At 38.2% G+C, this 72,089-nt stretch overlaps 2 protein-coding genes and 1 long non-coding RNA gene across 4 annotated transcripts; 2 read left to right on the top strand and 1 right to left on the bottom strand.

Moving 5' to 3' along the window:
- Positions 1–5,416: 5,416 nt before the first annotated feature.
- bhlha9 (basic helix-loop-helix family, member a9) lies at positions 5,417–6,777 on the top strand. Its single transcript, XM_026943797.3, has one exon. It carries the CDS (start codon positions 5,589–5,591, stop codon positions 6,426–6,428), a length of 840 nt encoding a protein of 279 aa, XP_026799598.2. The 5' UTR covers positions 5,417–5,588; the 3' UTR covers positions 6,429–6,777.
- Positions 6,778–39,699: 32,922 nt separating this feature from the next.
- On the top strand, positions 39,700–54,652 carry wscd1b (WSC domain containing 1b). 2 transcript variants are annotated; one of them, XM_053241495.1, is made up of 10 exons: positions 39,700–39,881; positions 43,456–43,577; positions 43,868–44,466; positions 44,540–44,654; positions 47,756–47,940; positions 49,576–49,697; positions 50,004–50,169; positions 50,845–51,009; positions 51,416–51,616; positions 52,486–54,652. In XM_053241495.1, the coding sequence occupies exons 3-10, from the start codon at positions 44,046–44,048 to the stop codon at positions 52,836–52,838; spliced, it is 1,728 nt and encodes a 575-aa protein (XP_053097470.1). In that variant the 5' UTR covers positions 39,700–39,881; positions 43,456–43,577; positions 43,868–44,045; the 3' UTR covers positions 52,839–54,652. The 2 variants fall into 2 exon arrangements, with proteins under 2 accessions (XP_053097470.1, XP_026799590.1); XM_026943789.3 differs by lacking the exon at positions 43,456–43,577.
- Positions 42,514–63,398, bottom strand: LOC128321003 (uncharacterized). The gene is made up of 3 exons (XR_008304591.1): positions 62,982–63,398; positions 62,804–62,860; positions 42,514–43,531 (listed from the first exon to the last, which is right to left on the bottom strand). It is a non-coding gene; the product is annotated as an uncharacterized LOC128321003 (long non-coding RNA).
- Between the last annotated feature and the right edge of the window lie 8,691 nt (positions 63,399–72,089).

The following is a 72,089-nucleotide window of genomic DNA, read 5'->3' as shown; positions in this document are numbered from 1 at the left end:
TTGATTATTGTCCTGAGTATTAAAAGTACAGCTTTGTGGGGCTTCAAATAATGGAAAATGAGAGTGTAGTTACATTGCTGACAATGGAGAAGATTAATACAAATTAAAATTAAGACTCTCTCTTAATATTCTCTTGAAGTTAAGAGGAAAAAAATGCAATTTGTGAACCACACACACTCCACGTTCCTGAAGACTTTCACGCATTGTTAAACAAGTTACAGCTTTACTTCTGACTGTTACAAAACTGACACTAGAGACTCTTTCCATGTTACGTTTTATGTTACATAAATGTCTCCGTGCAGAAAACTTCACCATATCAACGACTGCATGCATTTTTTTTAATCCATTTTGTGGAGGCTATGATACAGAATCATCACACCAATATTTCAAACTAAAATGAATCCTTTGAATAAAGGTATTTAGCAGCATGTAACGAGTCTCTACATTCCTCCTACAACCAAGAGCAAGTGTTGGACAAGTTATGACATTTTTGTAGCAGCTACTTCAAGCATGCAAGCAACTCACTGGGGCATAAATCAGCAAAGGGAAGTGATGGTTAATGGTATATGTTTGTACTGTACTGTACCGGCAGGCTTCTGTAATGTTAAGCCAGGACTTAGGCCAGGGTGAGCGGTGTTCAGAAGTGAATCAGTGGACTCTTGCTCGAGGGTATTCGCTGATGACAGACTCTCAACCAGACATTTTGTTTTTCCTCAATATGACAGCTTAGCATTGAGTTGTGGCTTCCACAGTAATATCCTTGATATCAGTCAGAGAGAAGTCACACACATTTCAAAGGTGAATAATCAAACGACTTACGTGTCATTTTTAGACGCTTCACATTTAAAGTTTCACACATTTTTCACATTGTAGTGTGCGTTGTTTTACTTCGTGATTTTCTCACCTGAAGCATTCACATGTAGGTTATAGGAAGGTAATGCAGTGCCCTCCTATTTGTATCTGCTTATTCCGAATAATGTTTTCATATTCGGTTTCATCCCTAGCAGGCAATGTGGTTTTACTGCACGTTTCACAAGTCACGTGTTTACTTGAGCTCACATGCAATTTCGTGGTATAACATGATGAAATGCACCTTGACATGTTTTTAACGTGATCAAATACTGCTCACATAATCACATGTGACATGTATGTTCAGTACATATGGCTTTATTCTCTGTGCTCTAACAGAATGTAGTGACGCAAACACTAAAAGTGAATCATTAGCCACAGAAACAACATCGATTAATTTTCATTGTGGAAAGAAATGTCCGTGATGAATGAAGATGTTTTCTGAAGCCCCTGTCATTGTGTTTATCAACACCTGTAAACAGCAGCAGTGCTGGTATTCGCTCTGCCCTTCGGTGCTGCGATTGACAGTCGATATCCTAACAACCATTAATAGCACACTGTCAGTGTGAAGCCCTTGGGCCGTTTCGCTTGTAAATTTCACATTTTATGAACCATTTACTTCCCTCATTGGCTGGTTGATGGGTTCGATGAGGTTTTACAGATTTAAGGCAACTTTTTTTGGCAGTCTAAGAATTTTTGTAATTCATCTCACTGAATGCATTTGCAATGTGACTGTCAATATGACACAGCTGCAGTCTGTGATGTATTTATTTAAAATGAATTCTGAGCAGAGCCAAGTATATGATGAGTGTATATTACATTGATAATAGCAAAAATATCAAACATTAAAAATATAAAAAGTCTATGCTTTTTCATGTGTTTTTCATGAACTGCATTTGGAGCTAAGATCCTGTACTTTACCAAAAAACTGTATCTTACCGCATCTTTCCAAGAAAAGAAATCAGCTGATGTTTTGATACGACCACTTGGAATCGCTTAATAACTTTAAATCACATAACAAAGCCTTTGTAAAGTAGTAAAGTAGTTACAGTAATTTTACAGTAATTGGACCCCCGGTGTGTTCAGGGTTGACTCATCCATCAGGGTTGCTCATCACTCTCTCTCTCTCCCTCGACCGGAGAGAGTGAGAGATGTGTTGTGTCTACTGACTCAGTCTGGGTGGTTCTGTTAAACTAGTCTGTGAAGTGGCAGGTATGTGTGTGTGTGTGTGTGTGTGTGTGTGTGTGCGCGCGCGTGAGAGAGAGAGAGAGACAAAATATTACGGCGTTACTGTATGTTGTGTCAGAAAACATGGGCGACATCCCACAGCTACTGAAACCAGTCTCCGGTGACACAGTGATAATTTTTTTATTCAGTTTACTCACAGTACCCAGGGATACAAAAAATTTCATTAAAAAAATAATCAAAAAATAAATAAATAAAAGTTCAAAGAGTCTTTATATCTCGAGCTCTAACATTCGTAAACAAGAGTCAATTGCTGATCAAATAAAAATTACCTCATTGTTAGGTTTTTTTTTTCTTCTTATTGGAAAAAATACCCAAGGCAATCCGTCTTTGGCAGGAGGATATGTTTTATTGAGGTGTGAAAATACCACTCGGAAAGCCAAAAACATACATTAACATACCTCCGCAAAAGCCAAGGTTAGCAACCGGACTCTACTTACTCATTATTCCAACTACCCCTTAGGAAACGCATATCTATAATGCTGGTCACAAACCTCTAATAACACACGAGTAACAACCACTCATTATGCGGGCCTGAGCTAGAGATTTACAAATCTCAGGAAAGTGTCGTTGGACAGGTTCCCCTCGTCATGAAAATGGTTATTCCTTCAAGGGCATCGCAGGACGCTCAGTAAAGGCCTTGATTTATTCTTGGCGGCTGATAATTACTAGTGTCTTGTCATCTGTCAGAAGGAACGGACTTGGATGGTCTGAGGCACAGATTTTGTGTTCTCAACGGGAGGCAATAAAATCTGACATGGGCCACTTATAAATCATCGGCTGGTCCAGGGGGATGGTCCGCGCTTTGGTGAGACAACTCAGTGCTTGAACCACTGATTAATACCAAATGATCTGCAGTACTATATTAACACAATGGCAAAAAGCTTCTGAAACCCCAATCTTGGGCAGTAAAGGTGTGTTTAAGTGCTGTCGCCGTCTGTTATTTTTGACTTTACACTAATTTTTGAAGCACAGTTGTTAGATAAAAAAGTTGCTTTATGAAATGCATCATTACAGATTATAACATAGAATAATCATGTGATTTTGGACACTTGACATAGGGCAAAGTAGGCTACAAAATGTAGGTGCTGCATGATTTGCTCAAAATGACACCAAATGTGGTGACGTGTCAAATTCAGGTCCAGAAAGTAAATGTGCAGTGAAACTGATAGCGCCAATGAAAAACACAACAAAAAAATTATTTTTTTTACAATAAGTAATGGGAAATTTGTTATTATATATTAACATCCCTTCCTAGGTCAATATTTTTATAAAATCTTTTTCCAACATGTATTAATGCACCTTTATACCACAACGCCGTTGAATTCTCAATTCTCATGGTTAGAAGGTAATTCATTTTTTTTTTTTTATAACAGCAGCTCTGACAGTCATGAAACTGCAAATCAGAGGTTTATATTACTGTGCTTGTTTAATACATTAACACTTCTATACTATCACCTCAATCACAGGGACTTGTACGGCAGGTGCTCCACATAGGCTAATAATAAACAGATTTTAACATGTGCTGTGATATAATCAATTATATGGTGAAGTTTTCTGAAAGGAGATGTTTATTTAACATTTATGGAAGGACCCACCAGTGCCAGCACTTCGTAACAGTCAGAGGTAAAGCTGTAACTAAGTTGTCTGCCACGGGATGCCATCATGCCATCAGGACTTTTAAAAAGTCTTATAAATAAAAATGAAAACAATTAATGCAAATATTAATGCATCCCACTGAGAGTGTATTGTCCTTTGCATCTCTGTCGCCATATTCCTGTCCATACCGAACTTGAATCTTACAGCACAAAACAAAACCAAGAATCCCTCTCAGCACTGTACACATAACCGCTAATGGGTGCTATTGCTAAGTAACAATGCATTTAACTGAAAAGGGCTGAAACGTTCACATCGTTAGCTCTTTAACGGCTGGCGTCACTCAGCCGCAGCAGCCACCATAAAAGAAGAGAAAAGGAAGAAAGCCATGTTCAGGCATGACCTCTCATTTGGTGTCAGGGCAATGGCCATGGCCTGTCCTAGCACTAACTATTGTCTGTTCCACTTGACTTATGAGAAACATGATCAGTAGTGTGCTCAGATTAAAAAAAGAAAAGAGAAAAAAACATGCAGTCTTGACAGTGAGCACTGAACTCGTATAACATATCTGATATAACGCCTCAGAGATGATGAAAACAGGATCAAACATGACACTGGTGGACTTAGACAGGGCATACGAGTGCATATAGCACACTTTGGCATTCAGAAAGAAAGAAGGAAAAGAAAAAATGTCCACATCAAAAGATCTGTCTTTTGACTACTGCACTGAGAATTTAGCTTGTTTTGACAAGCATCATTTTTTCTTTTTTTTCTTTTTTTTTTTTTAAGGAAACTACACAAACCATGGTGTAAAATGCCGGGTTGTTTGAGCAAGCAACTATTACATGTTATAATTGTAAAATATTTGCCCTCTTTTCCCCAGCTTTGAAGTCCAGGTCCTTATCTATTTTTGTCCTCAGGTGCTGTTGGGACTTGATTTATAGTAGCCTTACAAAGACACACAAATTACACAGTTCATAAAGCCCTGCACCACAAGAGCAAGGATCGCCACTCTGGAGACTCCTAATTGCATCTGTGGACAAATCCAAATAATGGGTACTAACCGTTTTCTTCCTCCTCTCACACGGTGTGAGAGGAAATACACAAAATACTGGTTATCTGATATACACAATTTGTCATAATGGGCCACAGACAAATTTAGATGGAGTTGATGGATCTGATGATTAATCACCACACCTTAAGAGAAGGAAAAAAAAAAAGCATTGAATCTCATTCAAAATTTCTCACGCTGAGGTTCCAGGGATTTTTAGAAATGCTTAAGGAAAGTTTTCTAACAGTTTTCTTCATATTTGATTTGCAAATGTGAGGCTAATTCAAAGTGACTGTGTTATGACTGAAGTATGACTGAAGGATGACAGTAAAGTAGCTCCAAGATCAAGATCGTCCCATCCAAGATTAAACTGCCAAGTTTGAGAGTGTGGACCTTTTATAATTTCGGTTAGAAAAAATCGTGTTGGTGGTGTTTCGAAGTATGTAATGTTAAACAGTTTGGAAATTAGTAAATGTAGATACAAAAAAATTAGTAAAGACACTTTGATTTTAGTCTGTGTCAAAGCCTTTCACTGAAAGGTTGAAAAAACAATGTTAAGGTCCAAAGTGAGCTTCAGAGGAAGGTGTGTCTGTTCAGCAAACTGATTTGCCCTGAGGGAACTCGTAAACACAGCGCACCATTCCTCATGGGTGACTGTACCATGTGACTCTAGGAGAAGGTGCTTTAAAAAGCAGCCAGACCCATCAGGAGGAAGCAAAGGTAATCATATGGTGTCTGGTGGCGCCAGCCAAGAGGCTCTGCACTGCACAGCAAACCGAAACTTTGGTACAAAACTCCACGGTGAACTGGAGAACCAAGACACATCTAGCAGTTCCAGATTTTGGCAATGAAAAGTCGCAGCAGCTTCACTGGCTCCGAGTTCTCAGAGGAGGAGTTGGAGCTCAGTCTGGAGGCTCAGGTAGATGATGACGCCGTTGACAGTGGCCGGAAACATTCCTACACTGACAGCGCAAGTCCCAGCAGCACCCTCAGTGAGGCAGAGGAGAGTCGACCGAAGAAACGCAGCAGGCCAGTGCGCTCCAAGGCCCGTAGGATGGCGGCCAATGTGAGGGAGAGGAAGCGAATTCTGGATTACAACCAGGCCTTCAATGCACTGCGTGTGGCACTCCATCATGACCTGAGTGGCAAACGCCTTTCCAAGATAGCCACGTTGCAGCGTGCCATCAACCGCATCTCAGCGTTATCCGTGTTTCTTAGCAATAACCCACCCAACGGAGCCAGCAAAGCCTGCAACCACCGGGAATGCCATGGACAACCTGGACAAGTGTCCCCGACCCATCTAGAGCCCCAGGGGTACATGTCCTGGGAACAACCACTGGCGCACCAGATGCAGATGCACAGACTGCCTTCAGAGCAGCAAGTTTACATGGACCATTTGAGACACGTGGGTTCTACCTGTCCGCTATCACCACACTATTCTTGCTACTCTCCCGATGTCCAGCTTTATGCGACAGGTGGATCCTGTGGCAGTCCTGCCAGTGACAACACCAGTCCCCCTCGGTATGGGCGAATGGGTGACGGGTTGGGCTTCCAGGCTGGGGTTTGGGGATCCTGTTCTCAGAGCTATGTGGACGGGCATAGTGAGGCAACTCAGACTCTACCTTTCTCTTGGCACATGGGCTATCTCCAGGAGACAGGTCCTCAACACTGCTATCCAATGTTATGACACATTTTCTGAGGGAACTGTGATAAAATGAGATGAGGACACTGTGTAGGTGAAATCTCTAAGTCATAACCTGATCTGAAGCTACGACACCGGACAATCACTTGTACAATGAATAAATTTTTCAAATGTTATTAGAATTGAGTTTAAAGCTAGTGCTTTATGAATGAATAGGTGAATTATGACCCAGTATGTCACATTGCTGGCCTTACAATCTAAAACCTCAAAAACACACATGGATGTAGAGGTAAATAAAAGTGTTATGAAATGTACCCATGCTGGAAAGGCTCAGGAATCACTGACTGTATGAAAAGGAAGATACTCACTGTTATTGTAAATATATTGATCTCTGCTTTCTAATAAAATCATACAAAATAAAGTGAACTGAGTTCATGCTTTGGTGTTATGATTATAAAAGTTTAAAATGTTTTAGGTTTAAGAAAACGTATAAAAATCTAATTCTTTTAATAATTTCTCAAGGGACGAAACCTCTCCATGACTATTTAACTGCAGCAAAAAAAATCCTATGCACATAGAAACCGCAATTCAAATTCAATCGAATGCAAATTCAAACTCATTTTTATCAATCTCAGTGCTTCTGCACGCACTCTTGTCTGGTCTGTTCATGCAAATATGTCTTTTCAAGACGGATTAAGGCACCAAACAGAACAGCAGTCCAACCTGCCGTCACTAGTTTGGTCTGTTGAGTCTGCTGGGGGACTCCCTCTCTCTGCGTGTTAATGAAAGCAAACAACGTTAATGTCAGACCATTAGCATTCGCCGACAGACAGATTTATGAACTCTCAGGAAGGAAGCAGGAAAATCCTCTGGTTGCCTGAGAAAACCCCTCTCCTGTATGCCATACAACACAGCCTGCTGGAGACCATATCCCAGAATGTTCTGAAAAACACCACGAGAAGACTTTCATGGGACCACAGGTGAAATTTCATATTCAGTTTAAAAAAAAAAAAAAAAAAAAAAAAAAAAAAGTTGGACCTGGTGTGAGGGGAGGAATTGATGAGTTGAGGTGTAGGAGGTACTGGCTTCTTTCTCATCGTTTTTTTTTTTCCCGGAGGTTACCATGAATCATGGAAGTCCCTGACTCATCCGAATCGTGCTGAGTGACAAATGAAGGTGACGACATGTCTTCTTTTCATGCCCACTATGGCTGACGGCCAGGACAGCCGTATAAATAATGCCGGCTGCTTGTTCCGCTCTATGAAATACTTTACGCCCATTAGTAAATTTTTGAAAAACATTTAACGGACATGAGTATGTTTAGCAACTGTCTGTGAGCGACTGAGAAATAAACAAAAACATACTTCACAACTTCCTCACAGCTCACAAACTAGCGTATAAACAGTTTGCTGATGGATATACGGCAACGACTTGGAAAAGGCTGCGATTGTTGTAATTTAGACTTTCTAATGCCGTGAGTCAGTAATAACGCTTACACATCAACCCCACAGCACACAACTCTGTCCGCCTGACACGCCTCCATTACGTCTTCCGTCTCCTGAGCTGGTAGAGATATACAAGCAAGAAAATGTGTGTCATGGGAACCCAAATGGTGAACAATGACTCATTTGGCTAATCCAGTTCACTGAATATAAAACGATGTGCATGAACAAGTTTACATTTTACATTTTATACAAATGTCAGGAGCAATATCACAGCCATTCCAAAGATTCCCATGGGGGAAGGATGGCTTTCATCTCTCCCCTGAACAACACTGATCAATCCATCCGCCTGTTAGATCATGTACAGAGAGTTCACCTGTCTGAAAAGAGGAGAAAAAAAAAAAAGCAGCAACTGCCTTTACGTGTGTCACAAGAAGTACGATTTAGCCGTCACCCTCCCAGTTTGGTTGCTATTGTGCCACAGAGGTCTGGTTTTTAAGTACCTATACTTACTACATTTCAAAAGAAAACTCTCTACTTTTCACTCGTTCTCTCTCCACTTTCACCCTAGTTCTTTATAATCATATAATCACCTCTAATATTTGTCAAATACTAGTCATTTGTGACTTTCTGGCATCAGACAGCTTCAAGGAGTTGATCTAAATTTCTAATAAAATTAAACTTTAACAGAAGTTACAGAGAGAATGAGACCTAATACACATCACTGTAAACTATCTGCTGCTATGTACACTTTGTATTGTTAGAGCTAGCGAACATTTGAGAGATTAGGAATAAAGCTGTTAGTTAGCCTCAGCTTATGTTTTCTAATATTCCTTGGAGAAAGAGGTGCTTATTTACCAGCAGTAACTAAAATCATTTAGCTGACAAAACGTGACTTTATCTTTCTTGTACTTCAAGGAAATGTAAGAGACTATATTTTCTACTTTAATCTTGAGTGAAGAATGTTAAGCTGTGCCTCAATGTTTACCACAAAATTAATTTAGATGAGTTGCACTTTTACTTAAGTAAAAAAAATGGGTAATTTACCACCTTTCAGGTAGTGAATAGGAATTGTCTATGTCTACACACTGGAAGACAAATCGAATAACAAGCGAATAAACATTCATGCTGTAATGTCTGTCCTGGGGATATTTTCTTGTGCATTGACTTTTGCAGGCAGTCAGTTCAGTGGGCTGCTCAGTCACACATAAATCAGCGCACAGCAGTGAAAATGGTGAATCCTCAGACCGAATGCAGTCAGTGGAAAAAGTAACACTGCGCTGCGTCATAGACAAGGTGTGAAATAAATGACATTTATAATGGGAAGGGTTACGATTAATCATAGCCAGTTCTGTTCACGCAAGGATGAATGGATGTAGAAGTGGAACGTCATGTAACCGCTCAAAGGTGCGTTATATAAACTATGAAACTTCGTGTTATTGCTATGCTAAATCGATTATTCAGTTGACTATTCAGATAAACTGATGTTTAGATACATGCACTGTGTTATTGTGTTCATACTCTCAAAGCAACTTATAAGTGTTGATTTACAAGATCTTTCCAAACAGTTACCACGAGACAATATTTCCAATTTTATGATATGCAACACAAAAAACCTTATTTAAACACTATATTTTGAACTACTTAAAGACAATCCAGTGCAAAAATACGAACCCCATGGTTTTATTGAAGAAAAAAGAAAAATGTATCTCTATTTCACAATATGTCTATAGGAAAAATATAATTAGATATATTAGACACATTATGCAAAGAAATTATTCCAAGAAGTTGAATATAAAACAGATATGGCAGAAAGACGGAGGTGTAAATATTATTATTGAAAAGAGATAAAGAAGATACAAAGAGCTTAGAGACAATTGCACATTGGACATACAAGTTATTTGACTATACATATGTATATATGTGTATATACAAGAGAAACTTTTAGATATCTTTATATACAACGCAGTTTCTTTTTTTACCTTTTTGTTACTTGTGATAATGCAGGAATATATGTAAATGAATAAATACTAATTGTATTGATGCTATAGAGGTTTTTTGTTCTGTGTCATGTGTGCGCATACTTTTGCACTTAACTGTACTAATGCTAATAGTAACATGAATGCTAACAAATACTGCAAAATGACATCAATATTTATCAACAACAAGAACAATAATAATTTATTTACTTAAAGAAGTAACTGCTATGAATACGCTTCCTTATTTTATATTGTATATATATATATATGTAACCATTCATCTACATCTGCAGATCGTCTTCATTTATAGAACTTTAAAATAAATGTATAGAATAAATTTGGGAAGAAATATTTGACCCCAGATTTCGTCCTTTCTCTCACTTCGAGCCACCAGGTGGTGACATGACACTGTAGTAAGGAGCGCCAGGCTCAGCCACGCTACACCAATCAGAGCTCATAAAGTGCATTTAACTGAACACTAGCATCATAAACCCATCATAAACACGGCGAGATGTGTCTCCCGGATGAAACTGACCAGTTTCAGGGTTATGTGAGTCAAGGAAAAGCAAGCCTGCTTTAAACCCACTGTACGTCTTGTGATCACATGACGACAGAATCTCAAATATCAGCTGCCCAACACAATATGGTCAAACATTTTTCAGACGTATTATAGTCTGAAAATAAATGTAGCACTCCTGATGGTGTGAAGGAGCTACTCCATTGTTCTTTTGGGTGTAGAGTTGATTGCATCTGTTGTTATCTGTATCTGTTTAGTGCTCCAGATAGCCGTATCTCTGTCTGTATTTTTATATAAACCAGGATCGGGAATGGCCCAAACTAGAAGAGGCTTTTTTTTGTTTGTTTATTGTTTGTTTCTTTGTAATTAAATAAGAACCCTACAACGAGGAAACTATGGAAAATGCTGGGGAAAAAAAAACCCTGATGTAGAAATGTCAGTGTCAGCATGGTGTATGAATTCTGCCTCTGACAGTTCCTTAGGCTCAGCTACATCACTCCACTTCATAATTGGTCTCTGGTTATTATTTGTGTTTGTATCTGCCCGTGATTATTTTTTAAATGAATTTACATGGTTTTATTTCCTGAAATATAAACAAACTAGTAGCCTAATTAAACCACCACAGCCCTGACCACACCGTTATTAATGATGAATCAATGCTGTAAATTCATTATAGAGCATGTACTATATCCATAGTATTAATGCAGGAAGCAAGATGTTTTTTTTGCCTATATCCATGATGTCCTTGATGTTTTCATTGTCCCCATTCCTTGGCTGATGTATAGCAGACTTTCAAGAGAATTGGTCTTGGGCTACTGTTTTTTCTGCTGCTCCTGTGGATGTGTACAAGTGACAAATTACCCTGTTCCTGGTGCGATATGGAACCCCCACTGTGCTCAGCTCTGCCATTAGTCGCCATCTCCTGCCTTCTCCAAGCAGCAGGAAGGTCATCATCCAGGCAGCAGCCTCACACATCAGCACTCAACATGTGGGAGGCTTGGCAGTGAATGTTTTCAATTATGTAACAGATTAGGGATCAAATCTTGATTGGGCACATCATAAATAAGGCAAATGCACTCACCATTATATATAGGCAACTCTATATATGATAAAGTTGACTCTTATTATTATTAGTGTTTATTATTAAGACATGCTCTCCAATGAATTTCCTTTGGCATTGTGTGTTTCTCTTTCATTTTTTCTGTGGCCTTCACTGAGAGTTGAACTCAGTTTTTACTCTCATGCAGGTGGGCACATGAGGTCAGATATGAAACTTGTGGGACAAAGAAAGCCCACGTTCATTAGAAGAGCATATAGGACATGGAGGTTTGCTCATGTAGAACTGCATGACACAATTACTGCATTCATTCAATCATCTTGTAGAGATGTAATCAAATACAAGTACATAATTTGGAATGAACAGATAACATGTTCTGAACAGATACAAATACAGATATACAGGAGGTGCACATTTATTTTGGTTTTTTGATTGCTAGTAATGTTCACAGTGCATCTGGTTGAGAATAGAGGTGTGCATCGGGACTCGGATCCTATTGGGACGCCAAAAAAGAAAAAAGAAAAAAAAACCCTTTGAGTAGGAGGTTTTTACTCTCATGCGGGTGTGCGAGTGGTCTGATATAAAGCTCAGAGAGAGAAAGAAACACCACAATCATTAACACAAATGTGCAATGGTGCAAGATGCATTTACAGTTCACACATTCATCCTCATTCTTAAATTAGTCTGTTTGGTTGTATATATTTTTGGAAAGAGAACCAACTAATTTTGTTGGGAAATATTGTGGGCAGGTACAAACAAATGACTGCGTGAGAGGGAGTAAAATAACAGTTCCATGCACATCTCTCACTGAGACCAATTATGAACTGGAGTAATGTAGCTGAAGAACTGTCAGAGCCAAAACTCATGCACCAAACTTTTTTCTACCTCAGTATAATAATAATAAAAAAAAACTTTCCAGTTTAGGTCACACCCACTTTGAGATTAAATCCAAATATGAACACAGACTGTGGAACTATATTACAGGACTTTATCAGTGTTGAAATTACTAATTCAGATATCAGAAACTAGAACTAAATAAATTCATTAGAAAACATTGTGGGCATAGATAACTGATGCACACTAAGATGGATGTCCAGTAAGCAATAAGAGTCCTTTACATCTTAAGAGAGTACACTCTTTTTCTGGTCAGTTCCTCTATACTTTGTTATTGAGAGCTTCTGAAGTACAGTCTCTCTCTTTCTCTCACTCTTGGCTTGCTTTCTCGTCTCTGCCTTTGCCTTTGTTTCCTCCCTGCTGTCTACCGAGGCAGCCTCGTCCAAAAAAAAAAAAAAAAAAAAAAAGACACACTAGGAGTAGGGATTATATTTGAAATGGCCACCACAATACTGTGGTATATATCATTTAACAGAGTACATCCTAGTGAGAACACACAACAGCTTGATGTCTGCACTTAATATACCTCTAGAGCAGAGTTCAGTTTGTGTGCCTGCATTTGTTAATGTGTTTACTTCTGAATTAGGACTAAACACTTCATTTCCATTAAATCTATCTCACTTGTCTGAGGACAATTTATGGGACAAAGCTATAAATATTTAATCATGGCCTCTGGCCAGAGTCATAAATATCATTTAGCACAATAAGCCTGTAATGCCTTGGTGACGTTAGGATTAATTTCTCGGTAGTACAATTGCTGAGAGATGTATCTGTGTGTGTGTGTGTGTGTGTGTGTGTCTCATGAATGTCTGGATTGATATAGGTCGTTAAAACCCCCAAAAATTTAATGTACAGTGCCTTGCATGCGTATTCACCGTACTTGAACTTCTCCACATTTTATAAAACATAGAAGTGAAATGATATGTCAAGATTTTACATAAAATAGCCCATATTATTAAAGTGGGGGGAAATCAATATATTTTGCATAATTACAAACAAATAAAGTAGTTTATCCAGTCTGTGGTAGCAGATCGCCATCAGAAGTCACTGAATGGAGTGTGGAAATTAAAGTGTCAAATAATCTCAATATAAATACACCTGTTCCTGGAAGAACACAGAGATTGTTAGAGAACAAACCTAAACAACCAGCATCATGAAGACCAAGGAGCTATCAAAATAAACCCAGAAAAGTATCAATCAGGGTTTGGTTATAATAAAAAATAAATAAATAAATAAATAAATTCAAAACATCTCATAGAGCGCCATTAAATCCATTATTAAAAAGTAGAATGAATATGCACAACAGCGGCTCTGTCTATGGGAAGCCGTTCACCTAAAGTCAGTGACCGGGTAAAGTGGACCACCATAGCCTGGACACTCCACAAAGTTGAGCTTCATGGAAGTGTGGCAAGAAGGAAGCTATAACTGAAAAAAAGCTGTATGAAATCCTGTACCTTGTGATGTAGCAAATGTGCAAAAAGGTTTTCTGGTCTGAGATTTTAGACTTGGCATAATGTATTACGTTTGGTGGAAACCAAACACTGCAGTTCAAGCTGAGAACACTATCCTTACTGCAAAGCATGGTGGTGGTAGCATATTGTGGGGATGCTTTTCATGAAGCTCTGAAAAGAAATTTGCTGTTCACCAGTGGTCTCCATCCAATCTGACAGAGCTTGAACAATTTTGTCAAGAAGAATGCTCAATAATATCAGGATCCAGATGTGAAAAGATGCTAAAGACATATAGATGGGTCCATAAGTATTTGGACATTGACAATTTTTGTAATTTTGCCTCTGTACTCCACCACAATGGATCTGAAATGACGCAATCAAGATGCGATTGAAGTGTAGACTTTCAGCATTAATTCAAAGGGTTTAACAAAAATATCGCATTAACCGATTAGGAATTACAGCCATTTTTTTTTCCACAGGCTCAAAAGTAATTAGGCAAACTAAGAATTATAAATTTTAGGATTATTTTTCATAATTGGATGCAAATCCTTTGCAGTCAATGACTGCCTGAAATCTGGTACCCATGGACATCACCAAATGCTGAGTTTCCTCCCTGGAGATGCTTTGCCAGGCCTTTGCTGCAGCCGCCTTCTGTTGCTGCTTGTTTGTGGGTCTTTCTGCCTTTAGTTTTGTCTTCAGTAAGTGAAAAGTATGCTCAATTGGGTTGAGGTCAGTGAGTGACTTGGCAATTTAGGAACATTCCATTTGTCTGCCTTAAGAAGCTCTTGGGTTGCTTTCGCGGTATGCTTTGTGTCATCGTCCATCTGTACCATGACGTGCCGTCCTATCAGTTTTGCAGCAATTGACTGAATCTGAGCAGAAAGTATAGCTATATACAATTCAGAATTCATCCGGCTAAATTAGGCAAAATTACAAAAATTGTCACCATCCAAATATTTATGGACCTGACTATATATCAGAAGACTTGCAGCTGTAATCATAGCCAAAGGTGGTTCTACCATATACGACCCCTGGGTCAATACAGAGCCAGACAGCTTCACTATGTGCAATGTAATAAAAGGAAAAAAAGTTAACACACTGTTTTGGATTTCTGAGTTGAAAATAAATGTCTAAGTGTCAGATATAATTTCTTTTTCCATGTATAAATGCTTTATCTTTGTGACGGACGCATTTTAGGGAAGTTCTCCTATGGAAAGAAGGCTAATACGGTGTGTGTTGAATATTACAGTATATCACAGAAACAAATATACGTGCATACATAATGACTCACATTCATCACTTTCCACCCAGGTGGATGGCGATGAATATTCAGAGAACATTACAGCCCCAAATTCTCTCTCATCAGGGAAAGATGGAATTGCGGTCCTGAATGTCTCGAAAAACTGCTACGCCCCATTCATCAACGTTAATTTACATGAAGACGTACAAGTTCGGGGTCATGATTGTTGTGCTTGCATCCATAACAGCATGACACGAAATCTATTGGCCATCAAAGCACAGCGGCACAGAGGCATAAATTAGAGTTATTAGGATGCACGGACTGCTTCATACCGAGGACAATGTACACTGTAAAGTATTAAATATGCATGCTATATTCCACATGTTAATATTATGTATGTTAAATCCTTAGCTTTAAGCAATAATAATAATTATTATTATAATTATATAAAATTATACAGAAACAATAATATATTCTTATAATAACATAAAATATATTATTATATTATAATAACAATTTTTATTGATAATAATATACATTAATGAACAATAAACAATGCAGAACTCATTTCCAAACTCATATATTAATGGAGGAGAACAGAGAATGAATTGTGTGTACTGTGTACAGTTAGATTTAAATATTTATTTCTTTAGCTCAGCAGGAAAAAGCTCAGTTAGCTTGGGAAATTATATAAAGAGGGAAAAGTCGATAAATTGCTCTGGAAAACCCATTCTTCACGGACAAGAAAATAAATCTTACCACGACAGCCGTCAAGGTCCTCAATATACAGAAGAAAAAAAAACTAAAGCTCACTTTAACCAGGTATTTACCCAGCTAGTCTACTTATGTAATAGCATTATTAATGTGCCATTGTGACATTAAATATATACAGTCTATGCCATCTCAAAATGTGATTCGTTAACCTTAAAATGAAATACACTGTCATTTCGCACTGTATCCACTCAGCAATTATTTGATGCCTAGAAAGTAGGCTTTTCAAACGTCTTCATTTGTCAGCAGAGAGCACATAGGTTCAAAAATAATGATGCTGTGTCCACTGGTCTCTGAATATTTTCTCAAAAATCTAGTCATTTATAAAGTGAGAACTGTCAGTTAAAACCCAAACGAATCATGATTCCACTTATGCCATTCTGAATAATACAATTATTTTATTAAAAAAAAAAAAAAAAAAAAAAAAATTGTCCCTGAGCGAAAAATTACATAGCGCTAGCTGTGAGCTATTATTACATTTATGCTGATGATATACAATTATATTTCTTACTTCAGCGAGATCGAGCAGCACAGTAGAAGAGAAAGCTGTGTCAAAGACATAAAAGCTTGGATTAATAGGAAAGTTCTTCATAATTCTGAGAATTCAGAAATACTGAAGTTAGGTCACAATTCTGCCTGAAATATAGCTTCTCTAGAGAGCGTCGGCTTTCTGAAAGACACCTCTACAGTTACAGTTGGTGTAACTTTTAATAAGTGTTTGACAGGACCGTGTGATGTCAAATGTTTTCCGGCTGTAAGTTGGGGGACAACGGGGAAGAAAAAAAAAGAAAAAAAAAAACAAAACAAAAAAAAAAACCACAAAGATAGTGCTGATGAATAAATTAACCTTGTTAGCCAGCAAATAGGAGGAGATCTAAAATATTTCATTGCCAATATTCCAACACTGCTTTGTAACTGAACATGTCATCTTCCACCAGTATGCAACGTGACATCCCACTTTAATTGTACAGTCAAGTCGTATCAGCACAAATTCTCTTGATTTTCTGCTTTCAAAGCTATGGCGAAGGTGAACAACCTCCTCATCTCCAGATCTACATTTCATCTGCATTACTGGTAATAATAAATCTTTATCTATTGAGCAAGCTAGGCTAGGTAGTTAGTGATCTTGTTATGATTACTGTGTCATGTGTTATACAGTAGCATTAAAGAACCAAGTTAAGATGAAAAATGCTTCTGTTCAACACTAATCATATATTCATTTTAGAAATTTATTCGATTGCACAGAAAATTATAACTACATGGAGTTTTTCCACTTTCTCTTAAGAAGCTGGAAGAGATGAAAATCTCTGTATTTGTACTGACCATGTGACAGACATTTGTCACGGTGGCATAAAATACTGGTTCAAGAAAAACACAAACGTATGGAACGAGGAAGTGGATGCTATGTGTAGGCTTCATGGGTATTTCGCAATAATGCTTTTTCACAGAATCTGGATTTCTGGATGAAGGTAAAAGCTTAGGCTCCTAATGATATTTTGAAGCAATTTAGTGCTCCTTGAAGGAGAAAAAAACTTTCTGGTTTCAAAAACAAATTTTGGGTTATTGCAAAGGTTTTGCCGAGTTTTACTGATCTAGCATGCAACCGGGCATAGTTATCGATCAATGACTGTGTAAAATTTCCTTTTCTGAGTGCTTACTGGATCCTGCTGAGGACAGACTTTGATACAGAAGCCAGACAGCAAATCCTGACAGTGTGTAATTAATACCTGAGACAAAGAGGCCTCAGGATGAGGGACTGAGCATCCCGTTGATGCTCCACCTGGCAGAGACACACACCACAGTATTCAGAAGACACTTAGTGGTCTAATTACAGATAAGACACATTCATTAACGGTCCAAATCCCTGCCATATGGGTCTGTATTGGCCAATTCTGAGCCACTCACTCGTCTCTGGAACCAACAAATTGGTCTGCTCTCAGAAGTGCTATCTAAATGCAAACACCGAGCAGCCCTTCAGAATATTAAACAGCCGTCCTGGGTCTTTGCTAAGTGAACAATGTAATTTAGCAGGGTATTTTTCTTTGTCCTGGGCTTAATAATTCCAATTCTCATTCTCCACATAGCTTTGGCTTTAATGAATTGAATATTCCTGGGAGATTGCTCCATAAAACAGTCTGTGAGAAGTGGGAAGGCTGACCTTTCTGTGCTTTCAGCCATTATCCAGACCTGTCTCACATCACCACAGAGTACAATTAGTCAGTAATCTACATATGGCGCCATGCATTGCTTTATTGGCTCTGCTTGCATGGCTCTCGATCAGCAAAGGTGTATCCAGGGTTGACAGGTCTGCGTAACAAAAACAATGGGCGATTGGCCATTCAAAAACTTCAGTGCTTCAGAAAAGCATTTGCTCTACCATGAGTCTAGAAAGCAAAATTGACCAGGATGAGAGGGGCATACTTTACCTTCCCTGTCAATCACAGCAGCACTAGACAATTGTGGGTGTCTGTGAGCTCATGTATGTGGAATAGGGTAGATAGAGTGTGATACACTGCCCTGTGATGGAGCATGACAGGAGTTCAAAAAGTTGTTTGGCTGGCTTGACATGTCTTGGAGGAAGCATGTGTTAGCCTTCATCCTCTCCCATTGGTAGCTGCCGTATGATGGGGAGAGCTGGTTGGTGGGTGGGAATTGGCCAAGACAAAATTGAGAAGAAATCAGGAGTGAAAGAACAACTATTTCAGCTCCAAAACACAAACTTTGACCCTTTCAAAATCTATGTTAAACTCAAAAATCATTACAACAATTAGTAAATATAACCTCGGACCATATAAGTAAAGAATAAAACCCTTGCTGTTCTAGGAAAACAATCAGTGATGGGGTGCTGTCATGCATCCTGCTTAGCTACAACACAAAGTACATTGACTGTAAGTGCCTCAAAGCTAATTATTTTCCAATAGGTCCCAAAGTGTTTTATCGACACAGCATACTTTTTCATACATTTATTTTTACATCGTGTTGTGGATCATCTGCGAAACAAGTTAGGTCTTCTTTTTCTCTCTCTCTTGACGTCACCTCACGAGTTATGACATAGCCCTTTAATTTATACTCAATCACTGCTGTAAAATACATTTATTCCATGCTTATGAATGTGCTTTAATGGTCCCTTGTAAGTTCCCTTCAAATAAAGTGTTAAGAGGCTATTTTTTTTTTTTTTATTTTATATGCAATTTACGTTAAGGTAAGAGACCTCAAAATAGAAAATTGAGAGCAAAAAACACTTCATAAACTTAGTAGCACCAAATATTAGTAGCTCCTCACCACTATATAGTATGTTTTACTACACTATGCATACACATTTAAAAAAAATTATTTGAAAGAACTGATAAAGCTTTTTTTGTGGCCTCTCCCAGGCTAATCATGTTTACCTGATCTACTCAATTATATTAGACACCAACAGTCAACACATCAATTTTAGGGAAAAAAATTATTGGCTATTTTGCCATTTTCATTGTGTAACACTTCCCATTCTCATTTTCCTGTAGCTTCTTTGATTCTTCTGTGATTTTTCTTTGCTCAATAAAATAGTTTGCGAGAAGTAAGAATGCTGACCTTTCTGTGCTTTTAAGAGAATAGGATGTAAGTAAAGTAGCCTGCTCCTATACGCCTGGCTTTTACATGACTCCCTAATAACCTTATTTATTAGGCATATATTTGATTTTCTGCAATGGAAAAGGGTTTTGTTGCAGTTCTGTTGGCAGTCAGATGGATTTGAATAGAATCTGCCTACCAGAGAAAAGGAAAGAAATAAAAGAGCCAGTAAAGCTTTGTGCATGACAAGTCAGGTAGCACTTTGCACTTCAGCTGTTTACTGTAGCGTAGTTTTACAATATTAAGGCCCAGACAGTTGCACAAGTAAATTAAATAGAGAAAAAAAGCTGGGGTTTTATTTTCTGAGGCAGTACAATTGAAAGCCTAAGAGCAATTGATATCCTGGAGAAAGCACTGGGCTGGCAGAATTTTCTAACCGAGTTAATGTCAAAAAAGACAGATTACTTCAGGTGGTTTCAGAGGACCACAATCCAATATCTCCTGAAAGCCAAGCACAAACTATGAGTTAACTTACATGGAGCGAGGAAGCCTGAGTTCTGTTATACAGTGAATATTTTAATATGTTATTAAGACAGAATATTTAAAAGAACAGATGAGCAAAAAAACAGATATACATAAGGTTTCCCCTTATCCAAAAGTTTTGCACTGAAGCTATGAGACTAATGTAGGCAACATGTAACAGACAACTCTCTCATACCATTTTTTTTTTCTTTTATAAATACATGCCCAAATCTTTATATTTCTGTTACATAAGGAATAAGACACAAAAAATTACATTTACAGCTGTTACAAAATGCTGACACTGGAGACCCCTTCCACGAACGCTAAATAAACGTCTCTTCACCTATTTCTTCTTAAATAACAGCAAGTTTTTTAATCTATTTGTCAAGGATACCACGTTCATGTCACAGTTCCCATGGTTACAAGTGCATGTGCTTGTTTTTGTTAATGTCCTGGTTTGAGTTTTTTTCAAACTCTGGTGCCGAGTTTTGCTTTAAAAATACACAAAATGGGAGCTGTTAATTGACATGATTTTTTCAGGGTGATGTTTTGACATAACTGTGTATCGTGTATTCCTTGTACTGTTTTTTTTTTTTTGTTTTTTGTTTTTTTTTAATATCTGGACATTTGATATCTGCTGTATATATGTGCGTATAAATGGAAAAGCAATAAAAATGGACCCAAGGGAGAGGGAATAGTCTTTATATACTTTAACAATTCGAAGCATAACCGCTTTGGATTGCCTCTACTTCTCGGCTCCTTACTTTACATTTCTACTCTGGCACATTTCTGCTCTAAACTACTTGTGCTGCTGAAGCAATTTACTTTGGCTGATTGATGGTGCCGAGACGCCGTATGCTCATCCTGCTCTGCGAGCTGGCACAATGCAGTTAGAGAGAATAGTGACTCTGCCGTCTGAATGCAGGCCGAGCCACGAGACTGATGATGTGTCTGGACTACGCAATTTATTTCTCTCTTTATACCAATCTGCACTGTGTTATTATATAGTACCATGGGTTATATAGTTTGCCCAAAGACTGGAGCAACTGCATTTAAAGACACATTTACCCTTTTAGGCACAGATCCAGAATTTCAGCTTATTGCATCTTAAATATGTTCATAAAATGTATATATTTCTATTTAAGCCCCAGCCCACTAAAAAGAAAAAAAGTTTTGCCTTCACTGGTCAGTATTCTGATTTTTGAGGTATTTTATTGTGACTCCGTAAGTCTCTAGAGAAACAATCAACAGACCAAGGATAACGCTTAACACGATGCTACCACCATGCTTCATTGTAGAGATGATGATGAGCATTGTTGGGTTCCACCAAATATAACACTTTGTGGCAAGGCCAAAAAGCTCAATTTTGGTCTCATCAGACTAGAGAACCATCATGTATTTTGGTAAACTCCACACAGAATTTCATACGAGACACCACTCTTCCACAGAACCCAGGTTTGTAGAGTGTCCAGGCTATGGTTATCCTATGAACTTCTCCCATCTGAGCTGTGGATCTCTCCAGCTCCTTCAGACTTACTCCTGGGCTCTTGGTTGTTTCTCTGACTAATACTATTTACCTGGTCTCTGATTTTTGGTGCACTCTCCTCTAGGCAGGGTCACGGTTGGACCACATACTTTCTATTTTTTAATAATGGATTTAATAGTGCTCGAAGTTAAAATTTGGGATATCCGTTATAACCAAAACCTGCTTGATACTTTTCCAGAACGTTGTCATGGACTCATTTTGCTCCTTGCTCTTCATGATGCTGTTTGTTTAGGTATGTTCTCTAACAAACTCTGGGGTCTTCCAGGTCTTCCAACACTATAAAATGTGGAGAAGTTCAAGGGGGTGAAGGTTTATGCAAAGAACTACAGAATGTCAGCAGGTTTCATTTGATTCTGACACCAGTAAAAGACAAAAATAAATTTCACAATGGCTGGTTTATCGTCGTAACTGCTGTTACAGTCAATTTCAAGTGTCCTATTTTAAGCCACACAGCTCAACTACTTAATGACACATTTAATATTAAGTGCCACAAGATTCAGCTACAATATCTGCGCATGAAGCAGATGTGAAAATGCCCAGCTCGGTTTGCTGTCTCGCACCTGCCGTTCTGTTTATACGCTGAGCATGACGCATGGGTTCCTTCATTACTGTGCTCGGTTGACAGAGTGGCTCTGTTAATTAGAACAGCGGTGCGATATCTGAATGGTTAAGGCAAGACAGCATCTCACCTTGAGGGACGATTAGCCTCCAACGCTAATCTCACTGGCTGTTAGGGAGAAAAATGGCTCCAATTACACACATCGGGTCAGTGAGAACAGAGAGCACGGAGATCTGCTACTACATACACTTTATTATGTCTGAAATTCTGTCAGGGGTTAAAATAAAGAGATTCAACCACAACAATGTTATGGTTAAAAATCCAATCACTGTTTCATACCATTTTCCTGACAAAGCACTTCCTGTAAACAAAGAACAAGTTCATAAATGACATCAATTTCCACACTCGGTAATGAGGCGTATAATGCAACAGCCACTAATGAGAAACTTTGGCCCTAAGTGAGAGATAATACAGATACTTGCAATTAAATCACTAAAACAAGAGTAATTTCAGATCTAATTAGCGATGAGAGCCAGGAAATAAGAGGTTACAATTACAGTCTTGCATAAATCAGAGCCTAAAATCCAATAAAGCCAATGGAGTAGCTGTCACATTTAACAATGTGTCACCTGTGTTATCTAACTGTGACCACCTCACTATATACTAAACTCAGCCTGGACTCCTACAGCCACACCACGGACATGCTCAAAAGAAAAAAAGAAGAAAAAAAAAAAAAAAACAACTCAGGGTACTAAATTGTATGATTCCTTGTTGCTGTACCCTCAAGCATACATCTTTTTTGCACATTTAGTGTCTATATTTTACCTAGAAAGGTGTATATAGTGTACATTTGAAGCTTAAAAGTTAAGGTACATCATTGGACCATAATTAACATTTTAAAAGATCTAAAAGACAAGAGCATCAACCCGAGAAAAGTGCAGTTCAAGACTTGCTTTTCTAAGTGTGTCCACATCCAGACCACACCAAAAGTCTGAGAGCACTAGTGAAAATCCTTCTGTTTTCATTACAGAGTACATAGTACCATCTTTGACACTTCAAGATTGAATTCATAAGGCTCGCTCATTCTGAATGTTTCTAAATCCAGCTTTTATCTTAATCCCAAACAAAAAAAACAGGTTCTGGGTTTGACTGTCTGCTGGGGAAGACGGGAAAAAAACATGCGTCCTTGTTAAGTCACATATGTGGAACACACTGCTTGGATTTGAGGCCTTGGCACTGTGCTGAACACTTTAATAAAAAAAGGTGTTATCTTTTGCAGAGATTCTCAAACCTTTTGTAGCCAGAGAGCCCTTTAACTGTTTAAAAAAATTATGAACACAGTCCAGTTATTCCAATATTAGGCTCATTAACTGTATACAATAATATTTTGGCTATTTATTTGACACTAGAGTACTTTTGTCTGTCTTTCCACCAACAGAACACATTTTTATTTAAAAAAATGTCATTCCTGTTGACATTATTTACACACTAATTGCTTTTGAGTTATTGAGGTTTGGATGAAATCATTTCAGTTCAAACTAGTCAAGGAGGCAAATAACTAAAACAACTCAATAATAATTATAATAAACTTTGATGATGGTGGGTTGTGATTTCCACCACTGTAACAAAATTAAAAAATGGTGACCCCCCATCTATGCTTCACAGACCCCACTTTGAGAACCATGGCTCTAGAGTGCTATCTTGAGTGTGTTATCTAGAGTTATGTCGCTTGGGTTTTCAACAGATACTAAGAAAAAAAAAATCATACTATCTGGCTGTAATATGCAATAAATGCAATATTTTTATTTCTTCTCCGAGCTCTCCGGTTTGCTCCCACTTCCCCAAAACATGCCAGCTGGTGGACTGGTGACTCTAAACTCTGCATAGCTCAAGGTATGAATGTGTGTGTGCGCGCACAGCGCCCTGCGATGGACTAGCATCCCATCCAGGAAGAATTCGTGCATCCAGTGTTCCCAGATCCACCATGACTCTGACCAGAATAAAGTGGTTACTAAAGAATCAGTGAATGACATACTCGCTGACAGAACATCTGGGAAACCTAACACACTAATGTCCTGTTGTGATTAAATTAGGCAGCATGTGACTCAAATTCTGATTTCACTCTTCTTCAGTTAAAGTCTTATCATCTTAAATACATTATTGGGAACACGAACATAAAAAACACATCTTACATGGTCAGGATTTTTAACTGTTACTCAGAGGAAAACTTCCAGCACTGAGATTTTGGTACATGTGAATACAACACAACATTTTCTACTGCAGAAACTCTTTTTGATGGAGAAAGCTCTCAGGACTGCAATCTACTTCATTTTGCCGAGAGCGCGGCCCACACAGGAAGGTGAACAAGCTGTAATGAGAGGGACTCTAATGAGGACCGACGTGCTGTTACACCTCACGCTGCTGCAGCAGTCCCTGGGATGACGTGGCCCCTTATTAGAGAATGAAATGTCACCCAGCTCTGGAGGATATAAACACAGGCATTGCCGGTTTTTCTTGCTCTTCGCCCCGGTATACTCAGTGTCACTTTTATTCACCAGTGCCTGGAATTTGTCTTAGCTTGAAACAACAAACTAACTTGTTTTTACATATATGGTACGCTTTGGTACATTTTATAATATGCAAGTGTGGTATAAGTGCATCAAATAAGGAATAAAATGTTTCCTCTGGTGGCAAACTAACTGACTGTTACAAGGCACTGACACTGGAGACTCCTTCCATAAATGTTATATAAACAACATCTTGTAGAAAACATCACAATATCAATGATTATACGTTGTTTTTTATTACATAACAGGGTTTTTTTTTTTTTTTTTTTTTAAATCTTAGGTGTTTTAGGTTATGTGGAGCATCGGCCATAGAAGCATCGGCGTGAATGAGCTGTTGCTACAGAAACAATAACATATTAGCAAGAGCAGTCTGAACTACTGTTAGATTTGCTGTTATAGAAATCATTGGCACTGTGGTAGAAGTAAGGAATAAAGTATGCCATGTCATTCTGTTGTAGGAAAATAATCAACAACAGTTTTATGATGAAGCTGATTTGAAGCAGCCCAATAACGGCACATGAAGCCTTTAAGGGTTCTTCGATTGTTGCTCTGGAGGAACCCTTAAAGGTTGTATGTAGAACCCCTTGATAGAATGTATAGTTAAGGGTACAGTCTAGTATAGTCTATATAGTGAAGGGAATAGTCTTTTGAGGAGGCTAAGAACCCTTAACTATACAAAGGAACCCTTGAAGAACCCTTTTCCTTGTAAAGTGTATTACTGGTGCATCTAAAACTTTACTTTGATGTCTATTGTAATTAATCCAAAACATACGAGGATATGGAAAGTAAGTGATAAGTAACCTTGGCAGGTAGTGTACAGCTGTCTAAATATTCCTTGGTATACATGAAGTATAGTTGAATAAATGTTTTCTTTCATAAGGAAATGGATAGAGACAGGATTTGTGAAGTGTATCAGTCACTCACTTTATGTTGTTGAGGAGAGAAACTGTATGAACCAGACATTAGTTCCACATCTTCTGTATGTTATCTCATTAGTTCCAGTTACTAGATCTGAAATATCTGCAAATTTCAGCTTTATGACTGATGCATCATTGAAGGGGCTAAGATAAAATCCACCACAATTAGGTGATGCGTGGTTCACATCACTGATTAACCTGGGGTCTAGATGAGCGACAGTGTAGGATTTGAAATATGAGATAGGTTGGAAGTTTAAATATTTAATTTACGACACATAATTTTAAAATGTATGTAAATTAGGAAGATTGTAATTGATATAATTGAAGATTGTTATTGTAGACAGAAAGACATTTGAGTCCAGCTACTTTTCTTCAGCTATGTTTGTGAAATATTTCTTGGACATCTTGTTGCCTAATGAGGAAGGGAAAGGGACAGGTAGCTGTTTTTGTATTCAAATCTGCCAAACTGATCTCAAAGAAAATCCGCAGAAATTGTAATGAGTTCATTCTACTGAAATAGTTAGACGAGCTACAGCTTTTAACCCTGCCCCTTCCCTTGATTTTAACTGTTTATAGCTTTTCACACAAGTAATGTCTTTCAAGACAGAGAATATGAGGTCATGCACATGGTTCTGTAGTGTGGTTTGATTATATGATTGTAGTTACTGAAGATGAATGAATTACTGAATGTAATTGAGTTAAGGGTAGCTTTGCCACATCGCAGCTCTTAGCTCCTGAGCTCGGGTTACTGTCTGTGTGGACTGTGCTCACCATGTCCACCATGTGGATTTCTTCCAGGTTTCCTCCCACTTGTTCAGAATCTATCCTGGGAACACTGGGTGCAAGGCAGGAATACGACCTGGCTGAGATGTCAGTCCACTGAATGGATCTGACACACAGATTTGACACGTAGGAGCAATTTAGCATAGCCATTCCACCTACCAGCATATTTTAGAAGGTAAAAGGAGACCAGAGAACCCAGAGGAACCCCACACAGACACTAAGGGTAGGCAGCTTTACTCTTGAGTCTTTGAGAAAGAAAAATCTGTTTCTCCACAACTGGAAACTCATTCATTCTATCCAAGAGTGGAAAGAGTTCTGGGATAAAATACTGTAAATAAAAGAGGAAAATCAGCTTTTCTTAAATGCCCCCAAAACGAAAAGAAAGGCATTACAGCTTAGTTGGACAACAGAAAATAGACTGAATGACAGAAAAACAAATCCAAATGTTACGCTTTGTTGCCTTAATTGCATTTACATAATGTGAAATTTCCTACTGAGGCGATTAATTGTACCATTATTTGACAAGCAGCTCAGTAAGCTTTTTGTCAACATTCAAAAGAATATGCCAGGGCCATTATCCACTGTTTTGACTAATTATAGAGATAAATGAAATTCATTTTTTTTTACCATTTCCAATTGACCAAATAATCAGAGACTATTTGTTTTGTTCCCTGCCTTTTACAGAGATAGCAAGTAATTGCTAATCTGTAATGGGGACAAGCCACAAGCAAGTGGCTTCTCTCTCCGTTACTCATTTTTAACATTTTTTTTCCTTCATAATAAAAAGCACTAAGTTGTTGCAATCTTCTCTCAGAAAATTGGCTTGGTTACCAGAACCATTGTGGTTGGACTCGGGGAGGAGGAGGAAGGTTTATGGAAGGAGGAAGCGAGAATAACAGTACCTGCCACAGCGACAGGAAATGTGCCATGCACCCATTATGACACAGAGAGAAGAAATACAGCTTTAATATACTCCCCTTCAATGTAATCAAATTTCCTTTAATAAAAGAAAGACTGGGCTGGGGTATTTATGGCTGGTGCGGAGGAGGAATAAAATCGCACATCTGCCGAGGCTCATGGCTGTGACAGGCTGCCGTGGATCTGTAGCTTGGTAGAGTAGACCTTTGTTGTTTAAATACGATGAATTATTGAGCATGAACTAGTGCATTTTGTTAATTGTGGTAGCATGTACAGAGGAGGCGCTCCTGTTATTTTTCCATGGCTGGAATTATATGTTGTGCCCACTGTGGGTTCATATAACTCCAGGAACAGGCAGAGAAAAAAATGGTATCACATCAATAAGTAGTTAGATAATATTTCACATTGTACCGCAGTGCTGTTGAATGCTTTATTCTGATTGGTTGGAAAGTGCTGATTCATTTTCTATACCAGCACGGCTTGGACAGTAATTTGATCTTTCTAAAGTGTTATTGTTTCTATAGTAACATCTCATTCACAGGGACAATCCACATAAATGGATTTTAAAAAGTGTGTAATCAATGATGTGGTGAATGTTTTTGTAAGGAGACATTAGCATTTATGAAAGGAGTCTCAAGCATCAGCACTGTGTAACAGCTCTGTAATTTTACATTTTCAAACACGGGAAAGTTTTTAGGCTAGAGAGAGTTGCAGTTTCTTGGTAGCATGTATATAACATTATATATATTAACGTGCGTGTGTGTGTGTGTGTGTGTGTGTGTATATAAAAGCCTTATTTTGCAGATGTTACACAACATTATATGTAACTATAAATTTTTAAAAATGTCTTAAGTTACAGTTGTTGCACTGTTACACCATAGCTGACCAATCGTCATTTGATTTTGAGATTTTATTTAACAATGGAAATTCCAGTGTGGTTCTGCAATAATCAAACAAAAAGGTTATTCAGAACAACAGCTATTTTTAGATGTAACCCTTTATGAAATTGTGGCTTTGCCATCTTGTGAATACTACAATCTTTACAAAATTCTGTCCTCCTTACAGAAATATATGCAGCATATTACAGAAAACTGTATATGTTCAGTGTTTAACCTTGGGAGTATTTCTTCCATTGCAAAAAAAAAAAAAAAACACATATGAACTGATTTTCTTTGCAAATTTCAGTTTTTCACTAGTATGTGGTCAATAGCTCTGTCATTACATGGCCTGAGGCTATGATCATCATATAAAATGCAATACACTGGCACTATAGATACAGCTTCCCGTCCTTCACTTTCTCCTACTGTCTCACTAAAGTTGGTTCCGTTATTGATGGCACCACTCACAGCATTTGTCTAAATGCTCTAAAGTAGCAGGGACTGTTATTACAGATTCGGCTGCACCCGTTTCCTCAAGATTGAGAAAGGCCATGTGTTTCGCCCTGGACAGCTCCCTCCATCAGACACGGATCAAAGCCATCTCATCAGGTGAATTAATCCTGGCTTCGTGTCATAATATTGGATTTACGAGCTGTGATCTAATCATACCCACTGCCCAAGGTCTCCTCTCCTCTCCTGGCTAAAATGGGACCATGAGATCGATGGGCGAATTAAAGAAGAGAAAACAATAGGAACAATAGCAAAGACAATAAGAATCACCCAAAGAAAAAGAAGTGTTGCTGGTTTCTCTTGTGGCAGGGCTAGGAAAAGTGACCAGGTTCCAGCCGGTTTATAGCTCTAGACTGAACAGGAAATGTGAATGTGCAGGAAATATGAAGGCCATTTTGCAAACGTAACTCATCCTGGCTGTCATCACTGAATACATGGAGCAATGTTTTTGCTTGACATAAATTTCTCAATGCATAAGAAGTTCACAGATCTTGTAAAGCTGACCCTAAAGACACAGAGTTATTCCTTTTCCAGACAATTTTGTCCAAAAAAAAATTACAGGCAAGACAGAATCCCAATAAAGCCCAGAGCTGAGCTGTTGAGGAATAAGGGACTTGTTTAAGGATCCTCGGCTTTGAAGCTGAGATTCAGGAGAATATATGACTTGCTATGAATGCTGCATTTACTATAATGCATTATAAAAGCATTCAAAATGCACAGTATGGCATACATAATACCTTATAATATATTTTATGCTAGGCATTATGTTTATATAAGCATGCTGTAGCATGCTTACAGGTACTTAAAATTTACAAATTGCGTGAAAATGACTTCAGTGACATCAGCATTTCATAATCTGTTTATAAGAACATGGTATACACTAATGCATTATAAAAGCAATTGTAGTGCTTAGCATGGTATTATGTATGGGAATAAAATGTAATTCATAGATGTTTAATAAAGCTTACATTATTAAGGTTTGAAATGCACATAATGCACTATTTTAATTCTTAATTCGTAATGAACTTTTAATTCTTAAGAATATTCAAACATCGGAATGTCAAAATAAAAATTAAATATCCTAAATAAATCAAACATAAATAAAATAAAAGCACACAACCAAAACAGTAAATAAAATAGACCCTCAGGCTCCGTTAACAAAAATTACACTAAATATTAAACATTTGGCACAGGAGTATAGAGCGTCATTCATTCCTTAACAGGCAATATACGGCCAATCCAGTTTCTCAATGGTTAGGACCTTTGTTAATAAATAGTGCAAAGTACCAACATATTAGCTACATGTTACATATAAGTAACAACAAGTACATGTTTGACAACGCCGGTTTAGGAATTTATCTCCATTTGTGTGGAGATTTTCTTTATGCTTTACTTATTCATTGTCTGTGTTTTAGTGCGTTACGGAAAGAGCGTATTCACAACGTGACCTACCATTCTACCTAGCGCGCTACTTAAGGTCAAGTTCACTTGTGTATTCGTGTCATTTTGTGCAGAAGCAAGTTGTAATATGTTTATGTTGTGTATAAGTCTGATTAATCTCATGTGTATAGGAGTATGGGTGAGTCAATTAACCCGCTAGTAAAGCAATTCAGTCATGTCAATACATCGTGACATTGTATCGTGATTATGATAACAATTATCGCGACAAGCCTAATGAGTACACATTTGAGTTCAATTTGAGGAAAAAGCAAGGTTTGTGCTTTATAACTTGCAGAACATACAGTAGTGTATAACACAGAGCCTGTGTTAAAGTAAATTACAACAGTAGTGTTTATGATGACCTTACATGTACTAACGCAACTTCATAACGTGTTACGTAACCTGACATCATGAAGTCATATACTCATACTTTATGCATGAGTTATGCATGTAAATATAACAACTCATGAGCAGTTGTAAGGTATTACATATATGTTATAAATGTATTTATAATGCATTATGTATAGAGCACTCATAAGAAATCATGCAGAGAGGCTATTAATGAAGAAGTGGATATGTGTGATAGAAAGTGTGGTCTTTCCAAACAGCTTCACTGTTTCTGTTAAATGAAGCACAGTTGAGACGACGTCATCATCCTGCCTCAGTCATGAAAAGTTGGGAAAAGAGGAAGCAGAGTGAAAGATTAAAAAAAATGATGCAAAAATACAGAAACTCATGCAGATCAGTTCAGATGTTTGAAGCCCCGTGAGTGAATTCATCTCTCATCCGAGATGTGGAAGACCTCTAGATAATGAAGGTTAAACTCTAAGTATCTAAGCAGTCACTGTATAGATTAAGAGTGGGTTTTATAACCAGCATACTAACTTATTGCTTGTGTAGAGGGCATTTTACAGACTAACACCTTTCATCATCAAGAGAGAGAAGAGTTCCTCTCAGCTTGTCAAGCAGAATACGTGAAGGCTGGGCTCAGGATGGGAAAACAAAACAAGATCATCTGGGGAGATCAATGTGGCTCAGTTTGTCACATCCCAGATGGTGTGTAAGTCGTGCAGACGAAGCGTGCTCAAGAAAAGCTGTCAAAACGAATAAGAATACATCTCCAAAGCCTGTGTGACAGGCAGCCGATAGCAACTAGGAACCGAGACTAGGGCATATTTAATATTACGAGAGAAGGAAATAGAGTCTGGTCCCAGCAGATATTATCCAAAGTGCAAATAAGCGAGAATCAACTCCGTTGCTCATTCGCAGTTCATTACCTTGAATTTCGTGAGTGACAAGAGCACGGCCTGCTCACTCGTTTTCAATCTTGCTGATGTACCGCAAGGTGTCACGAGCGCCGCAGAACTGTCATTTGCATATAGGCCTCACACCCCCCAATCGATGCTTTAATTATGAAATGAAAGGCATTCAAGCGCCGAGCAGCTCCTATACCCATTAATTATTGAACTAAGCACAGTAAAGCGGCTGAGGGCCGTCCAGAAAAGATTACAATTTACCCAGTGCGATCGTAAAGCAGGCATGAGCTCCGTCATTAAACCCGCCAGGCTGAAGAGCAACGTTCTCGTGCTTATTGGCTGACCAAGAGACACATTACAGTGATTTTCTGCATTGGGTTGTATATTAAAAGATTCTCGATTGAACCATGGATATCTGTTAAAGTGGTTAGCATAGATGTTGGGGCTGACTGGGTAGAGCTCATAGGAGTACATGACACATACATAAGCCATTCATGACAGCTGACATTAACCTACATTAACATCTATGAACGTTTATTCTGGAACTGTCACTACTTTTTTCCATACTTGATGTAGCCGACATTAAATCTTAGTTAAGTGATACAGATTTTTTGACAGTGGGTTATGGCATTTTATAATTTTCAACATTTTTAAGATCAATTTACACGGAGCATCCACCATACAATCACTGTTCAATTCAAGAATTCACCAGTGCTGTGGTATAATCAAAATTAATAAAAGCGGTCTTTGACAGCTGATGCATGTTTTAATTAGTCTTTATAAATGTTTATGCAAGTTTGTGTCATGAAGGGCATATGTAGCCTTTATGTAGGCTTATGAACTTAACTTAATAGATTAGTCTCAAGATTGGACATTTTCACTTTTGCTTCAGAACAAGACTGGGTCCGTTTTCTATATCAGACTTTCTGCTTGCAATTTTTAGTTCTTCTGGAAAGCAATTTCCACTATCTCATTTGCAAAACAGACTTCATCTCATTTTTTCACAACCGTGGTTCTCAAAATAAGACTTGGCGAACCCCAAACATCTAAACATTTAAATCTTAGGCAATATAGAGTTGCACTGTTTGTGTATCCATGCAGTAAATGATTTCAGCCACATCCAAATGTACTGTGTTTGCTGATTCTTATCTATTTCAGTTGCAAAACATATTTTCACCTCAGTGGGGAAAGAAATGCAGGTGTTGGCAATGGATTATTGCTGTAGATTCAGTAAATACGCAGACAGTATGGTTCAGTTCGGTCTCTTTCAGTTCTGTTGTGCTCATAATGTTGCATCTATTTTGAATTCCCTTTTTTTTTTTTTTTTTTTTAAAATAACACGTCAAGTGCAAAGTGAATATGGTGATGCACTTCAACGACCCACGGTGAAAAGAGAATAATTTTTTGCTCCTGTTATCTTTTAAACATCTGACAGTTACTAAACCCTTTATCTTTTTTCCTTCAACAAGACACACTGAATAAAATTATAAGGCTAAACGAATAAAATAAAAAAAAAAAAAAAAAGCTGATCAAGCATTCAGGTGTCAGAAACCATCTTTTAAATCATTAAATTGCATTTTTAAATCTGTGTGTCAAAACCAATGACGAAAGTCTGCATTAGCAAATGTGGCGCGTGTGTGTACTGCATACAGGGAAAAGTACAGGACATTACTTAAATCAAAGTATGTACCAGTTTTACTCTGGTATATGTGGAAGTAGCTACTCAGTTAGCCTTTTTCGACATGGTCTCACAAGTGCTATTACTATTCAAACAGCTCGACTTCTATCAAATGTTACAAGATTTAAAGTCAGAGTTAGGAGCAGAGTTAGCATTCATACCTTAAAGTCTTTATTTGGATAAGTTCAAGTGAAATCCAACCAAAAAGCCCTTGTTATTTTGAATTTTTTTGTGTCAACCTTCAAACCAACTTTAAATTTTAATACTCAGTCAAGTAAAATGCACAGAAATGGAATGCTATCGAAGACATTTTGAGATTTGTATTGAGAGCAAAAGAAAATAAAAGATTAATTCAAGATTATGCATCGATCTTCATATCCTCGTCAGGGTGGTGATGGATTTGGAGACTATCCCCAGAACACTGGGCGTGAGGCTGAAATAAACTCTGGATGCACACATGTATTCCCACACTCATTCACACTTGGGGCAATTAAGAGTCACCAGTCCAAGGTGTATTCCCAAGTTTGCACCTAGTGATCCTGGGATAGGCTCCAGATCCACCACCGTGACCAGAATGAAGAGCAGGATAAAAAAAAGAATAAATGAATGATATTTAAGTATAAAAATGAAGTACAATTAGATTTGTACGTCATTTTACGTGGTTGGGAAACTCTCGACACAAACTTGATCTAGGTTCACTTTTTCTTCTTGTTTCTCTAAAGTTAGTGGTGTCACCTACAATGTTCTTGGATGAATCAAAAAAAAAAAAAAAAAACAAACACAGCATGAGCAGGCTTCAGACAGAAACTGCTGAGACCCTGAAGACTCATCTCTTTAATGTCATGCTGGTGCTCTTTGGGAGCTTGGGACCTCCTGTTTCTCCTTTGAGCAAGAGAAATGAAAAGCAGAAGACAAGGAATGGTGTTTGGAGATGATGGAAATCTATCGCACTCATGCATAAATCATACCATCTGAGGAGTAAACACTGAGGGCATCAGCCCAGAGGGGAAAAGCTCAAACTGGAGAACCAGAAACGACGGACAGGTTCTCATCGCCGATTTCTCTCTTGGGTCAGGACTCACTGTTGTTTGCAAAGCTTTCAGAAGCACAAACAACAAGCACTCGGTTTCTTCAGGATTCAAACAGGAGGCAGAGTTCCTGTCCCAGGAGGTCACTCGTCTCATCTACCTGCAGTCTAACATGGAGCTCTGGAGCTGTAATGATCAAACATGCCTGATCCAATCAAGCTGTTGCCTCTGAGACAGCAGAGTCCTAATTGAGGAATGTTCAAAGCCTCTCAGTTTCACGAAGGCCCAGAAGATCCTAATGAAGTGTTGGAACTTAGCACGTCACATCAGATATATACAGTGAAGATAATTAGCAAAGACCACTATAATCCCTATGGACCTGGAAGGGATGGAGATATGTCTAATGATAATGGGACAAGGACCAGCAAAGATCACTTTTAGACTACATTATGCTGTACTGTGACAAGTCCATCGTCCTCATAGGGGAACTAGGCAACCAGAAGATCAACCAGAAGTTGTTGTTCAAATCTTGGAATTGCCATAGATCCTGGATTTAAGAGAAGACTCATTGAATAAACAAAATGAAAATTTATTTCCAAGCACTTTGGAGAGAAACTTCTGATAATTCCCCCAAGAATTGTCAGAGGTGCTCCAGGCGGGGCGTCTTTATCTTACTGCCACTGTTGCACCAATTAAACCCTTCAATCCCTAGCAACTCCATCCTTGGTCATAGTGCATGTTTCAGTCAGCATATACGGAAAGTCATCCAAAAACCTGATGTATAGTTCCATACATAACTATCAGGAAAAAGTGGGCAAAACACACAGCAATGATACCTCCAAGAACACAAGGCTGATTCCATGACTATAGTGCCATTTAGCCCTTGTAACTTTTAAAAGATAAACTTTAATTTTTATTATTTTTTCAACACTGAATCTAAGAAAACATGCATTTAACAATTCAAAAATGTGTTAACTCGTCTTGGGTAACTATCGTCTTGCTGTCAGGCTGCATTTTGCTCTTAAATGAGTTTTTAAATACAGAATTAGCAAACACAGAAAATGTAATTAACTTAGCATCCATGCTAATGTCAAGAGGACATTAAAAACATTCTAATAATCCCCTTAAATTTAATTGAATTTTATTTCTATGTAAAATACTCAGTTATGATTGGCTGACAAATATTTGTTATTTATGTATATCGAGATGTCTGTAATGTAGATCTTGTCAAATGTTCAACCTTAGCTGTAAATCAGTGTAACCATGTCTACAAGCATAAATAAAGGTTTATGATTTATTTCCTTCACTAGTTCACTTCTGAAAAAAATACAGATAATGAATGTCATGGATTTATACAGAAATTAATTATTTATAAGCTGTAAATGGAATGATGTGAAATTTCAATTTCCCAGAAATATTATGCTAAAGCTATAATGCATTGGAGAGAGGTGAGAGCTGAGAAATTCCAATGATTTTTTTTTTTTATTTTATGATTAAAATGCATTAAAATCCTCTGTGTGTGTCATGGATAATAATGAACCCCAGAGAACCAAGGGTAAAAATGACCCGTGGCTGGGTCACAATGACCCGTTTTTTGGGGGGGTATTTAAAGCATCCCAGCAGGTTGGGTTCTACACATAACCTAATAGTGTACAGTGTAGCGTGTGTTCCGTTATATACTGAGCCAGCACTGAGTTACATAAATATGTATATAAATGAGTGTATACACTTTATTTTCAGTAGACAGCAGCATTCACTGCCCCTTATTGTTTTACTCCAACCCACTCTATTAGCCATGTCACATTTTCAGGTAAAAATAGCTTTTCTTAACAATAAAAAGGTCACAGTGACATATCAGCTGAATTCATTCACACTTTCAATGCACCCTCAGTCCGCTCTCAGGGGTCACTGAGTGGAATTAAACCAGCTGAGCTCATTGAAATTCACTGCACTTCCGTTCAACATTTTCTTCACCTTAATGAGCAGAGAGACCCAGGGAATCTTGTCAGAAAGTGTGTTTAGCATAACGAGAACCGGTTTCGACCGGATTTATGTGATTGTGACCTTTTCAAACCTGTATAAGGAGCTGAGTGTGTGCAGATATCTACCTGTCTCTCTGACATGTTCTCTATACTTTATTGTTCTGCCTTTAATCTTTGCCAACAAGTCAACTCAGACAGTACATATACTTCATGGCATTATTTCTGCAGGTCCTTAAATAGTGAGTAAAAAAAAAGGTACAATCTTTCCAGACGTGGGAATGCACAGTACATTTCGGACAGGACTAAAATCCCAGAGATATTCAAATGTAAAACTAATCCAGCCCAGATAGTACCAAAATCACATAACATATAAAACCTACATAATGTCACCTCACAAGGTTTGACATAAAAGTGTTGTGCATTGCTTATGAATGTGCTATTAATGCCTAGTGTAGGTTCTCTTTAATTAAAATGCTACCTAATAATTAAAATGTGTTTAATACATGGAGTAACTTTGCTAGGGAACTTTAATATTTTCTAGCACATGAACAATAGCTGCTTTATGCTACTACAGCCTTCTCTCACACCTTCTCTCACACTCAACAAGCACACAACTGCTGCTAGTGTTGGCTGAATACTTAACAAGCCGGACTGCTGAGCCTTTCATCCTGCTTTAATATTTGACAATTGAGCTGAATAATTCTAACTCGGGTGTCAAACTCTCTCCAGGTTCTGGGATAAACAGTTCCCAGTGTGTTACATGTCTGTTTGACAGGTTCGAACACTCAAACACACCTTTTTAATTATCCATAGTGTTCACAAGAAGGAAGCATGATGATGAGAGTGAGACATGGGAAAAGCGTGGGTACACATGGGCCGATCGATCTCGTCTGCTCTCTGCTTAATCTAATGGTTAAAATCCTGTAGTCATCTCGGGCCTTAATCCAGTTTATCCCAGTGAGACACTAACGCTGAATCTAATCTATCCCTTGATTGTTCCCTGACCTTGAACTCCAGTGTAACATGATTAGATGGAGACGGTGGCACAGAAACAAGGACATGCACAATCAGATATTATCCACAACATAACTGATGAAACTAAATTAGAGGGAAATAACTGATGACCATTAATTCAGTTGCATTTTATTTAGGAAAAGTGTTTATAATGCTACATGACACTCACATAAATTCATTTGTCACAAACGGGTTATGTGCTCAATATCACGAAGGCACCTTAATACGTAAGAAGGTAAGTCAGTCAGGAATTATGTAAGTCAGTAAGTAAAATAGCCATGTAAAACATTATAAAAGCAGGTAAGTCAGTAAGTCAGGGAGAAGGTTTGTAAGTCAGTAAATAAATAAGAAAGTAAGTAGGTCTGTAAGTCAGTCAGTTAGTAAGTCACTCAATAAGTCAGTATGTAAGCGGGTCAGACAGTATTTCAGTCATTCAGTCAACTAGTCAGTGAGCAAAGTAGCTAACTCAGTAAGCAGGTAAGTAAATGAGTCATTAACTACATACAGTCTGTCAGCAAGTTATTCAGTCAGTAACTCAGTCAGTGAGTAAATCATCAGACAATAAGTTAATAAGTCAGTCAAGTAAGTAATGATAGTCAGTTGGTAAAACAGTCAGTAGTTCAGTAAGAGTCAGTGAGTAAGTCAGCCAGTCAGTAAGTAGGTAAGTCAGTAAGTCAGTCAATAATTAAGTGATTAAATCAGTGAGTAAGTGCCCAGTAGGTGTGTTTGGTGTGGTCTTAAACGACTTTAATAGCTCAGCAGACTGTACAAGACATAAGATTGATTATGATTGTATAAGGTTAGACAGGATTATATGTAAGATTAAAATATGTTCTCACTTCAAAGATTAAGCATTTCCTCAATTTACCTGCTCCACTGACCTAGAATCAGCCATATGTTTATCATTCGGTCAGTCAGTGAACTAAAAGAGATCAGAGTGCTGTTACTGTCCATTAAGTCTTTTTTTCCCCCTCACACTTGTAGTAAAAGACATCCATTCACTCCACTTTATTCCAGTCAGGTCATATCATACCTAGTTAATCTTATGAACCATCGTGTGGAATCAAGAATAGCCATAAATATTATGACCCTCTGTAGGAACACAGCACACACACACAGTCAGTGTGTACACCTTATTTCAGGTTCTACACGCCAATGAGACATTCATCTCTGACATGCTTGTATGCTGATGCCAGATAAATGGCCTCTTCTGCCATTATTAGAGAAACAAAGACCTACATCCTGTACAGCAAAGATAAAAACAGCGCCTGCCAACCTGCCTGTCCGTCCATCTATCTCTCTCTCTCTCTCTCTCTGTACTGTAGTAGTGATGGATGGACTAGCGGTTCTGCCCATGAAGGTGCCACTCCTTCACTGTCAGCTTTAATTAGCCTGAGAGCAGGTGAACAAAACAATAGCTGATGTAATGCGTTTGGTTTCCTTACGCTTATAAAACATGATTGGGAGGAAGTGATTCATTTTATGAAGATAAAATGATAACAAGCAGGAGAAAAAAACCGAAGTAAGCTGAGCCTTACGTTTTATCTAGGGTATTGAAAATAGGTTAATGACAGAACAACACTCTGGAATAATAATAAAAAACCAGGCCGAGATATTTTATTACTGCTGAAAAAGCTATAGTTATGGCCAATAATTGCCTTGAACATTTGTGTTCATTAAAAAAAACCTACATGACCCTTTTATAGGACACAATTGCATTAATACACTAGGAAGATAGTTTTATCCAAAATGATTCAGAATGAGGCAGAATCCAGTCTAAACACAAAGCTCAGGAGATCATTATTAAGAGTCTTACTCAATAATATCACATGCAGGAATGTGCTGTTAAAGGAAAATATTCATAGACAGGGTGCTATAATGAAGCGGAGTTACTGTTACCACCACAAAGTTTGTTATTTTCCAATAACATCATGTCCAGATGGGTCATTATTCCTTTTATAGCACAGCAAATTGTCAACAATGATTTTTTTTAAAAATAAAGAACAGTGCATCAGACATTTTATCTTTTATCATTTTGTGGAACTTCTGTGAAACATGTTAGCTCTTATTATTACTTAAGTTATACCTGCTATAAACTTTACCAGCCTCTCTTTTTCTTTTTTTTTTTTTTGTTAAAAAAAGCACCTTGTCATGCTACGAGAAATGGTAAAGTGCAATCTGCAGCTTTACCCCTGACTGTTACAAAGTGCTGACACTGGAGACTCCATCCAGAAAAGTTAAACAAACATCCCCTTACAGAAGGCTTCACCAAATCAACATTTATTCTGGGTTTTTAAAAAATCTGTTTCCTTGGACAGTCCGTCATACAAGTTACTATGAATGAGCCGTTACTTTAGAAACAATATCATATTAGAATGAGCGCATTAACATAAACCTGTGATTTACAGCTGCACTATTGACAGAGCTGGTGTTATAGAAAATCAATCAACACCTTCTGACTTATATACAGCACTGTGCAAGAGTCAGAGACCACCATTTTGGTTATAGTAGAAAGGCCAATTTGTAGTTGTTAATTATTGGGTGGGAAATGTGATTTTCTTTTAAATACGTTTTCCCATGTCTGTTGTGTGTGTGTTTCTCGATATCAAATCTACAGTAGTAATATATATAATGTTTTTGCAACGCATACATAAATATAAATCTTCTGCTTGACAAGCGTGCGGGGGAGGAGCTTGTGGTCGTGGCAGAATTTGCATATTGAAAGCTGATTGGCTCAAAATGAACGACGAGTGACGCAGTTGAAACGCTTGGAGGCGCGAGGACTCCCTCAGTCAGAGATAGAGAGAGAGAGAGAGACAGAGCGGCGCGCGCTCACCGAAGTTAACGCCGTAGGGAGGAAAAAAAAACAAAAAAAAACTCGTATTTAAACGCGTCGTATTTACGGAGTGTTTAATGGAGATCCACAGGTGACACGCGCTCCGTTACGAGCCGGTAAAGATGGCACGCGCATAGTGACAGTGTGCAGCACATCGGCAGGTAAACGCGCAGCTTCATCTCTGCTCACTAATCAATAACATCGAGCTGCGGTGAAAAGAGGAAAATGTCAGCGCTTTGTGTGTGTGTGTGTGTGTGTGTGTGTGGGGCTGTAGGACTACAGAAAAAAAAAAAAAAAAAAAAAAGATTCCTCTCAAACTGTTGCTCCTGTTGAGTGGTTGGTGCAGTGTGTGTGTGTGTGTGTGTGTGTGTGTGTGAGAGAGAAAGTATGAACCTCATTTTGCTGATCCAAAAACATCAGTGTAACGGAGCGCCTATATGTACATTAACACTAGTCTCTGTGTGTGTGTGTGTGTGTGTGTGTGTGTGTGTGTGTGTGTGGTTGCTGTTCAGAACAGATGGTGCTGAAGTCGGGCTGCGCCTCAACTTCCTTAACTCAAGCAAACCACAAATGTACCGTTTGTTTGTTTGTTTGTTTTGGTTCAGGAAGGTTTTTAATTAATTAAATACTTTCAGATTTCGGAAATAATTATCACCTACCTAGTGTTAATTAACTCTGTAATACAGGGGTGTCCAGTCTTATCCGGAAAGGGCCGGCATGGGTGCAGGTTTTCATTCCAACCAAGCAGAAGCCACATCTGAGTCTATTAATATGAAGCCAAGGTCAACTGATTAAACAGGTGGAAGCAGGTGCGGCTCCTGCTTGACTGGAATGAAAACCTGCACCCACACTGGCCCACTGGCCCTGCTCTAATAGCTAAATACTGTGTTTTAACATTTGCCGTACAGTTTCCTAGACACTGCGACTTGCAAAATTGATGCAGTTTAATAATTTTTTTTTTAATGATGTAGTTTAATAGTGACGCTCATTGATCCAGCTTCAGTAAGCACTTTATTCCGGTCAGGGTCGGGGTGGATCCAGAGTCCATCCGGGGAACACTGGATACGAGATGGGAATACTCTTTGGATGGGACGCCGGTCAAATCACAGGGCAATATACACAGAAACATTTATTCAATTTATCATAGCCAATCCACCGGGAAGTTTTTGAGAGTTGGAAGGAAACCGGAGAACCTGGAGAAAACCCACATGGACACAGGGAGAACTTGTGAAATTCCACATAGACAGTGACCCGAGCTCAGGATTGAACCAAACTCTCGAGCGGTGAGGCAGTAACACTACCCACTGCACCATGCCACCTTTAATAGAAAAAGTGTGTCATGGTTCTGTATATTTCCAGTCCCTGAGGCTTGTTGTTCAGAAACTACACACCCTTAGAAAAAGGGTTCTTCAATAGTTCTTCGGATAGTTTATTGTTCCTAGCATCCTAATTAGGATTCTTACCAAAAGGGAAACATGCTATTGTAGAGGTTTACATACAATCATTAAAGGTTCCCCCAGAGAGACAAACCAGAGGTTTCAAGATTCTAGATTAAAACGTTTCTTCCTCATTATGCAGTTTATTGTGGAAACAAAAATTGGTTGAAGAATCATGGACCAAAAGGTTCTTTAGAGGATTGAAGATGGTTGTTGATGGTGCCACAAAATGGTTCCTCTATGGCATTGCTTTAAAGACCTTTTTTCTGGCACTTGGAAGACAATGCAAAATGTTTAAACTCATAAAATCAGAAGAGAAAGCATGCAAGTGTCATATATAAAGAATATTTTATGGCTTCTTCACCAGATCTCAGAAGGATTAGGGTATAAGAATACATGAGACACCTAACTCTACTTTTAATCCTTATTTACACTTTAACTTTTCATATTAATTACATCATGCAAAATTGTGTAAATGTGCAAGTGTGTGTCCATGTCATTAAATCTGGTAATGATTTTTGTTTTGCAGTGTCAGTACAGTGGCTTTAATTGGCTCTTCTAAAACACTTATCAAATCTCAGGAAAGGCATGTTTTTGAGCTGATGGGTTGGGCTCGTGGGGTAGACGAGCAAAAACACAATATTTTTAAGGCATGGATTTTAAAATGCTGTTTCTCTCTTCTATGTGCTATTTTTCTAAGCAGGCGACAGATGTTTTTGGCTGAACCCACAAAAATGCTTCAGTTTAGGTGACACCAGAAGTGAGATTTCAGTTTGATGGCAGTAGACAGAGAGAGAAAAGCAGTCAGAGGAAGAGAGTCTCAAATAAATATCACTGTATAGAGATTAAAAAGCATGTCTGAACCTCGGTTTAGGGGAAAGCAGAGAAAATATGATTATCAAACTATAAGGTTGGATTCTTCGAGTTCTCACCCTGTTATTGTGTGATAACTGATTTAATGAGTGAAATACTCTCTCTAGCTCACTCGAGTCACTATTCTATGAAACATGATGTGCATTCACTTATTTTGTTGCCTCTGTTTCACTATGGTAACAAGGAACCGTTTGTGGCTGGTATAGTCAGGCATTAGCAGGACTTTGTCGCTGGCGGCTCAGATGCATCAGCTGTTGGGGGCGGGGGGGGGGGGGGGGATTGGTGGAAACACTCCCACTCACTTTCGGAATGAAATGAGCATTAAATCAGCTGAACAAAACCGTCTAATGGCTTATAATGACGATCCAAGGTTAGTCAGTTTAGTTCAGGTTGAGTGGTAATCGAGTGGTTTTATAATGAAGGATTAAATGGTTTTAAGGTAAACGTAAATGTTTCTACATTCTTAGACAAAAGGGTACTAATCTGTACCATTCCTTGTCCCTGGGATGGTACCCTGAAGCATACATCTTTTGTATCTTTAGCATCTATATTTTACCATGAAATGTTCATGTAGTGTACCTTTAAAGCTTTATCTCAGAAAGTAATTATGGTCCAGTATAATACACTAGAGGGTACTAAGTTTGTAGACACCTGACCATCAGACCCATATGTACTTTTTTTTTTTTTTTTTTTTTTTAAAAAACATCCCTTTCCAGATTTAGTCTTTGCTGTTATAATAACCACCACTCTTCTGTGAAGGCTTTCCACTAGATTTGAGTGTTGCTGTGGGGATTTGTGTTCATTCAGCTACAAGAGCATTAGCAAGAGCATTAGTGAGGTGAGGCACCGATGTTGGGATGTCGAGGAGGTCTGGGGTGCAGTCGGTGTTCCAGTTCATCCCAAACTGTTCAGTACGGTTGAGGTCAGGGCTCTGTGCAGGACACTCGAGTTCTTCCACTCTAACCTTAACACACCATGGAGTTCACTTTGTGCACAGGGGCACCGTCATGCTGGAACAGGTTTGGGACTCTTGGTTTCATTGAAAGGAAATCTTAATGCTGCAGCGTACATAGACATTCTGTACAATTGTCTGCTTCCAACTTGTAGTAAAACTTTGAGGAAAGCCCACATATGGGTGTTAGAGGTACACTATCCACTTTTTCACGAGAAAGATACTCAGTAAAGGTACAAAACATAATGGTACCATCCTAGCGACAAAGAATACTTTTTTCTGAGTGTGTAGGGTGGTACCCTCAAGAAAATATTGTTCTTGTATTATTCTTGTTAAATTTCTACAATATGATTACCAAATAGAGATTTTAAAGAAGCAGTATGAAGTCTGATTAAAGGAAAAATGTTTACACAAAAAGTTTCTTTACACATGGTTGTACATAACAAAAATCACAGCAGTCGCATCTCTGTGCAGAGTAATTGGGGTGCTGTAGTTTGACTTGAGCCGAGTCCAGAGGGAAGGCCTTGTGTAATTTTTTGGAGAGTCACAGCTGGATACAAAAGGGATGAGAAACACTGGAATAAGGAACTGATCAGGTAAAAAAAAAAAAAAAGATTAGGCAGATGATAATAGATGGAAATGCATTTTAATTGGTATTTTGAAAAATCAGTGGTGAGGAAACCATCCAGTCATACATTCATGACCTATTGTGACTAGTGTGTGTGTGTGTGTGTGTGTGTGTGTGTGTGTGTGTGTGTGTAGAAATTAGGATTTGAAAAGTAGGCACTCTTTGGTTTAATCAAAAAGTTTGGAATTACTTTGATCTCCAAAAATACCTGAAAGAAACTCAAATGAAAAGATTGAGACACTTTTTTCTCTGCTCCAGGTTCATCGAGTGTTTTTAAAGACACTGTTTTTTCTGAAAACTGGAGCCCTTTAACTGGAGACTTTTACCAGGCACAAGAACAAGAACCAGAAAGTGTTTGATGATGAGGAGGAGAACATTCTGAGAACAGAAATCATCTTTGTGTTTTTTAAAGTGTGGTGAACATTGAGTTAAAAGCATGGCTAAAACCTTCTACAGACTGCAGCGCTTTTTAAGACAGGCCCAATTGCTGTTTCTTTTTCTGGGTGTGGCTTACATCATGGCAGGAAGTGTGCTGCTGCTCCAGCGTTCCAATGTGGCCTTGTTTCAAAAAGGAACCTATCTGCCCTCGTCATTACTCTCCGTACCATTGCCCCCTAGATCCCTGGAGGCACCTAGTGTTAGCTGGCACCACAGGAGACCTGGATCCACAATAATTCAGGATGTGGAGAATAATCCGGATCTGTCAGGAAGTAGAGCGGATCGAGAACGGTTCGTGTCTCGGAACCTGAAGATTAGGCACCTGAGACGACACTGGATTCAGGGCCGGAGAACAGAAGAGAACTCAGCAGAACATAATCCATCAAATTCATCATGGAGCAGGGACAGCAGACATAAAGGTACGACCTAAATTATGTTAAAATGTCCAATTTTAACTTGCTCTCAGAATTGATTTCACATTATTCTTTTAAGGCACCTACATCGGGTGCTTCCTAAATGACGACAAACAACATGCTCTTGGAGGAACCGTGCTTTACGACTTCCGAAAAATGACCAGCTCCTTGTGCCAAGACACCTGCTCTGAGAGGTAAGCACAGGAATGAAATATTGAATATGAGACAAATCTGTGTTTGGTAACACTCTCTACAAATCATTATACTAGGATTCATAGGCAATTTACAGTGAAGTGTAAGCACCAGGTTATAATTCATTGTAAATTGCCAATGATTTCTACTAAGCTTTTTTATCATAATAATGAGCTACAAATGATTCCTTGATAAACATCACTATTTCTTATGTGGTGTACTGCACAGCTTTTATGACTAATAATGATCTGTGCATAATTATAAAGCAACTAATATTTAATAACAATTATAAAATCATTACAAAGGTCATCATTGAGTGCTTCAAGTAAAGTGAATGATATGTTAAATTATTCCTTGTATAGCAGTAAGATTATATAAGCAAGTATTGTCTGTAAGTAAGATACCATTAAAGCAGAGTTTACAGTGTACGATTTTAGGCTCGCACATCGTAAAACAATTCTTATACTCTAACAAGTCGTATATTAAAATTGTCAGTCTTAGAACACAATGTGACGTGCTCTTTGTGACCAACAACAAAGTTCTGGCAGTGTCATAAATCTTTTACTAAAATCTCAGATTGTGAGCGCTGCTATGACACTTGTCTAAAATCCACCAATAGGAGGACGGTATAGTATGATGGTACAGTATATAGTAGTGGTGATGGCAAAACGTAAATGAAAAAATGCTAATGGACAGAAAATCACTTTGAAGAATGTTTTTTGCACAAGCCAAGCACAAGCTGATTGATGCCATACACAGAACCTAGTGATTTTCTTTAATGGCAGGTCTATCATTAGAGGATCTTCATTGTGTATACTGACATGAATAACACACGTTACAGCGCAGTCTGTTATGGAATTCATCTCATACAGTGATTTGGTGATTTGTTCTAAAATATTAATTATTTATAGTGCAGTTAATTATAGAGCTTTATGAGGCGTTATCACAAAAACTCATTACCAACCTACATAGTATTATAAGCACAGTGATAACGATTTACGAACGTTGGCTTCTTGAAAGTAAGGAAGAAAGCAGGCAGTGTTGATCAGCAGGCACAGGTGGCAGCATACAGACACTCTGTGTTGGAGCTGTACCAGCATTTGTGTGGATCTTTTATTTGCTAGACAAAACATTCAGTACTCTCAGAGGTTTTGACAGCCCAAAGCACGCTAAAAACATCCTGACCACTCATAGGCAAATTGCCACAAAAGGTTAATACTCGCCTCAGAAATGGAATGTTAGTTTTAGGCATACTTTCACCACCTAATTACACTGTCAGCATCAACACTCCCACTCAGAGCCACTAAAAGTAAAGAACCGTCATCCAGAACCATGCTGCCTGCTCTGCCAATACATACATAATTAATACCATTGAAACATAAAAGCTCACTGTCTCACACAGCAGGGGAAAAACTTTCCCTGGATCAGTTGTTGGGAGATGAATCAAGCTGTATGCTAGCTTTTTTTTTTTTTTTTTTTTTTTTTTTTTTTTAACAGCAGAATATATTCTCAAGGATCTAGTAGGTTAGTGCCATGGTTCTCAAAGTGGGGTCTGAGGATACCCAGGGGTCCTGAGATTATGGAGATCAATATCAACTAGTATCATTTGTTGTTATGGTTATTATTTAGCTGTCATAGATATAAGTCTAACTGACTGGCCCTTTGAAATGAAATGGGTTCATCTGAAACTCCGTAATTAACAAAAGCAGCATAAATGTCAATTTTATCTACAGTTTTAATGAACTGAGGAAGTGTTGTAAATGTAAGACACAGAGTTTCAAATCTACATCTGGGTGAATGGAAAGTTCAGGAAGAAAAAAACTAACTGTTTGAAACCCCTCCAAAATGTTCATGTTAATTTTTTCTTAGAAAGTAACAATAAGCAGTGCAGGAAACGCTAATGGCTTTCACGGAGATGTGGCAGCGTGCAGCTCACTCAACAACGCTACTGAGTAGAAAGCAAGCTCTCATGAGAATACCTTTCAAACTCATGATGCTGGAGATGTTGCTTAATAATGAACATCTACTCTTGTGCCCAGCTGTCATAACCAAAATGATAGAATTATAATCTGCAGAATTTGTTCGCAGACTACTCAGGAGAATAGCCTACAGCCAACCCACTGACCACATCACTTATATTTTACACACATTCGCATAAGAAAACGGTTGAGGATTTTGCAACCTGGATTAAAAAAAAAAAAAAAAAAAAGATTGGAAAGATTAGGCTATACTGAGCAGGACAGCAGTATGTCCACTTTCCAAACCAAAACTGAAGCCAGGTGTAAACCTGTTGGTTTATTCTGTTGATCTGTTTTTAAAAAAAAAAAAGAAAAAGAAAAAAAAAGAAAAAAATAAAAGAAAAAAAAGTTTCTTTTTAGTTTACAATCACCATATATGGATGTACATTTACATTCACCAACCACTTTAAAAGGAAAACCTCTACACCTGCTCATTCATCAATCATGCTGCAGCAGCACAAAGCAAAAAATCATACATATACAGGTCAAGAACTTCAGTTAATGATGTTCGCATCAAACAGAATCAGAATGAGGACAAATGTGATCTCTGTGACTGACTATGGCATGGTTGTTGGTGCCAGACGGTCTGGTTTGAGCATTTCAGAAACTGCTGGACACAACAATCAACAGTCTCTAGAGTTTACTCAGAATGTTGCGAAAAACAAAAACCATCCAGTGAGTGAAAGTTCTGCAACCAGAAACGCTATGTTGATGATAGAAGTCTGAAGAGATTGACCAGACTGATTCAGGCTGACAGGAAGGCTACAGTGACTCAAATAACCACTCTTTACAACCATGGTGAGCAGAAAAGCTCACCTTCAATCTTCAACTTTTATTGAGCCTGTAGCCACTATAGCCTCAGACTACTGTATGATTTTATGCACTGTGCTCCTGCCATGTGATTGGCTGAATGAGCAGGTGTACAGGTATTCCTAATAAAGTGGTCAGTGAGTGCATATATAAAATGAACAACATGGTGCCATCGATTCCCACTGTGCCATTTTTGAAACAAAATACTACGTTGTTGATGAAGGTTACGCTGCATATCCAACAGCCAGATCAGTAATGCGTGTTCCCTCTCACAGTGGCTACCGGTTTGCTGGGCTGGAATATGGCACAGAGTGTCACTGTGGGAACCGGATCAGCGCCCCTCGGGCCCGGAGCGAGGACTGCAACCTGAACTGCAGGGGTGAAAGGGACTCGCTGTGTGGAGGCGTGGCCAGACTGTCAATCTACAAAGTGGAGGAGGGGCGTCCTGGCCACAGGAGATGTGAGTGCATCAGACTGAATATTTACATATACAGTATACTGTATAAAAGGGATTTTACATGTGTCCAACCTCATAATTATTCCCCAGGGAAACAAGACATAAAGGCATTAAAATATATATATATATATATATATATATATATATATATATATATATATATATATATATATATATATATATATATATATATATATATATATATAAAATTCAAGATTAATTCAGTATTCTCAGGTTTTCGTTTAATATGTTTTTAAATTTTATTTCCAGAATTACTGCTCATACAAAATACACAATATATTGCAATTTATTTGCATAATATTCTTCTGAGGTGTAAATTCTGCCATATATGTTATTGAGAGAAAATAGTATTATTTTAATTACTTTATATTGTTATACGAAAAGTAATTACTTTTGTTACAGAAAACATAAGTAATTTCTTCAAATAAAATTTTTAATTATTTTTTTATACAACTATTTTTGCCCATCTTGAGGGATGCCATTCTGGAGTTGACTGAAGTATACTCCACACTCTCATAAACATATGCAGACTCACACACACCGATAAACTTGCCACGCATGGCACTCTAAACGATTCTCTCTCTCTCTCTCTCTGACACACACACACACACACACACACACACACACACACACACACACACACACACACTGGGGGTTTTCTTATCCGATGTAGCAGCAAAACGCATCTAGAATCTCAACCATTCCTGCTGGTGCTTTCATGATTTCTTAGGAAAATGAATGTCTGTGTATATGTGGGAAGATGCAGATTAATTTCACAGGAATATATTTAAAAATATGTCCACTGTTTTTCTCTCTGTAGCTGTCTCACATTTACACACTTCTCTCTGTTGCATTACACCTCTGCTTACACTTAACACCTTCACTCTCCTAGCTTCTGAGCAATAACATTATAGTATTAACCAGAATAAATATGAAAACGATAATAATATAGAAATGCCATTAAGTGCAAATGCCTTTCGAACAAAATCTAGAAGACAAAAATATTTAATTTGTGCCAAAAAGACAGTGTGTTGCGTTTCAGATGTTGCTTCATTCGTAACACAAATGGTCACATAGTGCATGTTAACTCTCGACAGCACCACTATGCCAACAAGATTTAATGGGGGACTGAACAATTAATATGGCTTGCTAAGCTCACAGCTAATGTAGCTAGCTAGCCTTATTTGACGTCTTTCAAAAGGGCTTCCAAAAATTAAGAAAAATGCAATGCTGTTATGAACGTCAAGTGTACTTTTGGATGGTCCAAGCTGCACTGCAATTATCTGTCAGTTATTCTAATCGGCTAACTTTTAGACACATTTCTATGTCAGTATTCTGTGCAGATTTGATTTTTTCTGCATGCAAGGATCATCAGAAGTGAGTTATAAAATTAAAGTGTGTGCAGATTATTATTGAATATATTATCTTCTAAAAATCAAACCATTTTCTCGTCATCTGTGAAACCCGACCCACCAAATGTCTTGTTTCTATAAATTGAATGCATTTTATTTTGTCTTTAAGGGTACGCACTAAAATGTATATAATAGTGTATAAATATGCAACAAATGTACCAACAACCAAATTTGTGGTTTCAACTTCTCTCTTTCTCTCTCTCAGACAGAAATGTCCACTATCATGGCTGCTTTCATACGCCAAAGAACATCAGTGCTGGTTTCCTGCTCCATGCCAGCCAGCAGAACATAACTTCACAGCTGTGTGTGGAGATGTGCACTGATCAGGTTGGATCCCACGTCCCTGAACTTGCTCACTGCAGCCTTTTAGTTTGCCGCCTTTGTACTTACTTCAAAAGAGGCCATCATCAATCAATAGCCCTTTGTGATTCAAGAGCCTCTTTTCCAGTCTTACACAGAAATGAAGCTCTGTGCTCTCAAGCCACTCGCACAATAGCTCGTTTTTTGCCAGAGAAGGCACAGTGGAGCTTTAATGAGGAACAGATGAATACAGAGTCATTAATTTGTATTTTACTGTTACAGTCTGAATCCATGACAGTATGATTGTATGATGCAACATTCTGACCCATTCAGGAGCTGCCTCTGGCTGTACTGAGGGGGCAGGACTGTCTCTGTGGCCACACCTCCACTTTTCTCCTAATGCAGAAGAATGTAGACAGGCAGCTGTGTGGGCAGAGCAAAGCTACAAACCACACCTCCAGTGCAGACTACTCACAGGTGTACAGCACACCTGTGCTAGGTAACACGTGCATACACATAAGCCCTGTGTTTATTAGGATCACAAATAACTTTGCAGCTGTTATACTGTTATCATTGTAAAAACAAAATGTATCATTTTGAGATACTGAGGTATATTCTTGATAAACCTTATTATTAAAACCCAGTAAATTACATAATTTAGCCTTTTTCATCTTGTGGAAATGGACTTGCTCTCCAGATGTACTAATTTGCACATGCTATTAGTGTTCCTAAAGTGACGGTCATGTTTAGCTACTCACAGTGTGAGTCTCAAGTAATCTGTTTGCATTGACTCTTCTTTTTCAAAAGTGGATTTTATGGAAATTAATAAAAGAGAACAGGTGTGGCAGTGCAAACACCACCTAAACTGGGCATTTTAAAATAAACTTCTAACCATCATATTAGATTACTAGCATAATCCTAGTATACTAAAGCCTTATCTTAAGGCTAACATCTAACATCTTAAAATCCTTTGTCTTATTTAATTTTATTTAAAATGAAATCACAGAGAAGCAGTTAAATATTCCCACAATGTTAATTATTGTAAAGTATTTCTTTCATCTGGATGACATTTGGTTCTCATAAAAAGATAAAATGCCTGGCATCACTAACACAAAGCACATTATCTCTCTCTCACTCACACACACATCTGCATGCTCATATTCCGTGTTGTCAGAGTCTCAGTGTAGGGAGAGGATGTTTCTGCCTGAGAGCTCGTCTTCCCTCACAGCGCTATCCAGTTTTCCTGGAGCGGGTAACACTTGGCTGCGGCACCTCATCGAGCTTGCTACAGGTTACTACACGGGCAGCTACTATTTTGATGGCTCTTTGTACAACAAAGGTGAGACCCTATTACTTAAGGTCACGGGATTAAATAAAAATTATGCTCAGTCTTTTATAAGGAATTTTCTGAAGAAAATTTTGGTACAACAAACACTGATTGCCACAAATACAATTTGAATTATAGGAAATACATACAAATCATTTAAAACTGCAAAAATACATAAAGTGAAATATTGATTTTATTTAAATTACTACTTTATTATCTCTGATATAGGATGAAGCCAGACACACCCTCTAAAACTCTACTTAAAAAAAAATGTATCAAGGTTGATTGACAGTGTTTGGCATTCAGAGACCACTGCTTGTATATTCTGAAGTAATTCCTGTCCCATTAATGTTGCCAAAGTTTCTGAAAGCCTCTTCTGAAAATATCTCGCTTTTTTTTTTTTTTTTTACTTTGTTAGGCTTTAAGGGAGAGAAAGATTACTGGAGAAGTGGGAGAACCATCTGTGTAAAGACGCATGAGAGCGGGCAGAGGGAGATCAAGAAATTCGAATCAGCCATCCTGTTAATTCGGAACCCGTACCACTGCCTCGTGGCAGAGTTTAATCGCAAAAATGCTGGGCATCTGGGCTACGCAACAGACACACTCTGGAAGAGTAAAGGTAATCATGGACTAAGACAAAATTGAGTGTTTTGACTGGTTATTACACTGACCATTTACCATGACAGTCATCGCAGCCTATTATGCTGATTGCGGTCATATTCCATAAACATGCACAGGAGCTGTGTGTGGAGAATACTGAATAAAAAAAAAAGAATGCACTGAAATCTGCATGGCTCTGAGGAGGCCATGACGGTGCCGTCATCATTTGATTTGGATAAAGTAAATTAATTTATTGTAAATCACTTAAATGACCATATTTAGAAAGAAAACATTCCCACAGTTTGAAGGACATGCTGACTGAGCATTCAGCTGTCAACTAGACATTGGCATTATTTTATTAATTCAGCAACTCAAAATTACGAAATAAAAGCACGATAAAATGGCCTACATCCTACACACATTAAAATTTTATGACTTCAATTAAGTATCTCATGGTTTCACTGTGTGGATGAGTAGCTGTTGGCAGGGTGTGCTGGATCAAGTGCTATTTTATAAGCTGCCAAATAATGAGGGTGAAAGTCATTAAACAATTAAACAAAGTTTACAGTGACAGATGTAATAATTACAACCAGTCATGCAGCAGTATATTGGTGAAATACTAAACTCCTGTAAATATTGACGTAATTTTGCACACAATTTTTCCAACATTAATATGGAAAAAGGACATTCTCCTGAACCCTGTAGGTCCACCCCCATGGCAAACTGGTGTGATCAGGAGACATTTGCATATTGAGACATGATTGGCTCTTATATTTTATGGTGCAGTAACACTTGTCAACGCATGTCAATACCAAGTCAGGTTTTCCATTAAGATTTTTTTTTTTTAGCTTCATGCGATTCTTTAATATCACATCCTGTCATCCTCAGAGTGGCCAGAGTTTGTGGAGACGTACTCCTCATGGTGGGCGTCTCACGCTCTGGCCTGGCTACAGTTCTGCAGACGTTTGCTGGTGGTGCACTACGAACAGCTCCTCACGGACCTCGTAAACCAGCTCCGGCTCATGACAGCCTTCCTGAATGTCACCGTTCCTGAAGAACGGCTCCTGTGTGCCGAGAGAAACCGAGACGGCCACTTCAAACGCACAGGGTCTCGACGTCTCACCTTCGACCCCTTCACAGAGGGCATGAGAACTCGTATAGATGGCTACATGCAGGAGGTTGACCATGCTCTTAGGGACAGAAATCTGAGCGGCCTGAGACAGGAATACATGCCCAGATGATGACCGCTAATAAGCTGGTGCAAGAGGATGTTGAATTTCTCTCTGCAGGTCGGAACGAGGGGATAAAAAGTGCCTGGGAACTCACAGTTAATTAACACATCTTGTGGCCTTCTAGTGGTTTATGCTCTTTTTCTTTATGGTCATGTTACCTGAATAAACAGCAACTCAGTTTGTGGTTTGTACACATTAAAACCCACAATTGAACTTCTAACTACGATATCTTCAATTCAGTTCAAATAAATTTTATTTTTATAGTCCTTTTAGCAAGAGACATTGTCACAAAGCAGCTTTTCAGAAATTCAGATGTAGATTTAGGTCCCTAATGAAGAAGCCAGAAGTGACAGTGGTGTGAGGCAAAACCTTCTCAGGAGACATGAGGAAGAAAGCTTGAGAGGAACCAGATTCAAAAGAAACCTGTCCTCTTCTGGGTGACGACGGATACAGAGATTATAAAATCAATCATTAAAGGATGTTCAGTATGAGCACAAGATAGTTCTTACAATTGCAGCAGCAGTTCTTAGATACAAATCTACAGTATCCTGAAATTTAGTAGACATAATTTTAACTTAAAAGCAGTAGTTTGGGCAGAAATTTAATTTAGACAGTTTCCCTCTCATCCCAAACATATGCTACTGTCCTATAAATGCATTAAATACAGCTTATCAGAGGATACCAAAGGTATACTACTTTATATACTTTCTATGCAATAGTTTTATTGCTCGCTTCAGGCTAAACTAGATTTTATATTATATATTTGATGGATAGATAGATAGATAGATAGATAGATAGATAAAAGATATATATTTGCATGTTCCAAGTTTATTCTAAACAATACTTTAATAATTAATCAATTAAACAAACTACTCACTGACTACGAAGTACAACTTAAGCTCACTTTAATATTTAATAATTTAAAATAAATTACGTAGAAATTGATTATTTAACACTGAAAAGGATCATTAAATTATAACTTTTTATAGTAAACAGTAATTTTTATTTTATTTTTACTATGTTCACTCAATGATAACCTTATAGCTAGGTATAATAAGGTATAATCTGTATAATCTATAATCTATTCGCAGTTTGAGTGGCAGACACCATGTCTTGGTGGAACGACACCATTTGGGGTAAGGAGTACATTTTGTGGATCTTTTTCTCCAAAATGCCACTTTATACTGAAAAAGGGTGACTGATGCAGCCGGTTTCCTCTCGCATCACTGTCAATGTGCTCATACATATTCTACTTCCACTTCAAGTCTCAGGTGTCCTGGAGATGCGAGTAAGTAGAACAAGTAAACATTCACTTACGCTGGATTACACCACTTCAAGATATGCTCGTCATCTCTAGTGCAACGGGCAGCAGCATGAACAACGTAGTCAAAGTCATTGCCTTTGAACTATCCAGGGGAAAAAGTTTTAAATAAACAAAATCGATTGAAAATGTTTATATGAACACTCCCACAGAGCATCTAACATGCACCTAGCTAAATACCACATCAACAAACTTCAATGTGTGACAAAAGTTCAATCTGTATGTCTACAGGGTCACTACTCATCTCTCACTTTACATTTCTAGAATTTTTCGTCCCATTAAATTGTTTCTCCCCCTTTGTATTTTTTCCTTCTTTATAATTTTTTTACTCCCAGGATTCATTCCTGTTTTACTGTCAAATCATGTTGTGAACATCACATGCGTATTTTTTTTTTTTGTCTCTCCATGTGTCTGTTAAAATTTAGTTTTTAATTTTTATTTTTCTCTCATTTTTTCCTTTCCTTCTATTTTTTCACTCTACATTTTCTAGGAGCAGCTTTAATATTCCATAAAAATGGGGAGGTGGTGGTGGGCTTATAAAAAAAAATGTGTGTGTGTGTATGTATGTATATATGTATATATGTATATATTTTTTTTTTAAATAAGAAAAAAATACTGAAAAAGCACAGCTTAATAGAGCTCCACTTTACTGATTCTTGCTTTTAAAAAAAAAAAAAAAAAAAAAAAAAGTCCCTTTGAGGCGATGCCTATATGCCATATATAGTTAATTGTGGGGGTGTCTGTATATAAATGAGAAAAAGAAACGCATATGCATGGTGGCTACGAACATTTGGTATTTACTAAGCTCCATTGCTTACATCTGTGCATATCATATGCATACATGTTTAATGAATCCCAATTTTATTCTTCATACAAGACACACTGTTGATAAATAAGGACCTAGGTTTGAATTTAAACCAGAGTCAGTGCCTGCATCCTTGACTGATCTCGTACACACGCTGCTTGTGCTCGCACACACACACACAGCTAAAATTATATGCTAAGCCTGCACCTAAGCAGGAACATGTTGCGTTGAACGAGCTGCCATCTGTTTTCCAGCTCCAGATTAGAGGTTGATTGCTTGCTCTAAAAATACCCAGGAGGTCATACTGCAGTTGTTTGTTCTGCTTTATGTGTTCTGATGATAGTGTTTTCTTTCTCCAACACAGTTAGATTGCAGTTTTATACGCCAGGGACACAGAGGATAAAATATGTTGACAGATGTTTTTGATCTGCTGCCAACTCAGAGCGATTATCATATTAAGTGATTTTACTGCAACTTATTATTGCCTTTAAATCAGCTTTACATCAATGTTGGTGTCAGGATTTGAAGCCCTGATAAAAGAGTGTTTCTGTCAACAAGCACATTGGATTCTCATCCCATGTAACCTGCTAGGGTAAGAAGCAAGTGAAAGTTATCGTACAATTTCTTTATTACGGTTTGTCCAAGCATCATGGTGATCAATCAAACTGGTGTACAAACTAGGCTGATGCTAAAATGCAATCATTTTACCACAGGAACCTTTTCAGGAACCATGAATTCTACCTGGGTAGCATTTGCTGACTAGCCTGGGAAGCAACCCTCAACAGCACCGCTATGGTAATGGGTGATTGTCAGAGGTGTTGAACAATTTAAACGGCTTGCTAAGCTCACAGCTAGTTACAACAAGTGGTGTTGAAATTCTGGTTACCCGAGGTCTTGAAATGCACTCATAACATGAAAGTGTGAGAAAGATCTTTTTTATACACATTTTTGTGTTGGCATTCTATGCATTATTTTTTTCTGCATGGGAGCATCATCAGGAGCTTGGACTATTTCTGTGATGTTCAACTGAAGCTATCAAAATCCAGGTACTTATAGATGTGTATATTCTTCATCAGCTCACTACTCCAGTATTAAGCATGTTATCATTTTGGAATGAGTGTTACACACCTCTACCTAGAAAGTCAAACAAACAAGGTACAAACCAGAACTACTTGAAATACAAAGATTTAGGGACTAGAACTTGGTGAACCAAGGAACCACCTGCCTGAGAACCTTGCCAAGCTTTATCTGTTGCTGGAATCAGTAAACAGCCTTTTTTGTGTTTAGTGAAAGCCACATTCTCCGAGAGATAAAAGCGCAATAACACTGGTACACCATATGCTTTTCTCAACTCATTATGCCTCTGTGTCTGAAATGACGGCTTTAATAGCAATGGCACATGCCTTCACTGCCTGAGCTCTGCCAAACAAGTCTATCCCACAATCACAGGGCTCATGACGTGCCGTCCATCTGCTAAATCACACTCTGCTTCCTCTGCTTCAATCATGGCTTCATGAATGTCAGCTATAAAGTGTCTATACATATATACACATATATTAGTCTTTATTACCATTTTGTGCTCACAGGAAGCTATTTAGATAAAAAAGGTCCATGCATTTAATAACAGTCTGGATAAAACACAAGGCATAAAGCTGCCGATAATATTGATAGGACTAAGGGCATCATCATACATCAGGCAGAGATGATGCACAACTGACTCCCACAATGTCACAACTGCAGAACAAAAGAACATCAGGCAGAGGCTTTGCTTGTCTTGTCGTAAACGTGGAAGCTGGGCCAACTCTGCAAAAAAACACAGACAAACTGGGGTGCAGTCAGTGTTCCAGTACATCTGAAAGGTTTTCTGTGAGGTTGAGGTCAAGGGTCTGTGCAGGACACTTGAGTTCTTCCACTCGAACCTTGGCAGTCCATTCATGGACCTGGCTTTGTGCACAGCAGCGCTGTCATTCTAGAACAGGTTTGGGCCTCTTATTTCCAGTGAAGAGAAACTGTAATGCTACAGCATACAAAGACATTCTATACAATTATGAACTTCAAACTTTGAGGCAAGAGTTTGGGGACAAACCACCTATGGGCGTGATGGTCAGGTGTCCACATACTTTTGGCCATATAGTGTACTTCCAACAATTCACCATAGTTTATACTGTCAGCACCTTGCAGTCGACAATCTTCTTACTATTGTTTTAGAAGTACAGCCTGCAGCACTGGAGCACTCATACACGATAGGCGGTACATAACCACAGAGCATGCAAGCTTGTAAGGAGGTGGTTTCATTTTCGTACAACTCTCACAGACACGATCTCCACATTAATTATGCTGAGGCCTTTCACCCAAGCAAACCAGAAAGATGGATGACATCAGACATTAGAATTTCATCACATCAAGATCAATAAGTTGGCAGGATACCAGTGTGCTAATTAATTTCACAGACAGTTTGTATGCTAACATTGCCTGGTAGCACTGTATCATTCATCCATTTCTAACAACTTCAGTGGGGCCCATGAGGAATGACTCAAGCCTTCATCTGATTAATCCTCATCCTCTGTTGTTGCTGTAAACTTCCTGTCCTTCAGTGTCTCTCCTTTCCTAAAGGGAATAAATCTCACTCACAAAAGATCCACCTCAAATACAGGGCTAATAAAAGTGTCTGGCTTGGCCTTCTTGTTTCACACAGTATCATCTCGCTGATGGAGGCAGTAAAAAGCAGCTGTAATAAAATTGCCATCTTGACGGTAGCGTTAGTCATAAATATCCGTTTCTGCAAGAGGACTGTGTGGGAGACCATAGCATTGTCATTTCTAAGTCCTTAATGGTTCATTGGTGTTTCCTCTGGGTGACATTTTAAGGGTTCTGTGTAGAACCCTGCAACAACATCTAAGCAGAACCCTTTTTTTTGAAAGCTAAGACCCCTTAGTTATTCAGTGAGCCCTCAAGGAACCCTTGAAGAACCCCTTTTACCTAAGAGTGTATGCATTAACTGGGTAAGTATGTGGTGGAAACACCAAGTTATTGGTCATTATTTTCTTCTTAACACCTACAACCTGTCAGGGGTTTCAGATATATCTAAAATTGTTTTAGTATTTGGTACAATCTTAGAAAAAAACAGTTCTTCAAGGGTTCTTTAAGGGTTCGTTAGAGCTCTGTCTTTTCTGATAGGGTGGTAAGTGTAAGAGTTCACCCAGAGGGAAAACCAAAGAACCCTTATAAGAAAAAAACATAAGGTGGTCAGACTGAGCTTTTGTAGTCCACCTAAAGATATATTTTTTTAGCAAAAAAACTTCATTAGTGGCTGCAGTGTGTGAATACTAAGCAAGAGAAATAACAGATCACCACTCCAGCAACAGGTTTCCAAGCCGAATGAGTCACCTTGCAAACCTGACCGAGGTCAAACGAAAATTTACTGATTGGCAGATATGGCTGCTGCACGACAAAACAAAAATTCCAAATGAAAAGCAAATAAATAAATGCTCATGCCTCCTTCTCCTATAGAGGGTGTATTTTATCTATCTATGAAAAGCTTACAGCAGTCTGAGTTTATGACGCCCTTCTATACTAGCACCAATAAATCACTCAAAACCTCCATTAAAAGCAGATGCAGCTCTGTTAACATCACTATTATTCTATGTCACCTTTTAACTGCTCATCATTAAAAAAAAAAAAAAAAAAAAAAAAGCTACACTCATCCAGCTGATCAAAATGAGTCTAGCCACAATGAGCTGACAATAATACACATAATGGGGAAAAAAAAAAAGAAAGTCAATTTCATTCATTTCCTCTGGTTATAAGGTTTAATAAAAGCCCACTTACATCGAAGGGACTGAACGCTCCATGTCATATCTAAAAAGCATGTCTGAATCATAAGAGTGTCCATCAGCCTTGTTATTCCTGCCATAGGTTTAAATTGCACTGTTCTTTCTTCATTCAACTACTAATAGGCTCTGCAGTTAATGTGGATACATCAGCCATGTGGCACTTACTCAAAGCAAGGAAAAAAATGGACAGATTTCATGTACCCTGGCTGAATACGGCCAACAAAGGGCTGCATTTTATAGAATGCAAGTGAAACTGTACAAGCTCTGAGAATGACAGGAAAATTTAGGCCAGGATAGAAATATGGTAAAGATGTTTACGCTGAATTACTGGATAGCGTATTCTGCTTCATTTCTTACAATAATTACTGAAATTCATCATAAAAAAGATGAAACCCCTTGGGGGTTACGTCATTATTTTAACACTGCTTACAAGCAGAGCAGAATCCAGAATCAAGAATTTAAGAAATCTGATAAATCCCAAAAGATGTTTTCTGTCGCATCAAACACAGCTGAGATAGCAGTGTGCACAACTTACAGTTACATTCATAAAAAAGTTCATAAAGACAAATCATGACAAGAAACTCCTCTGAAGTTACAAACTGTCCCTTAACACTTCAACCATCTGTCTGAATAAAGGCAATTTAATTAGCTTAGGGGTCACAAAGATAATGAAACTTTAAAAATCCATTAAACAAAGACAAAGTCATTTGCAAGGACACAGCAGTCTGTCAGACTATTCTTGTAGGAATTGGAGCTGTAACTGAACGCTAGCTGACTCGGCATAATCAGGGTTTTAACGGGGTACTTGGCTTTTAGCTAGCACAATGATTAAAAAAAAAAAAAAAAGAGAGAGAGAGAGAGAAAGCTACAGAAAGAAAAAAGAGAAGGGTATTGCATTATTTATGACTTTGCTTGAGACTTTGGTCATGTCGACTTTTTTTTATTTTAATTATTGTGCAATATCTGTTGCATTGCACCTTTAATCATGAGCAAAGTGTAGAGCCTGGTGAAATGAAGCATGCGTGCCTCAGTGCTCACCGAAATGAAGTGCATTTCTTCGCAACACGCTCTCTTCACTTCTCCATGCAATTTACGGTACTTTGCGATATTTTAATTCCCACCCTCGCTTTGGACGGTCAGCTCGGCCATCCTCAGTGTCCCCCTTCCTGTTAAAGATACCATTTAGACACTATACGATGTTTTATCAAGTATTGTCGTGATATTGATATTTTTACAGAACACAGTTTGCAGTCATTTATCGTGAAATACGTCCACATCGCTGTCATTTAGCACAATAATGTACACTAAGCTTATGGTACATGCCAGTATTGGTGCATCCCTACTTAGAGGCTTCATTTAGTCCCTCACACCAGCCAGATCGCTCAAATAGCCAACCTTTCATGGGTCAAAACTGCAAGTGCAAGTCATTCAGCCAGAGCAAATCTCAGCATTCTTTCAAACACACTGAGTAAAATGAAAAGTCCATGATATTTTAGAAAGACATAATATTCTCCATGTAGTCATATACTACATGCCTGGCAGGGCTTTGCTATAAAGATGGCGTTTATAAAATCAAGAGCTTCTTCCTTTCATGTTTCAAAATGGAAGACTCCAGGATTCTGCAGAATTGTCCTTTAGGCGCATGAATAAATGATATGCCGATAAACGCGTACCAGAATAAAACGGTCTATCCAACTGTCTGAGTGAAAGATGACCTATCTTAAGCATCTCTCCAGAGCTTATATCGGTTCCATGCCATTACATGTGCAGCATGCCATTTCATTGCATGCCATTTTGCCTGAAAGTGAATGAACAAAAGAGCAGTCAAGAGACATTCACAGCAGGAAGACACCAGCAGGGTTTGCCCAGAATGTTGCTCAAATGGCGTGACTGCCGGCATATCGAGAGGACACTTAGGGATGTCAACTTTATCCGAAGCTACTTTTGCCTGAGACAGGGAAGCAAAGAGCTGTGGATTGAGAAGAAACTTCTAACTGGCTCTCAGAATAGTGATGCATCTCTATTTTTCTTCTTCTTCTCCTCTCTCCTTACCAAAAACAGAATTATGTATATTAAATGTTTTTGCTTACACTAAGGCTGATAGTTTAAAAAAAATAAAAAAATAAAAAATCATGATATGAGAATATATTTTGCAATACAAAGCATATTCAAAAGGTCGCTGTATAATTAATCAGGGTAAAGATGTTAGTTATGTGAGTAATGTCCTTAGGCCAGGCTCTTGTCATCATAAAAACCATTACATGGATTTCATGGTGTTCGGTTTATTTAGCACTCCTTGGGTTGTTCTTTCATTGATTCAATTTCTTTGGTTTTTCAATCAAATGCAGCTGACAGCGTATGTGAGCTTTTTTCAGCGCAGAGCCTGACAACTCATCTACACACACATCAAACTGTCTGCTGTGTTCCTCTGTCAGGACACACACTGCAGCAGGGCAGTGACAGCTGTGTCTCCCTCCATCCAAACAGCACACACACACACACACACACACACACACACACACACACACACACACACACACACGTTCTCACAGGAGACAGCCATCACAAGAAGTGGAACCTTGACTAGAGCACTTCTCTCATTAGCCGCTGTCTCCTGTGATGCTAGAGTGGAAGAGATGCAGGAAGAAGGATGTCTTAATTTAGACACGACTTGGCTTTCTTAGTCCGATTTTTCCTTTTGTGATGGAAATGCTGCATAGCTGCAGGTAATTTATGAATTGCACACACGGGTGCTCTTGCTTTAATGCAGCCATGCAGTGGGGTGTCTGTCCACAAGCATATTTGGGTTTTACCTCTCCAAATAATTATTTGTCCATACTCCCACACTCAAAGAAAAAAACCCATCCTGAAAGACTTGCATATTAATCTTTATAAGCCCTCGCTTCACCTCTACATAAAGTGAGCAATACAGCAGTGCTTTAGTCCTTTAATTTGTCCTGCCTTCTCACGTCTCATCTGTACACTCTGCTTATACATATCAGCTTTCAAAGCTTCATGTTCATCATCACCATCATGTTCATCATCTCACAGATCGCCAACTAGCCGAGCAGAGTCTCTGCCGTAACTCAGTGCCGTAGAGCTGCACTGCATGCTGGAACTTCGTCCAGCATTTGCACCAAAGTCTCTACTCATTCCATGTTGGATTTATCCTTAATATGACTTTGAACATCATTGGAAAATGGTGAGTGAGAAAATAAGCTCTTGCTTGTTTGTTTTCAGGAGCAAACTACAAAACCTCAATGTTCTGCCTTACATTTGAGATTGTTGAAACTGCAATAGCAATAACAATAACAGCGTCCCTGTGTGACGTCAGAGCAGCACACGACCTCTAACTTCTCACAGGAATAACGAAAATACAACACCAACCAGCAAATTAGTACCAAAATCACTAAACACATAAATATTTCAGCATAAACATATCTAATGTGTTTTAGAGTGGTGTTTACCTTTAACATGACCCAACACTAAACAACAAGTCATTCTCTAAACAACTACACTCACTGCATTATTGCAGATAAAAACTTTAAAAAAATCACAGAACTAAACACTGGCACGGCGGCCATGACCAAAAAAAAACAAAAAACAAAAACAAACAAAAAAAAAAAACACAGCAAAGCACTGTGGCCAAACCAGCTGCAGTGGAAACAAATATGCGCTTATACACGGGGTTTTACAGTAACCACCAGGCATAATATCAACTATTAAAACATGTCTTTAAAATGGCACATTTATTCATATTAAAGGTTCATATAATATGAGTGCAGGAGTATAATTACTGTACCCAGAATATAGTGTCATTAGGGACACAGTAATTATGCTGTATAAAACTGCTATATACAGAAAGTGGTCATGTAAAATTTTCCAGCGCCGACATTTTAACTAGAAGGTTCTTCCCCCAACACGCTTGGTGTTTACCGTAAACTCTCGTCTATACGCGCACTCGAGTTTCTACGGCCGTAACAATGTAAAAAAAAAAAAAAGTTCTTTTACTCACTCATTTGTTGGTCATTCGACGCCATTTCCTTTCCACAAATAAAGGCAATTAATTCCGCTACAACAAGACAGAATAATAAATCATAAACTGGAGCTATTAGCTAACAAACTAACAGGTGAAATAAAAGTACCAAACCGTTAGCAACTTGCTAACAGAGTTACAACAGTTTACCGCTTACCAGCAAGTTCAGCGTCAAGTGTGGAGCAAGGTACAGGAAGAAATTACCTAATTACAGAAGCTTTGCCTTGTCAAATTCTTTCTCTTTCCTCTCTCTTCGCTTTTGAGCTCCACTTTTAAATTTTTTTTTTAAAAAAAAGTATACATTTCGATACGTTTGCTAAGCTGCTCGACTGTTACAAACCACTATCGTCAATTAAGCGACGCGTTTAATTAGACCGCCAATTAGCGGTTCTTCAGTCACGTGATCAAAATAGACGCATCCTATTGGATATAACTCGAGAACTCCACAGAATCAGTGAAACTAGGAATTATATTTCATATATATTTCAAAGCACAGCTCGGTGAGGTGTTTCAGGGAAACAGTCCAGGGCAGAGTTACTCTTCTCACACTGATTTTATTTATTAATGAACAGCATGTTATATGTTGTATCTGTTTATAGTTACATTCAATGTTGTGGAACATCTGCAAAAACAAGTTATAGCAACTATAAACAGTCCTTCCTTCCCCAGCCACTTTTTATCCTCTCTCTTGAAGATAATAATAAAAAACAAAAAACACACAGCTGCGTTGTGTGTTAAGTCATGTTGCAGAGAAAAACACAAAGCGCAAACTCTTCTTTCCTGAAGACTTTCCTCTGGTGGAAAATAACTGTTAATCCTATTAATAAATATATTATCAATCCAAAAAATCAGACCAAAATTGTCATTTGTACCTGTAATGTCTTGCTTTTTTCTTACCAACTCTCACCAGGGTTTAGGAAGGAACAAAAATCAATAACTTTTTGCCATCAGTATGGCCAACTTTTCATAACCCATGAAAGCAAGCCAAAAACCCAACAGATCTTCAGTATAGTCAGAACAGAGGTGCTGTTTTTGAAGCCAAGCTCTATCACCTCTGAGTAAACACTGTTCTACCACACACACACAAACACACACACACACACACACACACACAAAGCACAGTTTCTCAAAATGACCTGGCTATACAACACCCACACGGCAGGGTTTATTTAAGCTGCGTATGACTCATGATCATGTTTTTTTTCCCTCTTTTTATTTTCAGACTCCATTTGCTTTTTGAAAACAAGCCTTACAACATGATCACACACGTGAACATGACATTAGCGGTTGTGTGTTTGATTTGACACAGCACTTTCATTGATATGACCACATGAAGATCAGTTTAGACAGAAGAGTCATGTTGCTCTTCATGACTCACTGGTGGTTGTGTTTCTAAAGGACACTCTCCAAACCTCGAGTCTGAGATGAAGCTAAATCAGCTAGTCACCTACCAAAACGTGTTGCCATGCAACCGAAGTCATAATCACCTTCCTTAATTCTTGCTGTGGGCCTCTCTTTTTCCTCACTTGTAGAAATACATCTGATTATGCAAGGAAGGAAAATATCTCCTGCTCTCTGCTGGGCTCGTTGTCTTAGTGAGATGAAACACACTGGGGAGAAACATGCTCACGCTTTCAGTCAGCTAGAAAGCAATCGACTCGCATAGATTTGAGAAAATGAGCGTTTGTGTGTGTCATGGTTCTCAGCATGATGCACTTTTGCAAATAAGTGTATTTTTTCTTTCATTCGACGGTCCTAATGTCATCCTTGTTTTCAGGCAAGCACATCGATAGTTTTGTGAATAATAGAAAACACAAGTGTCGATGAATATCGCACTTTACGTAATGGTGATGGCGATGTCTACAACAGACCCATCAGAGCTCATTCTGAATGTTGCAACCAATAGCCGAGGCTCATCAAGCAGCCGAGCCGTAAAGAGGAAACGACCCCGAGGCGCACGAGCCATACGGTGAAGCCTACAAACATGAAGAAGAGCATCTGCTCATCATATTTGCCTCACCAATCACGCTCTAGTTGCATATTTCCAAGAAGGCGACCATCAAGAAAGAAAAGCCTGTAAAAGAAAAACTGCATTAGTTAGAGATGGAACAGTGTGCTAATATCACAATCCAAAAAGTATTCTGAACACAAAAACAGGTTTCCCTGAAGTCTGAATCATGTTATATAGCAAATTGTTTGCATTCAAATTTCACCAAAGTGCTAAATTATCATTCTTTCGGTTTAAAACTAATTCATTATGAGCTCACTAATCAACTTTTAGCTACCTGTGTGCTAAGCTAGCCAGTTAGCTAATCTAGCTAATATTATCTTATATATATTAAAAAAAAAACTGTTTTTGTATTGTAATATTTTGAGTTTGTTTTGGATTTTGGATTATTTTACATAATCCAAATGTTTTACATAAACAGTTAGCTGTTCCATAAATCTGTTAGTAGCTGACTAGCTACTGTATGTGCTAACATGCAGTAAAATATGCTATGAATAAAAACACTTGGGGCGTGCTGCTATACGAAAGGGTAGTGCGATGAAGCTGAGTTGCTGTTTTCGCACAGAAGTTGATCATTCTCCAATACCAACACATTTGGAAGTGTTTTATTCTTCTAACACTGCAACAATTTGATAACACTAACAATTTTTCATTTTTCATACTTTTTATCTGTTTATAGTTTTGTTTAATGTTGTGGAGCGTCCACAAAACAAGTTAGTTAGTTAAAACAGATGCAATGATGATTTAAGGAAATATTGTTGATATGAGAATGGTAGATATGAACATTGTCACATCCCTACAACTAATAGAACAGATTCTGTCATTTTTTACAGGTGACACTGAGCCAGCAAAGGAAGTAGGGGAGGAAGTAGTGATGATGAGGGAGTCCATACCATATTCATTACTCATTATTTTGATCATTCTCAGGAGATGAATGAAATGTGCAGAGTGTGTGAGGCAGAGGCCATCAGACACAGACAAAGTGGTGAGACAAAAATGATTTGCCTAGGCTTCACAGCTTCTGATTTAGGTGTTGCATTTTCCTCAGACACAGAGCATGATGTGAGTGTCTGTCTTAAAATGAATCCAAAAACCAACTGAACTTTGTTTCAAAGAGTGGTTAGCACGTTTGCCTCGCACCTCTGGGGTTGGGGGTTTGATTCCCACTTCCACCCTATGTGCACAGAGTTTGCATGTTCTCCCCGTGTTTCAGAGGTTTCCTCCGGGTACTCCGGTTTCCTCCCCCAGTCCAAAGACATGTGCTGTAGGCTGAATGGCGTCTCTAAATTGTCTGTAGTGTGTGAATGGGTGTGAGATTGTGCCCTGTGATGGGTTGGCACCCTGCCTAGGGTGTCCCCCTGCTTGTGCCCCGAGTCCCCTGGGATAGGCTCCAGGTTCCCCGCGACCCTGTGTAGGATAAGCGGAACAGAAGATGGATGGATGGATTTCCCCATGTTATGTGATTTTTTCACATGTGATTATGTGAGGAATAATATGTGAAGTTGCATTTCACCATTACCATTATGCCCTCAAATTGTGTAAATGAACTCAAATAAACATGTGTGACATCATGTGAACAAGAATTATGCATGGGAGAAAATAACTAGTAAAAAAAATCCACATATGAAAAATTAGCAGTTGAAAATAAATGAATCATGTGAAAGAATGATAAGTGAAAATAAAAACACATGCTATATATGGGGCAAAAAATAACCTAAATGTTAAAAATGAATAAACATGAATCATGTGGAAAAAAAACCACATGCAAAAATAAAAACAAATACCCTAGATGCAAAAAAAACCCTCACATCTGAATATAATTTAATCATGTAAAAAATCACATCTCAAAGTAAAATCACATATGGTCCATATGAAAAATTAACACAGGTGAGCCAAAATGTGAAAAATTACCATGAATCACGTGCAAAAAAAAATAACATGTCAACAATAACAACACTTGCCCTACATGGGGAAAAATCACATGAAAATAAATTAATCTTGTAAAAAAATCTTTTACATGTATGTTTAAAACATGTTTAAAAAAAAAACTATTACATGTAAAAATCCCATGTGAAAAATAAAACTCGTGCCCCACACGTGAAAAATGAACATGCATGGGACAAAGTTAACAGAAAAGTGTGAAACGTAGCACATGAAGTGTCTGAAAGCCACACGTGTAAATTGTACATGTGCATCATGTGATTATTCATGCACGAGCCTGTGCATGAGACACACACCCAAACACACACTCGTTCCTCCTTATGTTCCTCCATCTGGTTCTGCTTTAATCAGTGAATGTAATGACAGTTGGACTCCGACTTTGCATTAGAGTCATTAAATGGCAGCTAAGTGAGGCGAGCAGCGCCGCCGGTCCTGTGGAGTGAATCAGTCTCCATCACTGCCGCTGACAGCAGCACATTAATCAGCGTCTGCGCCTGCGCCAATCACACGCCAATCAATTCCTATTAGTTTAGCATTTCTCCAATGAGAGACGAAGCAGCAGCTCAGCAGCTCAGCAGCTCGACTCACAGTCGTGCTCGTGTCTCAGGGGACAGATCTGCAGAACATCAGATCTGGGGAAGATGTCTGATGAAATGCTGAGAGGATTTTTCCCCTCATTCGAACTGGAATTATTTCCAAATTGGCTTTGCTATTTCATCAGCAAATTGAATTAAATCATTTAAGCAGCTTGTGCTTGTGAAGTGCCAAACACAATTTATGAGACATTTTTTCGGGTTATTCAAGGATCACAATACTATGACTGAAACACAATAGGTAATATTTTGCTAGATTTTCAGATCAGAATAGAATGAAATAGAATTATGAATTGAAAAAGGACATTATAAGACAGCAGAGTTATTATGAAATAAAACTGTAATTATCAAACAAAGGTGTCATTATGAAATACATTTGTCATTATGAAATGAAAAAACTTACTATGAAATAAGGATAAACTGAAATATGATAATGTTATATATCATGGGCATATTTATTTATTTCGTTTTGAATAAAATGGCCTTCCATACAGAACAGCCAGTTTCACGAGCTGGTAAAGCTGAACCACAAGGTGCTGCTGCCCTCTACTGGCTAAGCACAGCACTCACACGCTAAAATAAATACATTTAGAAAATACTTTAATTCTGAAATTCTGATTTGAAATAAAATGGATATGAATATTTTAAAATCCCCAGGTCCATTGCGAATGTCTACTAATGGACGATTCCATGGTTATGCTGCCATTTAATTTATTGTTATTTTTTTAAATACTATATATATACATATACACACACACACACACACACACACACACACACACACACACATATATATATATATATATATATATATATATATATATATATATATATGTATGTATATATCAAATACACAAAATGCTGTTACATTGCAATCATGGTAATGACTTGAGGACATTCTAATGATTTACTTAACATAATAATAATAATAATAATAATAATAATTATTATTATTATTATTATTATTATTATTATTATTATTTAAATATTAATTTACTCTTAATACATTAATTTGGGTGAAAAGGTTGTCCTTTCAAAGTGGCCTTGACAGTCAGAATCACAATATGACAAAAATGAATGGCAGAACTTACTTTTCTTCTTTGCGTGATCTTGTAAATGTTGTGGCCATTTTCATTAATATGCATATTGTAACGTTTCAGACACTGCAAACTTTGGGTATGACCATGCATGTGGAAAACAAAAAAACCCAGATTTTAGACTAAATGGAATTTATGTGCATTTACACAAGTGTAAAAATATGCATATTTCAATTCAAACCCTCCACTTAAATAATGGAATGTAATTTACATGATTTTTGTAATACAGTATGTACACTGGTCAGCCATAACATTAAAACTACCGACAGGTGACGTGAATAACATTGATTATCTCGTTACAGTGACACCTGTCAAGGGGTGGGATATATTAGACAGCAAGTGAACAGTCAGTTCTCGAAGTTGATTTGTTGGAAGAAGGAAAAATGGGCGAGCGTAAGGATCTGAGTGACTTTGACAAGGGCCAAATTGTGATAGCTAGACAACTGGGTCAGAGTTGTCTCCAAAACGGCAGGTCTTATGGGGTGTTCCTGGTATGCAGTGGTTAGTACATACCAATAGTGGTCCAAGGAAGAACAACGGGTGAACTGGCAACAGGGTCATGGATGCCCAAGGTTCACTGATGCACGTGGGGAGCTAAGGCTAGCCCGTCTGGTTCAATCCCACAGCTACTGTAGCACAAATTGCTGAAAAAGTTAATGCTGGCATCAAGGCCTTGAATTTGATGTGGGTGGCTACAGGAAACCAGTGATGGGAGATGAAGACGGGTGTGACGTGGGTCCTTTTGGGCTGGTTGAAAACAAGGCATGCTGCTGTATTCTGAATCATTTGAAGGGGTTTGATATAGCTGGCTGGGAGGCCCGGGAGTAGTGTGTCACAATAGTCCAGTTTTGAGATAACAAGAGCCTGGACTAGTTGCTGTGTGGCATGATCAGTGAGATAGGGTCTGATTTTCTTGATGTTATACAGAATGAACCTACAGGACCGTGCAGTTGTTGAATTGTGGTCTATAAATTTCAGATGAGATGGCACCAGGATGCATCATGGGATGAAGGCAAGCCCCCAGAGGCAGTGTGATGCTCTGGGCAGTGTTCTGCTGAGAAACCTTGGATCCTGGCTTTCATTTGGATGTTACTTTGACACTTACCACCTACCTAAACATTATTGCAGACCAAGTACTTCCCTTCATGGCAATGGTATTCCCTAATGGCAGTGGTCTCTTTCAGCAGGATAATGCGCCCTGCCACACTGCAAAAATTGTTCAGGAATGGTTTGAGGAACATGACAAAGAGTTCATGGTGTTGACTTGGCCTCCAAATTCCTCAGATCTCAATCCGATCGAGCATCTATGGGATGTGTTGGACAAACAAGTCCGATCCATGAGGCCCAAACTCACAACTCACAGGACTTAAAGGATCTGCTGCTAACATCTTGGTGCCAGAGACCACAGCACACCATCAGAGGTCTTGTGAAGTCCATGCCTCAACGGGTCTGAGCTGTTTTGGCGGCACAAAGAGGACCTACACAATATTATGCAGGTGGTTTTAATGTTACAGCTGATTGGTGTATGTAATACTCACGTACTATAAAGACCAGCAGTACACATAACAGACAGTAGGAGGAGGTAGAGCACCTCTTTTTTGTCGTTGTTGCTTTTTTTAATGCCTCCAGACATGGCCACAATGCACTTCAGTTAGGAAGACTCACTGTCCTATCGAGTCCTTCTCTCATATTTGCAATGAAATGTCGCAGGTCCCCCCCAGGTTCACACTGGTGCTATGGGGCTAATTTGTTATCTAGCTAAAAAGTAATGAAAGTCCATCTCGCCCAAAATCTTAAACATGAGCTTTAAAACACATCCAGTTCTTTACTTACGTCTTTACAGATGTGCTCTTGTACATTAAGAATTATTTTTATCATTTATAAACATGAACTAAATATTGCCATGTAGCTGAATGCTGTAACGCTGTGGAGGCGGCCATCTTGGAAAACCAGACTCACTTTCTCACTTAGCACAATTTGCTATCATTCTTCAAATTAAGTGTGAAATAGGAATTGTGCTAGAAAGTTTGATACAGATGATAATGTAGTTCCACTTTGTTTAAAAAAATTAAAATCAGAATCAGGTATATAAAGATTTGAGTTTATAGCCATGATTTGGGGGTAAGAGACTTCTTAGCTTGTTAGTTATCCTCATTGCTTCAGTGCAAAACTAAAGAAATTAAAGTAGGGCACTAAACACTGAGCAAGATTTAAGAAAAACATCATTTTTTGCTTGTTTAACTACAAATTAAGTAGATATGCATGCTTAATAAAAGGGTTCCTCAACCGTTACAGTTTCCTAGCTTACTACTTAGGATTTATCTGTTTGAAATTCTCTATAATACGGTAATACTATGGTAAAGTTACACATACACCCTATAAGACCCAAACCGAAGCGTCTTTAATGTCTTAAATATGTAATAATAGAGATTAAAACTAGAATGAAGAACACTACAACAAATAAAAACAGTAATTCTAGCATGATGACTATCATTTCCACCTATAAGATCCTCCATACGCATTACCTTCTTTTACTGTTTTTGCTAAAATCAGTTTATTGCATTCAAAACATCTTTCTAATCAATGATTTTTCAGATTAGACCTCAAGTTACTTCATTTCAATGCTACCACTCAAAATGTGCCACAGCACCTGTCTTGGTTTTTCACATTTTTACTGAGGCTGAACACATCTGTGAGATTTGTTCCAGTAAAATAACTGCTTGACATGTATTTGAGATCCTTCACTTGCCTGGTTTTGAAATAGCTGTTTACGGGACATAGACAATTCGTTGACGACATGTGAGAAAAAAAGGTTCTTCAGTGCTTGTTTGGAGGGTTTATGGCTTCTAAAGACGTTCAATTTTGGAACTTAATAGAATCTTTTCAATAATTGTTAGCTACATTATCCTGGTTGCTTCAGTGCCAAACTTTGGGCACTAAACACTGAGCAACTACATTTAAGAAAAAAGAAAAAGAGCTTCTTTAAATGCAAAATATGTAGATATACATTCATAGTAAAACATATTCTTTGGATAGTTGTGGGTTCTTAGCTTACTATTTGGGTTTCGTCTAGTATCGGGAACTCTCTCTAAAAAGGAAAACATTTGTTGTAGTGTTCTTCATAAATGTTCTCTCAGAAGGACAAGCCAAAGAACCTTGTAGGATTACATAGAGAACAATTTTTAGGGGTTAAGTCTAAAATCATACTACTTAGTTTACTATTTTGGGACTAGTCACCTTTTTAGTTATGTTGGAGAATACCCAGTGCACTTGTGAACAATCCATTTGGTTAGTGACCAAATGACGGATCCTGGCTTGTACTGAAGTCCGATAATACTTTTTGAAGATGCATGGCCTATATAGTGAATAGGGTGTAGTTTGGGACACAACCACTCTAGACGTTATGTCTTTTCATTGTATCATGGCTTCTGTTCCCTATATGAGTGGACTACATCATGCTTGTGACTCTTCACACTAGGACACAGTGAGCTGGGAACCACTCAGGCAGGACAAGCTCATTCTTTACAGTGCAAAGGGTCAACTGACGCTTTGTCTCATTATGAGTAATGTTTGGATGGGATGTTTAGTGATCCGCATTTGCCTCATAAATCCCACCATTTACTCCA

Source organism: Pangasianodon hypophthalmus, chromosome 17 (assembly GCF_027358585.1).
Source record: "Pangasianodon hypophthalmus isolate fPanHyp1 chromosome 17, fPanHyp1.pri, whole genome shotgun sequence".
In the NCBI taxonomy this organism is placed as follows: domain Eukaryota; kingdom Metazoa; phylum Chordata; class Actinopteri; order Siluriformes; family Pangasiidae; genus Pangasianodon; species Pangasianodon hypophthalmus.
This window is presented reverse-complemented; position numbering and strand designations above follow the sequence as displayed.

Excerpts from the sequence above, each read along its gene's own strand:
- wscd1b (XM_026943789.3), top strand. The coding sequence starts at position 44,046 with ATGGCTAAAACCTTCTACAGACTGCAGCGCTTTTTAAGACAGGCCCAA. Across the intron at positions 44,655-47,755 it reads CAAGACACCTGCTCTGAGAG|TGGCTACCGGTTTGCTGGGC; the intron begins GTAAGCACAGGA and ends TCCCTCTCACAG. Across the intron at positions 49,698-50,003 it reads TGGAGATGTGCACTGATCAG|GAGCTGCCTCTGGCTGTACT; the intron begins GTTGGATCCCAC and ends TGACCCATTCAG.
- bhlha9 (XM_026943797.3), top strand. The coding sequence starts at position 5,589 with ATGAAAAGTCGCAGCAGCTTCACTGGCTCCGAGTTCTCAGAGGAGGAG.